The following is a 72089-nucleotide window of genomic DNA, read 5'->3' on the forward strand; positions in this document are numbered from 1 at the left end:
ATACCCCAGGTTCCCGCCGCAACTCGAGAAAAACCATGAGACTTCCCCCTCGCCCCGAGATGAGGTCCGATTCCCCTGCACTGCGTGCAGAGCATTTCCGTGTTGCACATCACACATGAAAGGAGACTTGATTTCCTTGATGGCACTCCAGAGAAAACCCAAGAACACTGTTTCAAGGCTAGAGGGATCCTGAGGTCACTGTAGCAACACGAAAGAGCTCGTGGACCAAAAATCAACTCGAGATGAGAGGTTAGTCCCTGGCTTCGACTCCAGAGGAATACCACCTTACCACAAGCACCTCAAGAGGAGGCTTCTCTCAGCTCTAGGTATGTGAGAGGGACCCTGAGTTTGCGGCCTCAAGTGGAATGGACATTGCGATGCCCTGACTCGAAATAAGGCCGGATATCCCTGCAGTGACTTGAATGCAGGCTCGTCTTGCATCTCCCAAGACGAAAGGATGTCTGCATCCCCTGTGGAGACCACAGAAAAAGACCTAGTTCCCCACCTCATCGCGACCGGAGGCCTCACATCCTTTGAAAACTCCAGAGGTACGCGGAGATCAGTGCCTCCAAAGGAGACGATGCCTGACTCCTCGTGAAACTTGATAGGAGTCCCAGGATTCCTGTGGCACGTGGAAAGGGACCCTTGGTCTCCCGCCTCAGCTGGAGAGGCGTCCCAATTGCCCTGCCAAGCCTCGAGGAGAATACCGAGTTGTCCCTCGCAACTAGGCAGGAGTCCTGACGTCGCTGAACAAACACGTGGCTGGAAGGGCCATCCCCGTCGTAACTCGAGAATATACCCCAGGTTCCCGCCGCAACTCGAGAAAAACCATGAGACTTCCCCCTCGCCGCGAGATGAGGCCTGATTCCTCTGCACTGCGTGCAGAGCAATTCCGTGTTGCACATCACACATGAAAGGAGCCTTGATTTCCTTGATGGCACTCCAGAGAAACCCCAAGAACACTGTTTCAAGGCTACAGGGATCCTGAGGTCACTGTAGCAACACGAAAGAGCTCCGTGGCCCAAAAATCAACTCGAGATGAGAGGTTAGTCCCTGGCTTCGACTCCAGAGGAATACCACCTTACCACAAGCACCTCAAGAGGAGGCTTCTCTCAACTCTAGGTATGTGAGAGGGACCCTGAGTTTGCGGCCTCAACTGAAATTTACACCGCGTTGCCCTGACTCGAAATAAGGCCGGATATCCCTGCAGTGACTTGAATGCAGGCTCGTCTTGCATATCCCAAGATGAAAGGATGTCTGAATCCCCTGTGGAGACCTCAGAGAAAGATCTAGTTCCCACCTCATCGTGACCGGAAGCCTCACATCCTTTGAAAACTCCAGAGGTACGCGGAGATCAGTGCCTCCAAAGGAGACGATGCCTGACTCCTCGTGAAACTTGATAGGAGTCCCAGGATTCCTGTGGCACATGGAAAGGGACCCTTGGTCTCCCGCCTCAGCTGGAGAGGCGTCCCAATTGCCCTGCCAAGCCTCGAGGAGAATCCCGAGTTGTCCCTCGCAACTAGGCAGGAGTCCTGACGTCGCTGAACAAACACGTGGCTGGAAGGGCCATCCCCGTCGTAACTCGAGAATATACCCCAGGTTCCCACTGCAACTCGAGAAAAACCATGAGACTTCCCCCTCGCCGTGAGATGAGGCCCGATTCCCCTGCACTGCGTGCAGAGCAATTCCGTGTTTCACATCACACATGAAAGGAGCCTTGATTTCCTTGATGGCACAGGAGAGCAACCGCAAGAACACTGTTTCAAGGCTAGAGGGATCCTGAGGTCACTGTAGCAACACAAAAGAGCTCCGTGGACCCAAAATCAACTCGAGATGACACGTTAGTCTCTGGCTTCAACTCCAGAGGTATACCACCTTACCACAAGCACCTCAAGAGGAGGCTTCTCTCAGCTCTAGGTATGTGAGAGCGACCCTGAGTTTGTGGCCTCAAGTGGAATGGACACCGCGATGCCCTGACTCGAAATAAGGCCGGATATCCCTGCAGTGACTTGAATGCAGGCTCGTCTTGCATCTCCCAAGACGAAAGGATGTCTGAATCCCCTGTGGAGGCCACAGAGAAAGACCTAGTTCCCCACCTCATTGCGACCGGATGCCTCACATCCTTTGAAAACTTCAGAGGGACGCGGAGATCAGTGCCTGCAAAGGAGAAGATGCCTGAGTTCTCGTGAAACTTGATAGGAGTCCCAGGATTCCTGTGGCACGTGGAAAGGGACACTTGCTCTCCCGCCTCAGCTGGAGAGGAGTCCCAATTGCCCTGCCAAGCCTCGAGGAGAATCCCGAGTTGTCCCTTGCAACTAGACAGGAGTCCAGACGTCGCTGAAAAAACACGTGTGTGGAAGGGCCATCCACGTCGTAACTTGAGAATATACCCCAGGTTGCCGCCGCAACTCGGGAAAAACCATGAGACTTCCCCCTCTCCGCGAGATGAGGCCCAATTCCCTGCACTGTGTACAGAGCAATTCCGTGTTGCACATTACACAGGAAACGAGCCTTGATTTCCTTGATGGCACTCCAGAGAAACCCCAAGAACACTCTTTCAAGGCTAGAGGGATCCTGAGGTCACTGTAGCAACACGAAAGAGCTCCGTGGACCAAAAATCAACTCGAGATGAGAGGTTAGTCCCTGGCTTCGACTCCAGAGGAATAAAACCTTACCACAAGCACCTCAAGAGGAGGCTTCTCTCAGCTCTAGGTATGTGAGAGGGACCCTGAGTTTGTGGCCTCAAGTGGAATGGACACCGCGATGCCCTGACTCGAAATAAGGCCAGATATCCCTGCAGTGACTTAAATGCAGGCTCGTCTTGCATCTCCCAAGACGAAAGGATGTCTGAATCCCCTGTGGAGACCACAGAGAAAGACCTAGTTCCCCACCTCATCGCGACCGGAGGCCTCACATCCTTTGAAAACTCCAGAGGTACGCGGAGATCAGTGCCTCCAAAGGAGACGATGCCTGACTCCTCGTGAATCTTGATAGGAGTCCCCGGATTCCTGTGGCACGTGGAAAGGGACCCTTGGTCTCCCGCCTCAGCTGGAGAGGCGTCCCAATTGCCCTGACAAGCCTCGAGGGGAATCCCGAGTTGTCCCTCGCAGCTAGGCAGGAGGCCTGACGTCGCTGAACAAACACGTGTGTGGAAGGGCCATCCCCGTCGTAACTCGAGAATATACCCCAGGTTCCTGTCGCAACTCGAGAAAAACCAAGAGACTTCCCCCTTGCCGTGAGATGAGGCCCGATTCCCCTGCACTGCGTGCAGAGCAATTCCGTGTTGCACATCACACATGAAAGGAGCCTTGATTCCCTTGATGGCACTCCAGAGAAACCCCAAGAACACTGTTTCAAGGCAAGAGGGATCCTGAGATCACTGTAGCAACACGAAACAGCTTCGTGGACCAAAAATCAACTCGAGATGAGAGGTTAGTCCCTGGTTTCGTCTCCAGAGGAATACCCCCTTACCACAAGCACCTCAAGAGGAGGCTTCTCTCAGCTCTAGGTATGTGAGAGGGACCCTGAGTTTGCGGCCTCAAGCGGAATGGACACCACGATGCCCTGACTCGAAATAAGGCCGGATATCCCTGCAGTGACTTGAATGCAGGCTTATCTTGCATCTCCCAAGACGAAAGGATGTCTGAATCCCCTTTGGAGACAACAGAGAAAGACCTAGTTTCCCACCTCATCGCGACCGGAGGCCTCACAGACTTTGAAAATTCCAGAGGAACGCGGAGATCAGTGCCTCCAAAGGAGACGATGCCTGACTCCTCCTGAATCTTGATAGGAGTCCCAGGATTCCTGTGGCACGTGGAAAGGGACCCTTGGTCTGCCGCCTCAGCTGGAGAGGCGTCCCAATTGCCCTGCCAAGCCTCGAGGAGAATCCCGAGTTGTCCCTCGAAACTAGGCAGGAGTCCTGACTTCGCTGAACAAACACGTGTGTGGAAGGGCCATCCCCGTTGTAACTCGAGAATATACCCCAGGTTCCCACCGCAACTCGAGAAAAACCAAGAGACTTCCCCCTCGCCGTGAGATGAGGCCCGATTCCCCTACACTGCGTGCAGAGCAATGCCGTGTTGCACATCACACAGGAAAGCAGCCTTGATTTCCATGATGGCACTCCAGAGAAACCCCAAGAACACTGTTTCAAGGCTAGAGTGACCTGACGTCACTGTAGCAACACGAAAGAGCTCCGTGGACCAAAAATCAACTCCAGATGAGAGGTTAGTCCCTGGCTTCGACTCCAGAGGAATACCACCTTACCACAAGCACCTCAAGAAGAAGGTTCTCTCAGCTCTAGGTATGTGAGAGGGACAATGAGATTGCGGCCTCAAGTGGAATGGACACCGCGATGTCCTGACTCGAAATAAGGCCGGATATCCCTGCAGTGACTTGAATGCAGGCTCGTCTTACATCTCCCAAGACGAAAGGATGTCTGAATCCCCTGTGGAGACCACAGAAAACGACCTAGTTCCCCACCTCATCGCGACCGGAGGCCTCACATCCTTTGAAAACTCCAGAGGTACGCGGAGATCAGTGCCTCCAAAGGAGACGATGCCTGACTCCTCGTGAAACTTGATAGGAGTCCCAGGATTCCTCTGACACGTGGAAAGGGACCCTTGGTCTCCCGTCTCAGCTGGAGAGGCGTCCCAATTGCCCTGCCAAGCCTCGAGGAGAATCCCGAGTTGTCCCTTGCAACTAGGCAGGAGTCCTGACGTCGCTGAACAAGCACGTGTGTGGAAGGGCCATCCCCGTCGTAACTCGAGAATATACCCCAGGTTCCCGGCGCAACTCGAGAAAAACCATGAGACTTCCCCCTCGCCGCGAGATGAGGCCCGATTCCCCTGCACTGCGTGCAGAGCAATTCCGTGTTGCACATCACACATCAAAGGAGCCTTGATTTCCTTGATGGCACTCCAGAGAAACCCCAAGAACACTGTTTCAAGGCTAGAGGGATCCTGAGGTCACTGTAGCAACACGAAAGAGCTCCGTGGACCAAAAATCAACTCGAGATGAGAGGTTAGTCCCTGGCTTCGACTCCAGAGGAATACCACCTTACCACAAGCACCACAAGAAAAAGGTTCTCTCAGCTCCAGGTATGTGAGAGGGACACTGAGTTTGCGGCCTCAAGTGGAATGGACACCGCGATGTCCTGACTCGAAATAAGGCTGGATATCCCTGCAGTGACTTGAATGCAGGCTCGTCTTGCATCTCCCAAGACGAAAGGATGTCTGAATCCCCTGTGGAGACCACAGAGAAAGACCTAGTTCCCCACCTCATCACGACCGGAGGCCTCACATCCTTTCAAAACTCCAGAGGTATGCGGAGATCAGTGCCTTCAAAGGAGACGATGCCTGACTCCTCGTGAAACTTGATAGGAGTCCCAGGATTCCTGTGGCCCGTGGAAAGGGACCCTTGGTCTCCCGCCTCAGCTGGAGAGGCGTCCCAATTGCCCTGCCAAGCCTCGAGGAGAATCCCAAGCTGTCCCTCGCAACTAGGCAGGAGTCCTGACGTCGCTGAACAAACACGTGGGTGGAAGGGCCATCCCCGGCGTAACTCGAGAATATACCCCAGGTTCCCGCCGCAACTCGAGAAAAACCATGAGACTTCCCGCTCGCCAAGAGATGAGGCCCGATTCCCCTGCACGGCGTGCAGAGCAATTCCGTGTTGAACATCAAACATGAAAGGAGCCTTGATTTCCTTAATGGCACTCCAGAGAAACCCCAAGAACACTGTTTCAAGGCTAGAGGGATCCTGAGGTCACTGTAGCAACACGAAAGAGCTCCGTGGACCAAAAATCAACTCGAGATGAGAGGTTAGTCCCTGGCTTCGACTCCAGAGGAATACCACCTTACCACAAGCACCTCAAGAAGAAGCTTCTCTCAGCTCTAGGTATGTGAGAGGGACCCTGAGTTTTTGGCCTCAAGTGGAATGGACACCGCGATGCCCTGACTGGAAATAATGCCGCATGTCCCTGCAGTGACTTGAATGCAGGTTCGTCTTGCATCTCCCAAGACGAAAGGTTGTCTGAATCCCCTGTGGAGACCACAGAGAAAGACCTAGTTCCCCACCTCATCGCGACCGGAGGCCTCACATCCTTTGAAAACTCCAGAGGTACGCGGAGATCAGTGCCTCCAAAGGAGACGATGCCTGACTCCTCGTGAATCTTGATAGGAGTCCCCGGATTCCTGTGGCACGTGGAAAGGGACCCTTGGTCTCCCGCCTCAGCTGGAGAGGCGTCCCAATTGCCCTGACAAGCCTCGAGGGGATTCCCGAGTTGTCCCTCGCAGCTAGGCAGGAGGCCTGACGTCGCTGAACAAACACGTGTGTGGAAGGGCCATCCCCGTCGTAACTCGATAATATACCCCAGGTTCCTGTCGCAACTCGAGAAAAACCAAGAGACTTCCCCCTCGCCGTGAGATGAGGCCCGATTCCCCTGCACTGCGTGCAGAGCAATTCCGTGTTGAACATCACACATGAAAGGAGCCTTGATTCCCTTGATGGCACTCCAGAGAAACCCCAAGAACACTGTTTCAAGGCAAGAGGGATCCTGAGATCACTGTAGCAACACGAAACAGCTTCGTGGACCAAAAATCAACTCGAGATGAGAGGTTAGTCCCTGGTTTCGTCTCCAGAGGAATACCCCCTTACCACAAGCACCTCAAGAGGAGGCTTCTCTCAGCTCTAGGTATGTGAGAGGGACCCTGAGTTTGCGGCCTCAAGCGGAATGGACACCACGATGCCCTGACTCGAAATAAGGCCGGATATCCCTGCAGTGACTTGAATGCAGGCTCGTCTTGAATCTCCCAAGACGAAAGGATGTCTGAATCCCCTTTGGAGACAACAGAGAAAGACCTAGTTCCCCACCTCATCGCGACCGGAGGCCTCACAGACTTTGAAAATTCCAGAGGAACGCGGAGATCAGTGCCTCCAAAGGAGACGATGCCTGACTCCTCCTGAATCTTGATAGGAGTCCCAGGATTCCTGTGGCACGTGGAAAGGGACCCTTGGTCTGCCGCCTCAGCTGGAGAGGCGTCCCAATTGCCCTGCCAAGCCTCGAGGAGAATCCCGAGTTGTCCCTCGAAACTAGGCAGGAGTCCTGACTTCGCTGAACAAACACGTGTGTGGAAGGGCCATCCCCGTTGTAACTCGAGAATATACCCCAGGTTCCCACCGCAACTCGAGAAAAACCAAGAGACTTCCCCCTCGCCGTGAGATGAGGCCCGATTCCCCTACACTGCGTGCAGAGCAATGCCGTGTTGCACATCACACAGGAAAGCAGCCTTGATTTCCTTGATGGCACTCCAGAGAAACCCCAAGAACACTGTTTCAAGGCTAGAGTGACCTGACGTCACTGTAGCAACACGAAAGAGCTCCGTGGACCAAAAATCAACTCCAGATGAGAGGTTAGTCCCTGGCTTCGACTTCAGAGGAATACCACCTTACCACAAGCACCTCAAGAAGAAGGTTCTCTCAGCTCTAGGTATGTGAGAGGGACAATGAGATTGCGGCCTCAAGTGGAATGGACACCGCGATGTCCTGACTCGAAATAAGGCCGGATATCCCTGCAGTGACTTGAATGCAGGCTCGTCTTACATCTCCCAAGACGAAAGGATGTCTGAATCCCCTGTGGAGACCACAGAGAAAGACCTAGTTCCCCACCTCATCGCGACCGGAGGCCTCACATCCTTTGAAAACTCCAGAGGTACGCCGAGATCAGTGCCTCCAAAGGAGACGATGCCTGACTCCTCGTGAAACTTGATAGGAGTCCCAGGATTCCTCTGGCACGTGGAAAGGGACCCTTGGTCTCCCGTCTCAGCTGGAGAGGCGTCCCAATTGCCCTGCCAAGCCTCGAGGAGAATCCCGAGTTGTCCCTCGCAACTAGGCAGGAGTCCTGACGTCGCTGAACAAGCACGTGTGTGGAAGGGCCATCCCCGTCGTAACTCGAGAATATACCCCAGGTTCCCGGCGCAACTCGAGGAAAACCATGAGACTTCCCCCTCGCCGCGAGATGAGGCCCGATTCCCCTGCACTGCGTGCAGAGCAATTCCGTGTTGCACATCACACATGAAAGGAGCCTTGATTTCCTTGATGGCACTCCAGAGAAACCCCAAGAACACTGTTTCAAGGCTAGAGGGATCCTGAGGTCACTGTAGCAACACGAAAGAGCTCCGTGGACCAAAAATCAACTCGAGATGAGAGGTTAGTCCCTGGCTTCGACTCCAGAGGAATACCACCTTACCACAAGCACCTCAAGAAAAAGGTTCTCTCAGCTCCAGGTATGTGAGAGGGAGACTGAGTTTGCGGCCTCAAGTGGAATGGACACCGCGATGTCCTGACTCGAAATAAGGCTGGATATCCCTGCAGTGACTTGAATGCAGGCTCGTCTTGCATCTCCCAAAACGAAAGGATGTCTGAATCCCCTGTGGAGACCACAGAGAAAGACCTAGTTCCCCACCTCATCGCGACCGGAGGCCTCACATCCTTTCAAAACTCCAGAGGTATGCGGAGATCAGTGCCTCCAAAGAGACGATGCCTGACTCCTCGTGAAACTTGATAGGAGTCCCAGGATTCCTGTGGCCCGTGGAAAGGGACCCTTGGTCTCCCGCCTCAGCTGGAGAGGCGTTCCACTTGCCCTGCCAAGCCTCGAGGAGAATCAAAAGCTGTCCCTCGCAACTAGGCAGGAGTCCTGACGTGGCTGAACAAACACGTGGGTGGAAGGGCCATCCCCGGCGTAACTCGAGAATATACCCCAGGTTCCCGCCGCAACTCGAGAAAAACCATGAGACTTCCCCCTCGCCACGAGATGAGGCCCGATTCCCCTGCACGGCGTGCAGAGCAATTCCGTGTTGAACATCAAACATGAAAGGAGCCTTGATTTCCTTAATGGCACTCCAGAGAAACCCCAAGAACACTGTTTCAAGGCTAGAGGGATCCTGAGGTCACTGTAGCAACACGAAAGAGCTCCGTGGACCAAAAATCAACTCGAGATGAGAGGTTAGTCCCTGGCTTCGACTCCAGAGGAATACCACCTTACCACATGCACCTCAAGAAGAAGCTTCTCTCAGCTCTAGGTATGTGAGAGGGACCCTGAGTTTTTGGCCTCAAGTGGAATGGACACCGCGATGCCCTGACTGGAAATAATGCCGCATATCCCTGCAGTGACTTGAATGCAGGTTCGTCTTGCATCTCCCAAGACGAAAGGTTGTCTGAATCCCCTGTGGAGACCACAGAGAAAGACCTAGTTCCCCACCTCATCGCGACCGGAGGCCTCACATCCTTTGAAAACTCCAGAGGTACGCGGAGATCAGTGCCTCCAAAGGAGACGATGCCTGACTCCTCGTGAATCTTGATAGGAGTCCCCGGATTCCTGTGGCACGTGGAAAGGGACACTTGGTCTCCCGCCTCAGCTGGAGAGGCGTCCCAATTGCCCTGACAAGCCTCGAGGGGAATCCCGAGTTGTCCCTCGCAGCTAGGCAGGAGGCCTGACGTTGCTGAACAAACACGTGTGTGGAAGGGCCATCCCCGTCGTAACTCGAGAATATACCGCAGGTTCCTGTCGCAACTCGAGAAAAACCAAGAGACTTCCCCCTCGCCGTGAAATGAGGCCCGATTCCCCTGCACTGCGTGCAGAGCAATTCCGTGTTGCACATCACACATGAAAGGAGCCTTGATTCCCTTGATGGCACTCCAGAGAAACCCCAAGAACACTGTTTCAAGGCAAGAGGGATCCTGAGATCACTGTAGCAACACGAAAGAGCTTCGTGGACCAAAAATCAACTCGAGATGAGAGGTTAGTCCCTGGTTTCGTCTCCAGAGGAATACCCCCTTACCACAAGCACCTCAAGAGGAGGCTTCTCTCAGCTCTAGGTATGTGAGAGGGACCCTGAGTTTGCGGCCTCAAGCTGGACACCACGATGCCCTGACTCGAAATAAGGCCGGATATCCCTGCAGTGACTTGAATGCAGGCTTATCTTGCATCTCCCAAGACGAAAGGATGTCTGAATCCCCTTTGGAGACAACAGAGAAAGACCTAGTTCCCCACCTCATCGCGACCGGAGGCCTCACAGACTTTGAAAATTCCAGAGGAACGCGGAGATCAGTGCCTCCAAAGGAGACGATGCCTGACTCCTCCTGAATCTTGATAGGAGTCCCAGGATTCCTGTGGCACGTGGAAAGGGACCCTTGGTCTGCCGCCTCAGCTGGAGAGGCGTCCCAATTGCCCTGCCAAGCCTCGAGGAGAATCCCGAGTTGTCCCTCGAAACTAGGCAGGAGTCCTGACTTCGCTGAACAAACACGTGTGTGGAAGGGCCATCCCCGTTGTAACTCGAGAATATACCCCAGGTTCCCACCGCAACTCGAGAAAAACCAAGAGACTTCCCCCTCGCCGTGAGATGAGGCCCGATTCCCCTACACTGCGTGCAGAGCAATGCCGTGTTGCACATCACACAGGAAAGCAGCCTTGATTTCCTTGATGGCACTCCAGAGAAACCCCAAGAACACTGTTTCAAGGCTAGAGTGACCTGACGTCACTGTAGCAACACGAAAGAGCTCCGTGGACCAAAAATCAACTCCAGATGAGAGGTTAGTCCCTGGCTTCGACTCCAGAGGAATACCACCTTACCACAAGCACCTCAAGAAGAAGGTTCTCTCAGCTCTAGGTATGTGAGAGGGACAATGAGATTGCGGCCTCAAGTGGAATGGACACCGCGATGTCCTGACTCGAAATAAGGCCGGATATCCCTGCAGTGACTTGAATGCAGGCTCGTCTTACATCTCCCAAGACGAAAGGATGTCTGAATCCCCTGTGGAGACCACAGAAAACGACCTAGTTCCCCACCTCATCGCGACCGAAGGCCTCACATCCTTTGAAAACTCCAGAGGTACGCGGAGATCAGTGCCTCCAAAGGAGACGATGCCTGACTCCTCGTGAAACTTGATAGGAGTCCCAGGATTCCTCTGGCACGTGGAAAGGGACCCTTGGTCTCCCGTCTCAGCTGGAGAGGCGTCCCAATTGCCCTGCCAAGCCTCGAGGAGAATCCCGAGTTGTCCCTCGCAACTAGGCAGGAGTCCTGACGTCGCTGAACAAGCACGTGTGTGGAAGGGCCATCCCCGTCGTAACTCGAGAATATACCCCAGGTTCCCGGCGCAACTCGAGAAAAACCATGAGACTTCCCCCTCGCCGCGAGATGAGGCCCGATTCCCCTGCACTGCGTGCAGAGCAATTCCGTGTTGCACATCACACATGAAAGGAGCCTTGATTTCCTTGATGGCACTCCAGAGAAACCCCAAGAACACTGTTTCAAGGCTAGAGGGATCCTGAGGTCACTGTAGCAACACGAAAGAGCTCCGTGGACCAAAAATCAACTCGAGATGAGAGGTTAGTCCCTGGCTTCGACTCCAGAGGAATACCACCTTACCACAAGCACCTCAAGAAGAAGCTTCTCTCAGCTCTAGGTATGTGAGAGGGACCTGAGTTTGCGGCCTCAAGTGGAATGGACACCGCGATGCCCTGACTCGAAATAAGGCCGGATATCCCTGCAGTGACTTGAATGCAGGCTCGTCTTGCATCTCCCAAGACGAAAGGATGTCTGAATCCCCTGTGGAGACCACAGAGAAAGACCTAGTTCCCCACCTCATGGCGAACGGAGGCCTCACATCCTTTGAAAACTCCAGAGGTACGCGGAGATCAGTGCCTCCAATGGAGACGATGCATGACTCCTCGTGAAACTTGATAGGAGTCCCAGGATTCCTGTGGCACGTGGAAAGGGACCCTTGGTCTCCCGCCTCAGCTGGAGAGGCGTCCCAATTGCCCTGCCAAGCCTCGAGGAGAATCTCGAGTTGTCCCTCGCAACTAGGCAGGAGTCCTGACGTCGCTGAACAAACAAGTGGGTGGAAGGGCCATCCACGTCGTAACTCGAGAATATACCCCAGGTTCCCGCCGCAACTCCAGAAAAACCATGAGACTTCCCCCTCGCCTCGAGATGAGGCCCAATTCCCCTGCACTGCGTGCAGAGCAATTCCGTCTTGCACATCACACATGAAAGGAGCCTTGATTTCCTTGATGGCACTCCAGAGAAACCCCAAGAACACTGTTTCAAGGCTAGAGGGATCCTGAAGTCACTGTAGCAACACGAAAGAGCTCCGTGGACCAAAAATCAACTTGAGATGAGAGGTTAGTCCCTGGCTTCGACTCCAGAGGAATACCACCTTACCATAAGCACCTCAAGAGGAGGCTTCTCTCAGCTCTAGGTATGTGAGAGGGACCCTGAGTTTGCGGCCTCAAGTAGAATGGACACCGCGATGCCCTGACTCAAAATAAGACCGGATATCCCTGCAGTGACTTGAATGCAGGCTCGTCTTGCATCTCCCAAGACGAAAGGATGTCTGAATCCCCTGTGGAGACCACAGAGAAAGAACTAGTTCCCCACCTCATCATGACCGGAGGCCTCACATCCTTTGAAAACTTCAGAGGAACACGGAGATCAGTGCCTCCAAAGGAGACGATGCCTGACTCCTCGTGAAACTTGATAGGAGTCCCAGGATTCCTGTGCACGTGGAAAGGGACCCTTGGTCTCCCGCCTCAGCTGGAGAGGCATCCCAATTGCCCTGCCAAGCCTCGAGGAGAATCCCGAGTTGTCCCTCGGAACTAGGCAGGAGTCCTGACATCGCTGAACAAACACGTGGTTGAAAGGGAAATCCCCGTCGTAACTCGAGAATATACCCCAGGTTCCCGCCGCAACTCGAGAAAAACCATGAGACTTCCCCCTCGCCGCGAGATGAGGTCCGATTCCCCTGCACTGCGTGCAGAGCATTTCCGTGTTGCACATCACACATGAAAGGAGACTTGATTTCCTTGATGGCACTCCAGAGAAAACCCAAGAACACTGTTTCAAGGCTAGAGGGATCCTGAGGTCACTGTAGCAACACGAAAGAGCTCGTGGACCAAAAATCAACTCGAGATGAGAGGTTAGTCCCTGGCTTCGACTCCAGAGGAATACCACCTTACCACAAGCACCTCAAGAGGAGGCTTCTCTCAGCTCTAGGTATGTGAGAGGGACCCTGAGTTTGCGGCCTCAAGTGGAATGGACATTGCGATGCCCTGACTCGAAATAAGGCCGGATATCCCTGCAGTGACTTGAATGCAGGCTCGTCTTGCATCTCCCAAGACGAAAGGATGTCTGCATCCCCTGTGGAGACCACAGAAAAAGACCTAGTTCCCCACATCATCGCGACCGGAGGCCTCACATCCTTTGAAAACTCCAGAGGTACGCGGAGATCAGTGCCTCCAAAGGAGACGATGCCTGACTCCTCGTGAAACTTGATAGGAGTCCCAGGATTCCTGTGGCACGTGGAAAGGGACCCTTGGTCTCCCGCCTAAGCTGGAGAGGCGTCCCAATTGCCCTGCCAAGCCTCGAGGAGAATACCGAGTTGTCCCTCGCAACTAGGCAGGAGTCCTGACGTCGCTGAACAAACACGTGTGTGGAAGGGCCATCCCATTCGTAACTCGAGAATATACCCCAGGTTCCCGCCGCAACTCGAGAAAAAGCATGAGACTTCCCACTTGCCGCGAGATGAGGCCCGATTCCCCTGCACTGCGTGCAGAGCAATTTCGTCTTGCACATCACACATGAAAGGAGCCTTGATTTCCTTGATGGCACTCCAGAGAAACCCCAAGAACACTGTTTCAAGGCTAGAGGGATCCTGAGGTCACTGTAGCAACACGAAAGAGCTCCGTGGACCAAAAATCAGCTCGAGATGAGAGGTTAGTCCCTGGCTTCGACTCCAGAGGAATACCACCTTACCACAAGCACCTCAAGAGGAGGTTTCTCTCAGCTCTAGGTATGTGAGAGGGACCCTGAGTTTGCGGCCTCAAGTGGAGTGGACACTGCGATGCCCTGACGCGAAATAAGGCCGGATATCCCTGCAGTGACTTGAATGCAGGCTCATCTTGCATCTCCCAAGACGAAAGGATGTCTGAATCCCCTATGGAGACCACAGAGAAAGACCTAGTTCCCCACCTCATAGCGACCGGAGGCCTCACATCCTTGGAAAACTCCAGAGGTACGCGGAGATCAGTGCATCCAAAGGAGACGATGCCTGACTCCTCGTGAAACTTGATAGGAGTCCCAGGATTCCTGTGGCACGTGGAAAGGGACCCTTGGTCTCCCGCCTCAGCTGGAGAGGCGTCCCAATTGCCCTGCCAAGCCTCGAGGAGAATCCCGAGTTGTCCCTCGCAACTAGGCAGGAGTCCTGACTTCGCTGAACAAACACGTGGCTGGAAGTGCCATCCCCGTCGTAACTCGAGAATATACCCCAGGTTGCCGCCGCAACTCGAGAAAAACAATGAGACTTCCCCCTCGCCGCGAGATGAGGCCCGATTCTCCTGCACTGCGTGCAGAGCAATTTCGTGTTGCACATCACACATGAAAGGAGCCTTGATTTCCTTGATGGCACTCCAGAGAAACCCCAAGAACACTGTTTCAAGGCTAGAGGGATCCTGAGGTCACTGTAGCAACACGAAAGAGCTCCGTGGACCAAGAATCAACTCGAGATGAGAGGTTAGTCCCTGGCTTCGACTCCAGAGGAATACCACCTTACCACAAGCACCTCAAGAGGAGGTTTCTCTCAGCTCTAGGTATGTGAGAGGGACCCTGATTTTGCGGCCTCAAGTGGAATGGACACCGCGATGCACTGACGTGAAATAAGGCCGGATATCCCTGCAGTGACTTGAATGCAGGCTCTTCTTGCATCTCCCAAGATGAAAGGATGTCTGAATCCCCTGTGGAGAACACAGAGAAAGAACTAGTTCCCCACCTCATGGCGACCGGAGGCCTCACATCCTTTGAAAACTCCAGAGGTACGCGGAGATCAGTGCATCCAAAGGAGACGATGCCTGACTCCTCGTGAAACTTGATAGGAGTCCCAGGATTCCTGTGGCACGTGGAAAGGGACCCTTGGTCTCCCGCCTCAGCTGGAGAGGCGTCCCAATTGCCCTGCCAAGCCTCGAGGAGAATCCCGAGTTGTCCCTCGCAACTAGGCAGGAGTCCTGCCGTCGCTGAATAAACACGTGTGTGGAAGGGCCATCCCCGTCGAAACTTGAGAATATACCCCAGGTTCCCACCGCAACTCGAGAAAAACCATGAGACTTCCCCCTCGCCGCGAGATGAGGCCCCATTCCCCTGCACTGCGTGCAGAGCAATTCCGTCTTGCACACCACACATGAAAGGAGCCTTGATTTCCTTGATGGCACTCCAGAGAAACCCCAAGAACACTGTTTCAAGGCTAGAGGGATCCTGAGGTCACTGTAGCAACACGAAAGAGCTCCGTGGACCAAAAATCAACTCGAGATGAGAGGTTAGTCCCTGGCTTTGACTCCAGAGGAATACCACCTTACCACAAGCACCTCAAGAGGAGGCTTCTCTCAGCTCTAGGTATGTGAGAGGGACCCTGAGTTTGCGGCCTCAAGTGGAATGGACACTGCGATGCCCTGACGCGAAATAAGGCCGGATATCCCTGCAGTGACTTGAATGCAGGCTCGTCTTGCATCTCCCAAGATGAAAGGATGTCTGAATCCCCTGTGGAGACCACAAAGAAAGACCTAGTTCCCCACCTCATCGCGACCAGAGGCCTCACATCCTTTGAAAACTCCAGAGGTACGCGGAGATCAGTGCATCCAAAGGAGACGATGCCTGACTCCTCGTGAAACTTGATAGGAGTCCCAGGATTCCTGTGGCACGTGGAAAGGGACCCTTGGTCTCCCGACTCAGATGGAGAGGCGTCCCAATTGCCCTGCAAAGCCTCGAGGAGAATCCCGAGTTGTCCCTCGCAACTAGGCAGGAGTCCTGACGTCGCTGAACAAACACGTGGCTGGAAGGGCCATCCCCGTCTTAACTCGAGAATATACCCCAGGTTCCCGCCGCAACTTGAGAAAAACCATGAGACTTCCCCCTCGCCGCGAGATGAGGCCCGATTCCCCTGCACTGCGTGCAGAGCAATTCCGTGTTGCACATCACACATGAAAGGAGCCTTGATTTCCTTGATGGCAGTCCAGAGAAACCCCAAGAACACTGTTTCATGGCTAGAGGGATCCTGAGGTCACTGTAGCAACACGAAGAGCTCCGTGGACCAAAAATCAACTCGAGTTGGGAGGTTAGTTCCTAGCTACGACTCCAGAAGAATACCACCTTACCACAAGCACCTCAAGAGGAGGCTTCTCTCAGCTCTAGGTATGTGAAAGGGACCCTGAGTTTGCGGCCTCAATTGGAATGGACACCGCGATGCCCTGACGCGAAATAAGGCCGGATATCCCTGCAGTGACTTGAATGCAGGCTCGTCTTGCATCTCCCAAGACGAAAGGATGTCTGAATCCCCTGTGGAGACCACAGAGAAAGACCTAGTTTCCCATCTCATCGCGACCGGAGGCCTCACATCCGTTGAAAACTCCAGAGGAACGCGGAGATCAGTGCCTCCAAAGGAATCGATGCCTGACTGCTCATGAAACTTGATATGAGTCCCAGTATTCCTGTGGCACGTGGAAAGGGACCCTTGGTCTCCCGCCTCAGCTGGAGAGGCGTCCCAATTGCCCTGCCAAGCCTCGAGGAGAATCCCGAGTTGTCCGTCGCAACTAGGCAGGAGTCCTGACGTCGCTGAACAAACACGTGGGTGGAAGGGCCATCCCCGTCGTAACTCGAGAATATACCCCAGGTTCCCGCCGCGACTCGAGAAAAACCATGAGACTTCCCCCTTGCCGCAAAATGAGGCCCGATTCCCCTACACTGCGTGCAGAGCAATTCCGTGTTGCACATCTCACATGAAAGGAGCCTTGATTTCCTTGATGGCACTCCAGAGAAACCCGAAGAACACTGTTTCAAGGCTAGAGGGATCCTGAGGTCACTGTAGCAACACAAAAGAGCTCCGTGGACCAAAAATCAACTCGAGATGAGAGGTTAGTCCCTGGCTTCGACTCCAGAGGAATACCACCTTACCACAAGCACCTCAAGAGGAGGCTTCTCTCAGCTCTAGGTATGTGAGAGGGACCCTGAGTTTGCGGCCTCAAGTTTAATGGACACCGCGATGCCCTGACTCGAAATAAGGCCGGATATCCCTGCAGTGACTTGAATGCAGGCTCGTCTTGCATCTCCCAAGACGAAAGGATGTCTGAATCCCCTGTGGAGACCACAGAGAAAGACCTAGTTCCCCACCTCATCGCGACCGGAGGCCTCACATCCTTTGAAAGTCCCAGCGGTACTCGGAGATCAGTGCCTCCAAAGGAGACGATGCCTGACTCCTCGTGAAACTTGATAGGAGTCCCAGGATTCCTGTGGCACGTGGAAAGGGACCCTTGGTCTCCCGCCTCAGCTGGAGAGGCGTCCCAATTGCCCTGCCAAGCCTCGAGGAGAATCCCGAGTTGTCCCTCGCAACTAGGCAGGAGTCCTGCCGTCGCTGAATAAACACGTGTGTGGAAGGGCCATCCCCGTCGTAACTTGAGAATATACCCCAGGTTCCCACCGCAACTCGAGAAAAACCATGAGACTTCCCCCTCGCCGCGAGATGAGGCCCCATTCCCCTGCACTGCGTGCAGAGCAATTCCGTCTTGCACATCACACATGAAAGGAGCCTTGATTCCTTGATGGCACTCCAGAGAAACCCCAAGAACACTGTTTCAAGGCTAGTGGGATCCTGAGGTCACTGTAGCAACACGAAAGAGCTCCGTGGACCAAGAATCAACTCGAGATGAGAGGTTAGTCCCTGGCTTCGACTCCAGAGGAATACCACCTTACCACAAGAACCTCAAGAGGAGGTTTCTCTCAGCTCTAGGTATGTGAGAGGGACCCTGAGTGTGCGGCCTCAAGTGGAGTGGACACTGCGATGCCCTGACGCGAAATAAGGCCGGATATCCCTGCAGTGACTTGAATGCAGGCTCTTCTTGCATCTCCCAAGACGAAAGGATGTCTGAATCCCCTGTGGAGACCACAGAGAAAGACCTAGTTCCCCACCTCATCGCGACCGGAGGCCTCACATCCTTTGAAAACTCCAGAGGTACGCGGAGATCAGTGCCTCCAAAGGAGACGATGCCTGACTCCTCGCGAAACTGGATAGGAGTCATAGGATTCCTGTGGCACGTGGAAAGGGACCCTTGGTCTCCCGCCTCAGCTGGAGAGGCGTCCCAATTGCCCTGCCAAGCCTCGAGGAGAATCCCGAGTTGTCCCTCGCAACTAGGCAGGAGTCCTGACGTCGCTGAACAAACACGTGGGTGGAAGGGCCATCCCCGTCGTAACTCGAGAATATACCCCAGGTTCCCGCCGCAACTCGAGAAAAACCATGAGACTTACCCCTCGCTGTGAGATGAGGCCCGATTCCCCTGCACTGCATGCAGAGCAACTCCGTGTTGCACATCACATATGAAAGGAGCCTTGATTTCCTTGATGGCACTCCAGAGAAACCCCAAGAACACTGTTTCAAGGCTAGAGGGATCCTGAGGTCACTGTAGCAACACGAAAGAGCTCCGTGGACCAAAAATCAACTCGAGATGAGAGGTTAGTCCCTGGCTTCGACTCCAGAGGAATACCACCTTACCACAAGGACCTCAAGAGGAGGCTTCTCTCAGCTCTAGGTATGTGAGAGGGACCCTGATTTGCGGCCTCAAGTGAAATGGACACCACGATGCCCTGACTCGAAATAAGGCTGGATATCCCTGCAGTGACTTGAATGCAGGCTCGTCTTGCATCTCCCAAGACGAAATGATGTCTGAATCCCCTGTGGAGACCACAGAGAAAGACCTAGTTCCCCACCTCATCGCGACCGGAGGCCTCAAATCCTTTGAAAACTCCAGAGGTACGCGGAGATCAGTGCCTCCAAAGGAGACGATGCCTGACTCCTCGTGAAACTTGATAGGAGTCCCAGGATTCCTGTGGCACGTGGAAAGGGACCCTTGGTCTCCCGCCTCAGCTGGAGAGGCGTCCCAATTGCCCTGCCATGCCTCGAGGAGAATCCCGAGTTGTCCCTCGCAAGTAGGCAGGAGTCCTGACGTCGCTGAACAAACACGTGGGTGGAAGGGCCATCCCCGTCGTAACTCGAGAATATACCCCAGGTTCCCGCCGCAACTCGAGAAAAACCATGAGACTTCCCCCTCGCCGCGAGATGAGGCCTGATTCCCCTGCACTGCGTGCAGAGCAATTCCATGTTGCACATCACACATGAAAGGAGCCTTGATTTCCTTGATGGCACTCCAGAGAAACCCCAAGAACACTGTTTCAAGGCTAGAGGGATCCTGAGGTCACTGTAGCAACACGAAAGAGCTCCGTGGACTAAGAATCAACTCGAGATGAGAGGTTAGTCCCTGGCTTCGACTCCAGAGGAATACCACCTTACCACAAGCACCTCAAGAGAAGGCTTCTCTCAGCTCTAGGTATGTGAGAGGGACCCTGATTTTGCGGCCTCAAGTGGAATGGACACCGCGATGCCCTGGCTCGACATAAGGCTGGATATCCCTGCAGTGACTTGAATGCAGGCTCGTCTTGCATCTCCCAAGACGAAAGGATGTCTGAATCCCCTGTGGAGACCACAGAGAAAGACCTAGTTCCCCACCTCATCGCGACCGGAGGCCTCACATCCTTTGAAAACTCCAGAGGTACGCGGAGATCAGTGCCTCCAAAGAAGACGATGCCTGACTCCTCGTGAAACTTGATAGGAGTCCCAGGATTCCTGTGGCACGTGGAAAGGGACCCTTGGTCTCCCGCCTCAGATGGAGAGGCGTCCCAATTGCCCTGCCAAGCCTCGAGGAGAATCCCGAGTTGTCCCTCGCAACTAGGCAGGAGTCCTGACGTCGCTGAACAAACACGTGGGTGGAAGGGCCATCCCCGTCGTAACTCGAGAATATAGCCCAGGTTCCCGCCGCAACTCGAGAAAAACCATGAGACTACCCCCTCGCCGCGAGATGAGGCCCGATTCCCCTGCACTGCGTGCAGAGCAATTCCGTGTTGCACATCACACATGAAAGGAGCCTTGATTTCCTTGATGGCACTCCAGAGAAAACCCAAGAACACTGTTTCAAGGCTAGAGGGATCCTGAGGTCACTGGAGCAAAACGAAAGAGCTCCGTGGACAAACAATCAACTCGAGATGAGGTTAGTCCCTGGCTTCGACTCCAGAGGAATACCTCCTTACCAAAAGCACCTCAAGAGGAGGCTTCTCTCAGCTCTAGCTATGTGCTGAGTTTGCGGCCTCAAGTGGAATGGACACCGCGATGCCCTGACTCGAAATAAGGCCGGATATCCCTGCAGTGACTTGAATGCAGGCTCGTCTTGCATCTCCCAAGACGAAAGGATGTCTGAATCCCATGTTGAGACCACAGAGAAAGACCTAGTTCCCCACCTCATCGCGACCGGAGGCCTCACATCACTTGAAAACTCCAGAGGTACGCGGAGATCAGTGCCCCCAAAGGAGACTATGCCTGAACTCCTCGTGAAACTTGATAGGAGTCCCAGGATTCCTGTGGCACGTGGAAAGGGACCCTTGGTCTCCCGCCTCAGCTGGAGAGGCGTCCCAATTGCCTGCCAAGCCTCGAGGAGAATCCCGAGTTGTCCCTCGCAACTAGGCAGGACTCCTGACATAACTGAAGAAACACGTGGGTGGAAGGGCCATCCCCGTCGTAACTCGAGAATATACCCCAGGTGCCCGCCGCAACTCGAGAAAAACCATGAGACTTCCCCCTCGCCGCGATATGAGGCCCGATTCCCCTGCACTGCGTGCAGAGCAATTCCGTGTTGCACATCACACATGAAAGGAGCCTTGATTTCCTTGATGGCACTCCAGAGAAACCCCAAGAACACTGTTTCTAGGCTAGAGGGATTCTGAGGTCACTGTAGCAACACTAAAGAGCTCCGTGGACAAAAATCAACTCGAGATGAGAGGTTAGTCCCTGGCTTCGACTCCAGAGGAATACCACCTTAACACAAGCACCTCAAGAGGAGGCTTCTCTCAGCTCTAGGTATGTGAGAGGGACCCTGAGTTTGCGGCCTCATCTGGAATGGACACCGCGATGCCCTGACTCGAAATAAGGCCGGATATCCCTGCAGTGACTTGAATGCAGGCTCGTCTTGCATCTCCCAAGACGAAAGGATGTCTGAATCCCCTGTGGAGACCACAGAGAAAGACCTAGTTCCCCACCTCATGGCGACCGGAGGCCTCACATCCTTTGAAAACTCCAAAGGTACGCGAAGATCAGTGCCTCCAAAGGAGACGATGCCTGACTCCTCGTGAAACTTGATAGGAGTCATAGGATTCCTGTGGCACGTGGAAAGGGACCCTTGGTCTCCCGCCTCAGCTGGAGAGGCGTCCCAATTGCCCTGCCAAGCCTCGAGCAGAATCCCGAGTTGTCCCTCGCATCTAGGCAGGAGTCCTGACGTCGCTGAACTAACACGTGTGTGGAAGGGCCATCCCCTCGTAACTCGAGAATATTCCCCAGGTTCCCGCCGCAACTCGAGAAAAACCATGAGACTTCCCCCTCGCCGCGAGATGAGGCTCGATTCCCCTGCACTGCGTGCAGAATAATTCCGTGTTGCACATCACACATGAAAGGAGCCTTGATTTCCTTGGTGGCACTCCAGAGAAACCCCAAGAACACTGTTGCAAGGCTAGAGGTATCATGAGGTCACTGTAGCAACACGAAAGAGCTCCGTGGACCAAAAACCAACTCGAGATGAGAGGTTAGTCCCTGGCTTCGACTCCAGAGGAATACCACCTTACCACAAGTACCTCAACAGGAGGCTTCTCTCAGCTCTAGGTATGTGAGAGGGACCCTGAGTTTGCGGCCTCAAGTGGAATGGACACCGCGATGCCCTAACTCGAAAGAAGGCCGGATATCCCTGCAGTGACTAGAATGCAGGCTCGTCTTGCATCTCCCAGGATGAAAGGATGTCTGAATCCCCTGTGCAGACCACAGAGAAAGACCTAGTTCCCCACCTCATCGCGACCAGAGGCCTCACATCCTTTGAAAACTCCAGAGGTACGCGGAGATCAGTGCCTCCAAAGGAGACGATGCCTGACTCCTCGTGAAACTTGATAGGAGTCCCAGGATTCCTGTGGCACGTGGAAAGGGACCCTTGGTCTCCCGCCTCAGCTGGAGAAGCGTCCCAATTGCCCTGCCAAGCCTCGAGCAGAATCCCGAGTTGTCCCTCGCAACTAGGCAGGAGTCCTGACATGGCTGAACAAACACGTGGGTGGAAGGGCCATCCCCGTCGTAACTCGAAAATATACCCCAGGTTCCCGCCACAACTCGAGAAAAACCATGAGACTTCCCCCTCGCCGTGAGATGAGGCACGATTCCCCTGCACTGCATGTAGAGCAATTCCGTGTTGCACATCAAACAAGAAAGGAGCCTTGATTTCCTTGATGGCACTCCAGAGAAACCCTAAGAACACTGTTTCAAGGCTAGAGGGATCCCGAGGTCACTGTAGCAACACGAAAGAGCTCCGTGGACCAAAAATCAACTCGAGATGAGAGGTTAGTCCCTGGCTTCGATTCCAGAGGAATACCACCTTACCACAAGCACCTCAAGAGGAGGCTTCTCTCAGCTCTAGGTATGTGAGAGGGACCCTGAGTTTGCGGCCTCAAGTGGAATGGAAACCGCGATGCCCTGACTCGAAATAAGGCCGGATATCCCTGCAGTGACTTGAACGCAGGCTCGTCTTGCAACTCCCAAGACGAAAGGATGTCCGAATTCCCTGTGGAGACCACAGAAAAAGACCTAGTTTCCCACCTCATCGCGACCGGAGGCCTCACATCCTTTGAAAACTCCAGAAGTACGCGGAGATCAGTGCCTCCAAAGGAGACGATGCCTGACTCCTCGTGAAACTTGATAGGAGTCCCAGGATTCCTGTGGCACGTGGAAAGGGACCCTTGGTCTCCCGCCTCAGCTGGAGAGGCGTCCAAATTGCCCTGCCAAGCCTCGAGGAGAATCCCGAGTTGTCCCTCGCAACTAGGCAGGAGTCCTGACGTCGCTGAACAAACACGTGGGTGGAAGGGCCATCCCCGTCGTAACTCGAGAATATACCCCAGGTTCCAGCCGCAACTCGAGAAAAACGATGAGACTTCCCCCTCGCCGCGAGATGAGGCCCGATTCCCCTGCACTGCGTGCAGAGCAATTCCATGTTGCACATCACACATGAAAGGAGCCTTGATTTCCTTGATGGCACTCCAGAGAAACCCCAAGAACACTGTTTCAAGGCTAGAGGGATTCTGAGGTCACTGTAGCAACACGAAAGAGCTCCGTGGACCAAAAATCAACTCGAGATGAGAGGTTAGTCCCTGGCTTCGACTCCAGAGGAATACCACCTTACCACAAGCACCTCAAGAGGAGGCTTCTCTCAGCTCTAGGTATGTGAGAGGGACCCTGAGTTTGTGGCCTCAAGTGGAATGGACACCGCGATGCCCTGACTCGAAATAAGGCCGGATATCCCTGCAGTGACTTGAATGCAGGCTCGTCTTGCATCTCCCAAGACGAAAGGATGTCTGAATCCCATGTTGAGACCACAGAGAAAGACCTAGTTCCCCACCTCATCGCGACCGGAGGCCTCACATCACTTGAAAACTCCAGAGGTACGCGGAGATCAGTGCCTCCAAAGGAGACTATGCCTGAACTCCTCGTGAAACTTGATAGGAGTCCCAGGATTCCTGTGGCACGTGGAAAGGGACCCTTGGTCTCCCGCCTCAGCTGGAGAGGCGTCCCAATTGCCTGCCAAGCCTCGAGGAGAATCCCGAGTTGTCCCTCGCAACTAGGCAGGACTCCTGACATAACTGAAGAAACACGTGGGTGGAAGGGCCATCCCCGTCGTAACTCGAGAATATACCCCAGGTGCCCGCCGCAACTCGAGAAAAACCATGAGACTTCCCCCTCGCCGCGATATGAGGCCCGATTCCCCTGCACTGCGTGCAGAGCAATTCCGTGTTGCACATCACACATGAAAGGAGCCTTGATTTCCTTGATGGCACTCCAGAGAAACCCCAAGAACACTGTTTCTAGGCTAGAGGGATTCTGAGGTCACTGTAGCAACACTAAAGAGCTCCGTGGACAAAAATCAACTCGAGATGAGTGGTTAGTCCCTGGCTTCGACTCCAGAGGAATACCACCTTAACACAAGCACCTCAAGAGGAGGCTTCTCTCAGCTCTAGGTATGTGAGAGGGACCCTGAGTTTGCGGCCTCATCTGGAATGGACACCGCGATGCCCTGACTCGAAATAAGGCCGGATATCCCTGCAGTGACTTGAATGCAGGCTCGTCTTGCATCTCCCAAGACGAAAGGCTGTCTGAATCCCCTGTGGAGACCACAGAGAAAGACCTAGTTCCCCACCTCATGGCGACCGGAGGCCTCACATCCTTTGAAAACTCCAAAGGTACGCGAAGATCAGTGCCTCCAAAGGAGACGATGCCTGACTCCTCGTGAAACTTGATAGGAGTCATAGGATTCCTGTGGCACGTGGAAAGGGACCCTTGGTCTCCCGCCTCAGCTGGAGAGGCGTCCCAATTGCCCTGCCAAGCCTCGAGCAGAATCCCGAGTTGTCCCTCGCATCTAGGCAGGAGTCCTGACGTCGCTGAACTAACACGTGTGTGGAAGGGCCATCCCCTCGTAACTCGAGAATATTCCCCAGGTTCCCGCCGCAACTCGAGAAAAACCATGAGACTTCCCCCTCGCCGCGAGATGAGGCTCGATTCCCCTGCACTGCGTGCAGAGTAATTCCGTGTTGCACATCACACATGAAAGGAGCCTTGATTTCCTTGATGGCACTCCAGAGAAACCCCAAGAACACTGTTGCAAGGCTAGAGGTATCATGAGGTCACTGTAGCAACACGAAAGAGCTCCGTGGACCAAAAACCAACTCGAGATGAGAGGTTAGTCCCTGGCTTCGACTCCAGAGGAATACCACCTTACCACAAGTACCTCAAGAGGAGGCTTCTCTCAGCTCTAGGTATGTGAGAGGGACCCTGAGTTTGCGGCCTCAAGTGGAATGGACACCGCGATGCCCTAACTCGAAATAAGGCCGGATATCCCTGCAGTGACTAGAATGCAGGCTCGTCTTGCATCTCCCAGGATGAAAGGATGTCTGAATCCCCTGTGCAGACCACAGAGAAAGACCTAGTTCCCCACCTCATCGCGACCAGAGGCGTCACATCCTTTGAAAACTCCAGAGGTACGCGGAGATCAGTGCCTCCAAAGGAGACGATGCCTGACTCCTCGTGAAACTTGATAGGAGTCCCAGGATTCCTGTGGCACGTGGAAAGGGACCCTTGGTCTCCCGCCTCAGCTGGAGAGGCGTCCCAATTGCCCTGCCAAGCCTCGAGCAGAATCCCGAGTTGTCCCTCGCAACTAGGCAGGAGTCCTGACATGGCTGAACAAACACGTGGGTGGAAGGGCCATCCCCGTCGTAACTCGAAAATATACCCCAGGTTCCCGCCACAACTCGAGAAAAACCATGAGACTTCCCCCTCGCCGTGAGATGAGGCACGATTCCCCTGCACTGCATGCAGAGCAATTCCGAGTTGCACATCAAACAAGAAAGAAGCCTTGATTTCCTTGATGGCACTCCAGAGAAACCCCAAGAACACTGTTTCAAGGCTAGAGGGATCCCGAGGTCACTGTAGCAACACGAAAGAGCTCCGTGGACCAAAAATCAACTCGAGATGAGAGGTTAGTCCCTGGCTTCGATTCCAGAGGAATACCACCTTACCACAAGCACCTCAAGAGGAGGCTTCTCTCAGCTCTAGGTATGTGAGAGGGACCCTGAGTTTGCGGCCTCAAGTGGAATGGAAACCGCGATGCCCTGACTCGAAATAAGGCCGGATATCCCTGCAGAGACTTGAATGCAGGCTCGTCTTGCATCTCCCAAGACGAAAGGATGTCTGAATTCCCTGTGGAGACAACAGAGAAAGACATAGTTCCCCACCTCATCGCGACCGGAGGCCTCACATCCTTTGAAAACTCCAGAGGTACGCAGAGATCAGTGTCTCCAAAGGAGACGATGCCTGACTCCTCGTGAAACTTGATAGGAGTCCCAGGATTCCTGTGGCACGTGGAAAGGAACCCTTGGTCTCCCGCCTCAGCTGGAGAGGCGTCCCAATTGCCCTGCCAAGCCTCGAGCAGAATCCCGAGTTGTCCCTCGCAACTAGGCAGGAGTCCTCACGTCGCTGAACTAACACGTGTGTGGAAGGGCCATCCCCTCGTAACTCGAGAATATTCCCCAGGTTCCCGCCGCAACTCGAGAAAAACCATGAGACTTCCCCCTCGCCACGAGATGAGGCCCGATTCCCCTGCACTGCGTGCAGAGCAATTCCGTGTTGCACATCACACATGAAAGGAGCCTTGATTTCCTTGATGGCACTCCAGAGAAAACCCAAGAACACTGTTTCCAGGCTAGAGGGATCCTGAGGTCACTGTAGCAACACGAAAGAGCTCCGTGGACCAAAAATCAACTCGAGATAAGAGGTTAGTCCCTGGCTTCGACTCCAGAGGAATACCACCTTACCAAAAGCACCTCAAGAGGAGACTTCTCTCAGCTCTAGCTATGTGAGAGGGACCCTGAGTTTGCGGCCTCAAGTGGAATGGACACCGCGATGCCCTGACTCGAAATAAGGCCGGATATCCCTGCAGTGACTTGAATGCAGGCTCGTCTTGCATCTCCCAAGACGAAAGGATGTCTGAATCCCCTGTGGAGACCACAGAGAAAGACCTAGTTCCCCACCTCATCGCGACCGGAGGCCTCACATCCTTTGAAAACTCCAGAGGTATGCAGAGATCAGTGTCTCCAAAGGAGACGATGCCTGACTCCTCATGAAACTTGATAGGAGTCCCAGGATTCCTGTGGCACGTGGAAAGGGACCCTTGGCCTCCCGCCTCAGCTGGAGAGGCGTCCCAATTGCCCTGCCAAGCCTCGAGGAGAACCCCGAGTTGACCCTCGCAACTAGGCAGGAGTCCTGACTTCGCTGAACTAACACGTGGGTGCAAGGGCCATCCCCTTCGTAACTCGAGAATATACCCCAGGTTCCCGCCGCAACTCGAGAAAAACCATGAGACTTCCCCCTCGCTGCGAGATGAGGCCCGATTCCCCTGCACTGCGTGCAGAGTGATTCCGTGTTGCACATCACACATGAAAGGAGCCTTGATTTCCTTGACGGCACTCCAGCGAAACCCCAAGAACACTGTTGCAAGGCTAGAGGGATCCTGAGGTCACTGTAGCAACACGAAAGAGCTCCGTGGACCAAAAATCAACTCGAGATGAGAGGTTAGTCCCTGGCTTCGACTCCAGAGGAATACCACCTTACCACAAGCACCTCAAGAGGAGGCTTCTCTCAGCTCTAGGTATGTGAGAGGGACCCTGAGTTTGCGGCCTCAAGTGGAATGGACACCGCGATGCCCTGACTCGAAATAAGGCCGGATATCCCTGCAGTGACTAGAATGCAGGCTCGTCTTGCATCTCCCAAGATGAAAGGATGTCTGAATCCCCTGTGCAGACCACAGAGAAAGACCTAGTTCCCCACCTCATCGCGACCAGAGGCCTCACATCCTTTGAAAACTCCAGAGGTACGCGGAGATCAGTGCCTCCAAAGGAGACGATGCCTGACTCCTCGTGAAACTTGATAGGAGTCCCAGGATTCCTTTGGCACGTGGAAAGGGACCCTTGGCCTCCCGCCTCAGCTGGAGAGGCGTCCCAATTGCCCTGCCAAGCCTCGAGGAGAACCCCGAGTTGTCCCTCGCAACTACTCAGGAGTCCTGACTTCGCTGAAGAAACACGTGGGTGGAAGGGCCATCCCCGTCGTAACTCGAGAATATACCCCAGGTTCCCGCCGCAACTCGAGAAAAACCATGAGACTTCCCCCTCGCCGCGAGATGAGGCCCGATTCCCCTGCACTGCGTGGAGAGCAATTCCGTGTTGCACATCACACAGGAAAGGAGCCTTGATTTCCTTGATGGCACTCCAGAGAAACCCCAAGAACACTGTTTCAAGGCTAGAGGGATCCTGAGGTCACTGTAGCAACACGAAAGAGCTCCGTGGACCAAAAATCAACTCGAGATGAGAGGTTAGTCCCTGGCTTCGACTCCAGAGGAATACCACCTTACCACAAGCACCTCAAGAGGAGGCTTCTCTCAGCTCTAGGTATGTGAGAGGGACCCTGAGTTTGCGGCCTCAAGTGGAATGGACACCGCGATGCCCTGACTCGATATAAGGCCGGATATCCCTGCAGTGACTTGAATGCAGGCTCGTCTTGCATCTCCCAAGACGAAAGGATGTCTGAATCCCCTGTGGAGACCACAGAGAAAGACCTAGTTCCCCAGCTTATCGCGATCGGAGGCCTCACATCCCTTGAAAACTCCAGAGGTACGCGGAGATCAGTGCCTTCAAAGGAGACGATGCCTGACTCCTCGTGAAACTTGATAGGAGTCCCAGGATTCCTGTGGCACGTGGAAAGGGACCCTTGGTCTCCCGCCTCAGCTGGAGAGGCGTCCTAATTGCCCTGCCAAGCCTCGAGGAGAATCCCGAGTTGTCCCTCGCAACTAGGCAGAAGTCCTGACGTCGCTGAACAAACACGTGTGTGGAAGGGCCATCCCTGTCGTAACTCGAGAATATTCCCCAGGTTCTTGCCGCAACTCGAGAAAAACCATGCGACTTCCCCCTCGCCGCGAGATGAGGCCTGATTCCCCTGCACTGCGTGCAGAGCAATTCCATGTTGCACATCACACATGAAAGGAGCCTTGATTTCCTAGATGGCACTCCAGAGAAACCCCAAGAACACTGTTTTAAGGCTAGAGGGATCCTGAGGTCACTGTAGCAACACGAAAGAGCTCCTTGGACCAAAAATCAACTCGAGATGAGAGGTTAGTCCCTGGCTTCGACTCCAGAGGAATACCACCTTACCACAAGCACCTCAAGAGGAGGCTTCTGTCAGCTCTAGCTATGTGAGAGGGACCCTGATTTTGCGGCCTCAAGTGGAATGGAGACAGCGATGCCCTGACTCGAAGTAAGGCCGGATATCCCTGCAGTGACTTGAATGCAGGCTCGTCTTGCATCTCCCAAGACGAAAGGATGTCTGAATCCCCTGTGGAGACCACAGAAAAAGAACTAGTTCCCCACCTCATCGCGACCGGAGGCCTCACATCCTTTGAAAACTCCAGAGGTATGCGGAGATCAGTGCCTCCAAAGGAGACGATGCCTGACTCCTCGTGAAACTTGATAGGAGTCCCAGGATTCCTGTGGCACGTGGAAAGGGACCCTTGGTCTCCCGCCTCAGCTGGAGAGGCGTTCCAATTGCCCTGCCAAGCCTCGAGGAGAACCCCGAGTTGTCCCTCGCAACTAGGCAGGAGTCCTGACGTCGCTGAACGAACACGTGGTTGGAAGGGCCATCCTCATCGTACTTCGAGAATATACCCCAGGTTCCCGCCGCAACTCGAGAAAAACCATGAGACTTCCCCCTCGCCGCGAGATGAGGCCCGATTCCCCTGCACTGCGTGCAGAGTGATTCCGTGTTGCACATCACACATGAAAGGAGCCTTGATTTCCTTGACGGCACTCCAGCGAAACCCCAAGAACACTGTTGCAAGGCTAGAGGGATCCTGAGGTCACTGTAGCAACACGAAAGAGCTCCGTGGACCAAAAATCAACTCGAGATGAGAGGTTAGTCCCTGGCTTCGACTCCAGAGGAATACCACCTTACCACAAGCACCTCAAGAGGAGGCTTCTGTCAGCTCTAGCTATGTGAGAGGGACCCTGATTTTGCGGCCTCAAGTGGAATGGAGACAGCGATGCCCTGACTCGAAGTAAGGCCGGATATCCCTGCAGTGACTTGAATGCAGGCTCGTCTTGCATCTCCCAAGACGAAAGGATGTCTGAATCCCCTGTGGAGACCACAGAAAAAGAACTAGTTCCCCACCTCATCGCGACCGGAGGCCTCACATCCTTTGAAAACTCCAGAGGTATGCGGAGATCAGTGCCTCCAAAGGAGACGATGCCTGACTCCTCGTGAAACTTGATAGGAGTCCCAGGATTCCTGTGCCACGTGGAAAGGGACCCTTGGTCTCCCTCCTCAGCTGGAGAGGCGTTCCAATTGCCCTGCCAAGCCTCGAGGAGAACCCCGAGTTGTCCCTCGCAACTAGGCAGGAGTCCTGACGTCGCTGAACGAACACGTGGTTGGAAGGGCCATCCTCATCGTACTTCGAGAATATACCCCAGGTTCCCGCCGCAACTCGAGAAAAACCATGAGACTTCCCCCTCGCCACGAGATGAGGCCCGATGCCCCTGCACTGCGTGCAGAGCAATTCCGTGTTGCACATCACACATGAAAGGAGCCTTGATTTCCTTGACGGCACTCCAGCGAAACCTCAAGAACACTGTTCCAAGGCTAGAGGGATCCTGAGGTCACTGTAGCAACACGAAAGAGCTCCGTGGACCAAAAATCACCTCGAGATCTGAGGTAGTCCCTGGCTTCGACTCCAGAGGAATACCACCTCACCACAAACACCTCAAGAGGAGGCTTCTCTCAGCTCTAGGTATGTGAGAGGGACCCTGAGTTTGCGGCCTCAAGTGGAATGGACACCGCGATGCCCTGACGCGAAATAAGGCCGGATATCCCTGCAGTGACTTGAATGCAGGCTCGTCTTGCATCTCCCAAGACGAAAGGATGTCTGAATCCCCTGTGGAGACCACAGAGAAAGACCTAGTTCCCCACCTCATCTCGATGGAGGCCTCACATCCCTTGAAAACTCCAGAGGTACGGGGAGATCAGTGCCTCCAAAGGAGACGATGCCTGACTCCTCGTGAAACTTGATAGGAGTCCCAGGATTCCTGTGGCACGTGGAAAGGGACACTTGGTCTCCCGCCTCAGCTGGAGTGGCATCCCAATTGCCCTGCCAAGCCTCGAGGAGAATCCCGAGTTGTCCCTCGCAACTAGGCAGGAGTCCTGCCATCGCTGAACTAACACGTGTGTGGAAGGGCCATCCCCGTCGTAACTCGAGAATATACCCCAGGTTCCCGCCGCAACTCGAGAAAAACCATGAGACTTCCCCCTCGCCGTGAGATGAGACCCGATTTCCCTGCACTGCGTGCAGAGCAATTCCGTATTGCACATCACACATGAAAGGAGCCTTGATTTCCTTGATGGCACTCCAGAGAAACCCCAAGAACACTGTTTCAAGGCTAGAGGGATCCTGAGGTCACTGTAGCAATACGAAAGAGCTCCGTGGACCACAAATCAACTCGAGATGAGAGGTTAGTCCCTGGCTTCGACTCCAGAGGAATACCACCTTACCACAAGCACCTCAAGAGGAGGCTTCTCTCAGCTCTAGGTATGTGAGAGGGACCCTGAGTTTGCGGCCTCAAGTGGAATGGACACCGCGATGCCCTGACTCAAAATAAGGCCGGATATCCCTGCAGTGACTTGAATGCAGGCTCGTCTTGCATCTCCCAAGACGAAAGGATGTCTGAAACCCCTGTGGAGACCACACAGAAAACCTACTTCCCCACCTCATCGCGACCGGAGGCCTCACATCCTTTGAAAACTCCAGAGGTACGCGGAGATCAGTGCCTCCAAAGGAGACGATGCCTGACTCCTCGTGAAACTTGATAGGAGTCCCAGGATTCCTGTGGCACGGGGAAAGGGACCCTTGGTCTCCCGTCTCAGCTGGAGAGGAATCGCAATTGCCCTGCCAAGCCTCGAGGATAATCCCGAGTTGTCCCTCGTAACTAGGCAGGAGTCCTGACGTCGCTGAACAAACACGTGGGTGGAAGGGCCATCCCCGTCGTAACTCGAGAATATACCCCAGGTTCACACAGCAACTCAAGAAAAACCATGAGACTTCCCCCTCGCCGAAAAATGACCCCCGATACCGTGCACTTCGCGCAGAGCAATTCCCTGTTGCACATCAAACATGAAAGGAGCCTTGATTTCCTTGATGGCACTCCAGAGAAACCCCAAGAACACTGTTTCAAGGCTAGAGGGATTCTTAGGTCACTGTAGCAACACGAAAGAGCTCCGTGGACCAAAAATCAACTCGAGATGAGAGGTTAGTCCCTGGCTTCGACTCCAGAGGAATACCACCTTACCACAAGCACCTCAAGAGGAGGCTTCTCTCAGCTCTAGGTATGTGAGAGGGACCCTGAGTTTGTGGCCTCAAGTGGAATGGACACCGCGATGCCCTGACTCGAAATAAGGCCGGATATCCCTGCAGTGACTTGAATGCAGGCTCGTCTTGCATCTCCCAAGAGGAAAGGATGTCTGAATCCCATGTTGAGACCACAGAGAAAGACCTAGTTCCCCACCTCATCGCGACCGGAGGCCTCACATCACTTGAAAACTCCAGAGGTATGCGGAGATCAGTGCCTCCAAAGGAGACTATGCCTGAACTCCTCGTGAAACTTGATAGGAGTCCCAGGATTCCTGTGGCACGTGGAAAGGGACCCTTGGTCTCCCGCCTCAGCTGGAGAGGCGTCCCAATTGCCTGCCAAACCTCGAGGAGAATCCCGAGTTGTCCCTCGCAACTAGGCAGGACTCCTGACATAACTGAAGAAACACGTGGGTGGAAGGGCCATCCCCGTCGTAACTCGAGAATATACCCCAGTTGCCCGCCGCAACTCGAGAAAAACCATGAGACTTCCCCCTCGCCGCGATATGAGGCTCGATTCCCCTGCACTGCGTGCAGAGCAATTCCGTGTTGCACATCACACATGAAAGGAGCCTTGATTTCCTTGATGGCACTCCAGAGAAACCCCAAGAACACTGTTTCTAGGCTAGAGGGATTCTGAGGTCACTGTAGCAACACGAAAGAGCTTCGTGGACAAAAATCAACTCGAGATGAGAGGTTAGTCCCTGGCTTCGACTCCAGAGGAATACCACCTTAACATAAGCACCTCAAGAGGAGGCTTCTCTCAGCTCTAGGTATGTGAGAGGGACCCTGAGTTTGTGGCCTCATCTGGAATGGACACCGCGATGCCCTGACTCGAAATAAGGCCGGATATCCCTGCAGTGACTTGAATGCAGGCTCGTCTTGCATCTCCCAAGACGAAAGGATGTCTGAATCCCCTGTGGAGACCACAGAGAAAGACCTAGTTCCCCACCTCATGGCGACCGGAGGCCTCACATCCTTTGAAAACTCCAAAGGTACGCGAAGATCAGTGCCTCCAAAGGAGACGATGCCTGACTCCTCGTGAAACTTGATAGGAGTCATAGGATTCCTGTGGCACGTGGAAAGGGACCCTTGGTCTCCCGCCTCAGCTGGAGAGGCGTCCCAATTGCCCTGCCAAGCCTCGAGCAGAATCCCGAGTTGTCCCTCGCATCTAGGCAGGAGTCCTGACGTCGCTGAACTAACACGTGTGTGGAAGGGCCATCCCCTCGTAACTCGAGAATATTCCCCAGGTTCCCGCCGCAACTCGAGAAAAACCATGAGACTTCCCCCTCGCCGCGAGATGAGGCTCGATTCCCCTGCACTGCGTGCAGAGCAATTCCGTGTTGCACATCACACAGGAAAGGAGCCTTGATTTCCTTGATGGCACTCCAGAGAAACCCCAAGAACACTGTTTCAAGGCTAGAGGGATCCCGAGGTCACTGTAGCAACACGAAAGAGCTCCGTGGACCAAAAATCAACTTGAGATGAGAGGTTAGTCCCTGGCTTCGATTCCAGAGGAATACCACCTTACCACAAGCACCTCAAGAGGAGGCTTCTCTCAGCTCTAGGTATGTGAGAGGGACCCTGAGTTTGCGGCCTCAAGTGGAATGGAAACCGCGATGCCCTGACTCGAAATAAGGCCGGATATCCCTGCAGAGACTTGAATGCAGGCTCGTCTTGCATCTCCCAAGACGAAAGGATGTCTGAATCCCCTGTGGAGACAACAGAGAAAGACCTAGTTCCCCACCTCATCGCGACCGGAGGCCTCACATCCTTTGAAAACTCCAGAGGTACGCAGAGATCAGTGTCTCCAAAGGAAACGATGCCTGACTCCTCGTGAAACTTGATAGGAGTCCCAGGATTCCTGTTGCACGTGGAAAGGGACCCTTGGCCTCCCGCCTCAGCTGGAGAGGCGTCCCAATTGCCCTGCCAAGCCTCGAGGAGAACCCCGAGTTGTCCCTCGCAACTAGGCAGGAGTCCTGACTTCGCTGAAGAAACACGTGGGTGGAAGGGCCATCCCCGTCGTAACTCGAGAATATACCCCAGGTTCCCGCCGCAACTCGAGAAAAACCATGAGACTTCCCCCTCGCCGCGAGATGAGGCCCGATTCCCCTGCACTGCGTGCAGAGTAATTCCGTGTTGCACATCACACATGAAAGGAGCCTTGATTTCCTTGACGGCACTCCAGCGAAACCCCAAGAACACTGTTTCAAGGCTAGAGGGATCCTGAGGTCACTGTAGCAACACGAAAGAGCTCCGTGGAACAAAAATCAACTCGAGATGAGAGCTTAGTCCCTGGCTTCCACTCCAGAGGAATACCACCTTACCACAAGCACCTCAAGAGGAGGCTTCTCTCAGCTCTAGGTATGTGAGAGGGACCCTGAGTTTGCGGCCTCAAGTAGAATGGACACCGCGATGCCCTCACGCGAAATAAGGCCGGATATCCCTGCAGTGACTTGAATGCAGGCTCGTCTTGCATCTCCCAAGACGAAAGGATGTCTGAATTCCCTGTGGAGACCACAGAGAAACACCTAGTTCCTCAACTCATCGCGACCGGAGGCCTCACATCCCTTGAAAACTCCAGAGGTACGCGGAGATCAGTGCCTCCAAAGGAGACGATGCCTGATTCCTCGTGAAACTTGATAGGAGTCCCAGGATTCCTGTGGCACGTGGAAAGGAACCCTTGGTCTCCCGCCTCAGCTGGAGAGGCGTCCCAATTGCCCTGCCAAGCCTCGAGCAGAATCCCGAGTTGTCCCTCGCAACTAGGCAGGAGTCCTCACGTCGCTGAACTAACACGTGTGTGGAAGGGCCATCCCCTCGTAACTCGAGAATATTCCCCAGGTTCCCGCCGCAACTCGAGAAAAACCATGAGACTTCCCCCTCGCCACGAGATGAGGCCCGATTCCCCTGCACTGCGTGCAGAGCAATTCCGTGTTGCACATCACACATGAAAGGAGCCTTGATTTCCTTGATGGCACTCCAGAGAAACCCCAAGAACACTGTTTCAAGGCTAGAGGGATCCTGAGGTCACTGTAGCAACACGAAAGAGCTCCGTGGACCAAAAATCAACTCGAGATAAGAGGTTAGTCCCTGGCTTCGACTCCAGAGGAATACCACCTTACCACAAGCACCTCAAGAGGAGACTTCTCTCAGCTCTAGCTATGTGAGAGGGACCCTGAGTTTGCGGCCTCAAGTGGAATGGACACCGCGATGCCCTGACTCGAAATAAGGCCGGATATCCCTGCAGTGACTTGAATGCAGGCTCGTCTTGCATCTCCCAAGACGAAAGGATGTCTGAATCCCCTGTGGAGACCACAGAGAAAGACCTAGTTCCCCACCTCATCGCGACCGGAGGCCTCACATCCTTTGAAAACTCCAGAGGTATGCAGAGATCAGTGTCTCCAAAGGAGACGATGCCTGACTCCTCATGAAACTTGATAGGAGTCCCAGGATTCCTGTGGCACGTGGAAAGGGACTCTTGGCCTCCCGCCTCAGCTGGAGAGGCGTCCCAATTGCCCTGCCAAGCCTCGAGGAGAACCCCGAGTTGACCCTCGCAACTAGGCAGGAGTCCTGACTTCGCTGAACTAACACGTGGGTGCAAGGGCCATCCCCTTCGTAACTCGAGAATATACCCCAGGTTCCCGCCGCAACTCGAGAAAAACCATGAGACTTCCCCCTCGCTGCGAGATGAGGCCCGATTCCCCTGCACTGCGTGCAGAGTGATTCCGTGTTGCACATCACACATGAAAGGAGCCTTGATTTCCTTGACGGCACTCCAGCGAAACCCCAAGAACACTGTTGCAAGGCTAGAGGGATCCTGAGGTCACTGTAGCAACACGAAAGAGCTCCGTGGACCAAAAATCAACTCGAGATGAGAGGTTAGTCCCTGGCTTCGACTCCAGAGGAATACCACCTTACCACAAGCACCTCAAGAGGAGGCTTCTCTCAGCTCTAGGTATGTGAGAGGGACCCTGAGTTTGCGGCCTCAAGTGGAATGGACACCGCGATGCCCTGACTCGAAATAAGGCCGGATATCCCTGCAGTGACTAGAATGCAGGCTCGTCTTGCATCTCCCAAGATGAAAGGATGTCTGAATCCCCTGTGCAGACCACAGAGAAAGACCTAGTTCCCCACCTCATCGCGACCAGAGGCCTCACATCCTCTGAAAACTCCAGAGGTACGCGGAGATCAGTGCCTCCAAAGGAGACGATGCCTGACTCCTCGTGAAACTTGATAGGAGTCCCAGGATTCCTTTGGCACGTGGAAAGAGACACTTGGCCTCCCGCCTCAGCTGGAGAGGCGTCCCAATTGCCCTGCCAAGCCTCGAGGAGAACCCCGAGTTGTCCCTCGCAACTACTCAGGAGTCCTGACTTCGCTGAAGAAACACGTGGGTGGAAGGGCCATCCCCGTCGTAACTCGAGAATATACCCCAGGTTCCCGCCGCAACTTGAGAAAAACCATGAGACTTCCCCCTCGCCGCGAGATGAGGCCCGAATCCCCTGCACTGCGTGGAGAGCAATTCCGTGTTGCACATCACACAGGAAAGGAGCCTTGATTTCCTTGATGGCACTCCAGAGAAACCCCAAGAACACTGTTTCAAGGCTAGAGGGATCCTGAGGTCACTGTAGCAACACGAAAGAGCTCCGGGGACCAAAAATCAACTCAAGATGAGAGGTTAGTCCCTGGCTTCGACTCCAGAGGTATACCACCTTACCACAAGCACCTCAAGAGGAGGCTTCTCTCAGCTCTAGGTATGTGAGAGGGACCCTGAGTTTGCGGCCTCAAGTGGAATGGACACCGCGATGCCCTGACTCGAAATAAGGCCGGATATCCCTGCAGTGACTTGAATGCAGGCTCGTCTTGCATCTCCCAAGACGAAAGGATATCTGAAACCCCTGTGGAGACCATACAGAAAACCTACTTCCCCACCTCATCGCGACCGGAGGCCTCACATCCTTTGAAAACTCCAGAGGTACGCGGAGATCAGTGCCTCCAAAGGAGACGATGCCTGACTCCTCGTGAAACTTGATAGGAGTCCCAGGATTCCTGTGGCACGGGGAAAGGGACCCTTGGTCTCCCGTCTCAGCTGGAGAGGAATCGCAATTGCCCTGCCAAGCCTCGAGCAGAATCCCGAGTTGTCCCTCGTATCTAGGCAGGAGTCCTGACGTCGCTGAACAAACACGTGGGTGGAAGGGCCATCCCCGTCGTAACTCGAGAATATACCCCAGGTTCACACAGCAACTCAAGAAAAACCATGAGACTTCCCCCTCGCCGAAAAATGACCCCCGATACCGTGCACTTCGCGCAGAGCAATTCCCTGTTGCACATCAAACATGAAAGGAGCCTTGATTTCCTTGATGGCACTCCAGAGAAACCCCAAGAACACTGTTTCACGGCTAGAGGGAAACTGAGGTCACTGTAGCAACACGAAAGAGCTCCCTGGACCAAGAATCAACTCGAGATGAGAGGTTAGTCCCTGGCTTCGACTCCAGAGGAATACCACCTTACCACAAGCACCTCAAGAGGAGGCTTCTCTCAGCTCTAGGTATGTGAGAGGGACCCTGAGTTTGCGGCCTCAAGTGGAATGGAGACAGCGATGCCCTGACTAGAAGTAAGGCCGGATATCCCTGCAGTGACTTGAATGCAGGCTCGTCTTGCATCTCCCAAGACGAAAGGATGTCTGAATCCCCTGTGGAGACCACAGAAAAAGAACTAGTTCCCCACCTCATCGCGACCGGAGGCCTCACATCCTTTGAAAACTCCAGAGGTATGCGGAGATCAGTGCCTCCAAAGGAGACGATGCCTGACTCCTCGTGAAACTTGATAGGATTCCCAGGATTCCTGTGGCACGTGGAAAGGGACCCTTGGTCTCCCGCCTCAGCTGGAGAGGCGTTCCAATTGCCCTGCCAAGCCTCGAGGAGAACCCCGAGTTGTCCCTCGCAACTAGGCAGGAGTCCTGACTCGCTGAACAAACACGTGGTTGGAAGGGCCATCCTCATCGTACTTCGAGAATATACCCCAGGTACCCGCCACAACTCGAGAAAAACCATGAGACTTCCCCCTCGCCACGAGATGAGGCCCGATGCCCCTGCACTGAGTGCAGAGCAATTCCGTGTTGCACATCACACATGAAAGGAGCCTTGATTTCCTTGACGGCACTCCAGCGAAACCCCAAGAACACTGTTTCAAGGTTAGAGGCATCCTGAGGTCACTGTAGCAACACGAAAGAGCTCCGTGGACCAAAAATCAACTCGAGATCTGAGGTAGTCCCTGGCTTCGAATCCAGAGGAATACCACCTCACCACAAGCACCTCAAGAGGAGGCTTCTCTCAGCTCTAGGTATGTGAGAGGGACCCTGAGTTTGCGGCCTCAAGTGGAATGGACACCGCGATGCCCTGACGCGAAATAAGGCCGGATATCCCTGCAGTGACTTGAATGCAGGCTCGTCTTGCATCTCCCAAGACGAAAGGATGTCTGAATCCCCTGTGGAGACCACAGAGAAAGACCTAGTTCCCCACCTCATCTCGATGGAGGCCTCACATCCCTTGAAAACTCCAGAGGTACGCGGAGATCAGTGCCTCCAAAGGAGACGATGCCTGACTCCTCGTGAAACTTGATAGGAGTCCCAGGATTCCTGTGGCACATGGAAAGGGACCCTTGGTCTCCCGCCTCAGCTGAAGAGGCGTCCCAATTGCCCTGCCAAGCCTCGAGCAGAATCCCGAGTTGTCCCTCGCAACTAGGCAGGAGTCCTGACATGGCTGAACAAACACGTGGGTGGAAGGGCCATCCCCGTCGTAACTCGAAAATATACCCCAGGTTCCCGCCACAACTCGAGAAAAACCATGAGACTTCCCCCTCGCCGCGAGATGAGGCACGATTCCAGTGCACTGCATGCAGAGCAATTCCGTGTTGCACATCAAACAAGAAAGGAGCCTTGATTTCCTTGATGGCACTCCAGAGAAACCCCAAGAACACTGTTTCAAGGCTAGAGGGATCCCGAGGTCACTGTAGCAACACGAAAGAGCTCCGTGGACCAAAAATCAACTCGAGATGAGAGGTTAGTCCCTGGCTTCGATTCCAGAGGAATACCACCTTACGACAAGCACCTCAAGAGGAGGCTTCTCTCAGCTCTAGGTATGTGAGAGGGACCCTGAGTTTGCGGCCTCAAGTGGAATGGAAACCGCGATGCCATGACTCGAAATAAGGCCGGATATCCCTGCAGAGACTTGAATGCAGGCTCGTCTTGCATCTCCCAAGACAAAAGGATGTCTGAATCCCCTGTGGAGACAACAGAGAAAGACCTAGTTCCCCACCTCATCGCGACCGGAGGCCTCACATCCTTTGAAAACTCCAGAGGTACGCAGAGATCAGTGTCTCCAAAGGAGACGATGCCTGACTCCTCGTGAAACTTGATAGGAGTCCCAGGATTCCTGTGGCACGTGGAAAGGGACCCTTGGTCTCCCGCCTCAGCTGGAGAGGCGTCCCAATTGCCCTGCCAAGCCTCGAGGAGAACCCCGAGTTGTCCCTCGCAACTAGGCAGGAGTCCTGACTTCGCTGAAGAAACACGTGGGTGGAAGGGCCATCCCCGTCGTAACTCGAGAATATACCCCAGGTTCCCGCCGCAACTCGAGAAAAACCATGAGACTTCCCCCTCGCCACGAGATGAGGCCCGATTCCCCTGCACGGCGTGCAGAGGAATTCCGTGTTGAACATCAAACATGAATGGAACCTTGATTTCCGTGATGGCACTCCAGAGAAACCCCAAGAACACTGTTTCAAGGCTAGAGGGATCCTGAGGTCACTGTAGCAACACGAAAGAGCTCCGTGGACCAAAAATCAACTCGAGATGAGAGGTTAGTCCCTGGCTTCGATTCCAGAGGAATACCACCTTACCACAAGCACCTCAAGAGGAGGCTTCTCTCAGCTCTAGCTATGTGAGAGGGACCCTGAGTTTGCGGCCTCTAGTGGAATGGACACCGCAATACCCTGACTCGAAATAAGGCCGGTTATCCCTGCAGTGACTTGAATGCAGGCTCGTCTTGCATCTCCCAAGACGAAAGGATGTTTGAATCCCCTGTGGAGACCACAGAGAAAGACCTAGTTCCCCACCTCATTGCGACCGGAGGCCTCACATCCTTTGAAAACTCCAGAGGTACGCGGAGATCAGTGCCTCCAAAGGAGACGATGCCTGACTCCTCGTGAATCTTGATAGGAGTCCCAGGATTACTGTGGCACGTGGAAAGGGACCCTTGGTCTCCCGCCTCAGCTGGAGAGGCGTCCCAATTGCCCTGCCAAGCCTCGAGGAGAATCCCGAGTTGTCCCTCGCAACTAGGCAGGAGTCCTGGCGTCGCTGAACAAACACGTGTGTGGAAGGGCCATCCCCGTCGTAACTCGAGAATATACCCCAGGTTCCCGCCGCAACTCGAGAAAAACCATGAGACTTCCCCCTCGCCACGAGATGAGGCTCGATTCCCATGCACTGCGTGCAGAGCAATTCCGTGTTGCACATCACACATGAAAGGAGCCTTGATTTCCTTGATGGCACTCCAGAGAAACCCCAAGAACACTGTTTCAAGGCTAGAGGGATCCTGAGGTCACTGTAGCAACACGAAAGAGCTCCGTGGACCAAAAATCAACTCGAGATGAGAGGTTAGTCCCTGGCTTCGACTCCAGAGGAATACCACCTTACCCCAAGCACCTCAAGAAGAAGGTTCTCTCAGCTCTAGGTATGTGAGAGGGACAATGAGATTGCGGCCTCAAGTGGAATGGACACCGCGATGTCCTGACTCGAAATAAGGCCGGATATCCCTGCAGTGACTTGAATGCAGGCTCGTCTTACATCTCCCAAGTCGAAAGGATGTCTGAATCCCCTGTGGAGACCACAGAAAACGACCTAGTTCCCCACCTCATCGCGACCGGAGGCCTCACATCCTTTGAAAACTCCAGAGGTACGCGGAGATCAGTGCCTCCAAAGGAGACGATGCCTGACTCCTCGTGAAACTTGATAGGAGTCCCAGGATTCCTGTGGCACGTGGAAAGGGACACTTGGTCTCCCGCCTCAGCTGGAGAGGCGTCCCAATTGCCCTGTCAAGCCTCGAGGAGAATCCCGACTTGTCCCTCGCAACTAGGCAGGAGTCCTGACGTCGCTGAACAAACACGCGTCTGGAAGGACCATCCCCGTCATAACTCGAGAATATACCCCAGGATCCCGCCGCAACTCGAGAAAAACCATGAGACTTCCCCCTCGCCGCGAGATGAGGTCCGATTCCCCTGCACTGCGTGCAGAGCATTTCCGTGTTGCACATCACACATGAAAGGAGACTTGATTTCCTTGATGGCACTCCAGAGAAAACCCAAGAACACTGTTTCAAGGCTAGAGGGATCCTGAGGTCACTGTAGCAACACGAAAGAGCTCGTGGACCAAAAATCAACTCGAGATGAGAGGTTAGTCCCTGGCTTCGACTCCAGAGGAATACCACCTTACCACAAGCACCTCAAGAGGAGGCTTCTCTCAGCTCTAGGTATGTGAGAGGGACCCTGAGTTTGCGGCCTCAAGTGGAATGGACATTGCGATGCCCTGACTCGAAATAAGGCCGGATATCCCTGCAGTGACTTGAATGCAGGCTCGTCTTGCATCTCCCAAGACGAAAGGATGTCTGCATCCCCTGTGGAGACCACAGAAAAAGACCTAGTTCCCCACATCATCGCGACCGGAGGCCTCACATCCTTTGAAAACTCCAGAGGTACGCGGAGATCAGTGCCTCCAAAGGAGACGATGCCTGACTCCTCGTGAAACTTGATAGGAGTCCCAGGATTCCTGTGGCACGTGGAAAGGGACCCTTGGTCTCCCGCCTCAGCTGGAGAGGCGTCCCAATTGCCCTGCCAAGCCTCGAGGAGAATCTCGAGTTGTCCCTCGCAACTAGGCAGGAGTCCTGACGTCGCTGAACAAACAAGTGGGTGGAAGGAGCATCCCCGTCATAACTCGAGAATATACCCCAGGTTCCCGCCGCAACTCGAGAAAAACCATGAGACTTCCCCCTCGCCGCGTGATGAGGCCCGATTCCTCTGCACTGCGTGCAGAGCAAACCGTGTTGCATCTCACACATGAAAGGAGCCTTGATTTCCTTGATGGCACTCCAGAGAAACCCCAAGAACACTGTTTCAAGGCTACAGGGATCCTGAGGTCACTGTAGCAACACGAAAGAGCTCCGTGGCCCAAAAATCAACTCGAGATGAGAGGTTAGTCCCTGGCTTCGACTCCAGAGGAATACCACCTTACCACAAGCACCTCAAGAGGAGGCTTCTCTCAGCTCTAGGTATGTGAGAGGGACCCTGAGTTTGCGGCCTCAACTGAAATTTACACCGCGTTGCCCTGACTCGAAATAAGGCCGGATATCCCTGCAGTGACTTGAATGCAGGCTCGTCTTGCATCTCCCAAGACGAAAGGATGTCTGAATCCCCTGTGGAGACCACAGAAAAAGACCTAGGTCCCCACATCATCGCGACCAGAGACCTCATAACCTTTGAAAACTCCAGAGGTACGCGGAGAACAGTGCCTCCAAAGGAGACGATGCCTGACTCCTCGTGAAACTTGATAGGAGTCCCAGGATTCCTGTGGCACGTGGAAAGGGACCCTTAGTCTCCCGCCTCAGCTGGAGAGGCGGCCCAATTGCCCTGCCAAGCCTCGAGGAGAATCCCGAGTTGTCCCTCACAACTAGGCAGGAGTCCTGACGTCACTGAACAAACACGTGGGTGGAAGGGCCATCCCCGTCATAACTCGAGAATATACCGCAGCGTCCCGCCGCAACTCAAGAAAAACCATGAGACTTCCCCCTCGCCGTGAGATGAGGCTCGATTCTCCGGCACTGCATGCAGAGCAATTCCGTGTTGCACATCAAACATGAAAGGAGCCTTGATTTCCTTGATGGCACTCCAGCGAAAACCCAAGAACACTGTTTCAAGGCTAGAGGGATCCTGAGGTCACTGTAGCAACACGAAAGAGGTCCGTGGCCCAAAAATCAACTCGAGATGAGAGGTTAGTCCCTTGCTTCGACTCCAGAGGAATACCACCTTACCACAAGCACCTAAAGAGGAGGCTTCTCTCAGCTCTAGGTATGTGAGAGGGACCCTGATTTTGCGGACTCAAGTGGAATGGACACTGCGATGCCCTGACGCGAAATAAGGCCGGATATCCCTGCAGTGAATTGAATGCAGGCTCGTCTTCCATCTCCCAAGAAGAAAGGATGTCGGAATCCCCTGTGGAGACCACAGAGAAAGACCTAGTTTCCCACGTCATGGCGACTGGAGGCCTCACATCCTTTGAAAACTCCAGAGGTACGCGGAGATTAGTGCCTCCAATGGAGACGATGCATGACTCCTCGTGAAACTTGATAGGAGTCCCAGGATTCCCGTGGCACGTGGAAAGGGACCCTTGGTCTCCCGCCTCAGCTGGAGAGGCGTCCCAATTGCCCTGCCAAGCCTCGAGGAGAATCTCGAGTTGTCCCTCGCAACTAGGCAGGAGTCCTGACGTCGCTGAACAAACACGTGTGTGGAAGGGCCATTCCCGTCGTAACTCGAGAATATACCCCAGATTCCCGCCGCAACTCCAGAAAAACCATGAGACTTCCCCCTCGCCGCGAGATGAGGCCCGAATCCCCTGCACTGCGTGCAGAGCAATTCCGTGTTGCACCTCACACATGAAAGGAGCCTTGATTTCCTTGATGGCACTCCAGAAAAACCCCAAGAACACTGTTTCAAGGCTAGAGGGATCCTGAGGTCACTGTAGCAACACGAAAGAGCTCCGTGGACCAAAAATCAACTCGAGATGAGAGGTTAGTCCCTGGCTTCGACTCCAGAGGAATACCACCTTACCACAAGCACCTCAAGAGGAGGCTTCTCTCAGCTCTAGGTATGTGAGAGGGACCCTGAGTTTGCGGCCTCAAGTAGAATGGACATCCGATGCCCTGACTCGAAATAAGGCCGGATATCCCTGCAGTGACTTGAATGCAGGCTCGTCTTGCATCTCCCAAGACGAAAGGATGTTTGAATCCCCTGTGGAGACCACAGAGAAAGACCTAGTTCCCCACCTCATCGCGACCGGAGGCCTCACATCCTTTGAAAACTCCAGAGGTACGCGGAGATCAGTGCCTCCAAAGGAGACGATGCCTGACTCCTCGTGAAACTTGATAGGAGTCCCAGGATTCCTGTGCACGTGGAAAGGGACCCTTGGTCTCCCGCCTCAGCTGGAGAGGCGTCCCAATTGCCCTGCAAGCCTCGAGGAGAATCCCGAGTTGTCCGTCGCAACTAGGCAGGAATCCTGACGTCACTGAACAAACACGTGGCTGGAAGGGCCATCCCATTCGTAACTCGAGAATATACCCCAGGTTCCCGCCGCAACTCGAGAAAAAGCATGAGACTTCCCACTTGCCGCGAGATGAGGCCCGATTCTCCTGCACTGCGTGCAGAGCAATTTCGTCTTGCACATCACACATGAAAGGAGCCTTGATTTCCTTGATGGCACTCCAGAGAAACCCCAAGAACACTGTTTCAAGGCTAGTGGGATCCTGAGGTCACTGTAGCAACACGAAAGAGCTCCGTGGACCAAGAATCAACTCGAGATGAGAGGTTAGTCCCTGGCTTCGACTCCAGAGGAATACCACCTTACCACAAGCACCTCAAGATGAGGTTTCTCTCAGCTCTAGGTATGTGAGAGGGACCCTGAGTTTGCGGCCTCAAGTGGAGTGGACACTGCGATGCCCTGACGCGAAATAAGGCCGGATATCCCTGCAGTGACTTGAATGCAGGCTCATCTTGCATCTCCCAAGACGAAAGGATGTCTGAATCCCCTGTGGAGACCACAGAGAAAGACCTAGTTCCCCACCTCATCGCGACCGGAGGCCTCACATCCTTTGAAAACTCCAGAGGTACGCGGAGATCAGTGCCTCCAAAGGAGACGATGCCTGACTCCTCGTGAAACTTGATAGGAGTCCCAGGATTCCTGTGGCACGTGGAAAGGGACCCTTGGTCTCCCGCCTCAGATGGAGAGGCGTCCCAATTGCCCTGCCAAGCCTCGAGGAGAATCCCGAGTTGTCCCTCGCAGCTAGGCAGGAGTCCTGACGTAGCTGAACAAACACGTGGCTTGAAGGGCCATCCCCGTCTTAACTCGAGAATATACCCCAGGTTCCCGCCGCAACTTGAGAAAAACCATGAGACTTCCCCCTCGCCGTGAGATGAGGCCCGATTCCCCTGCACTGCGTGCAGAGCAATTCCGTGTTGCACATCACACATGAAAGGAGCCTTGATTTCCTTGATGGCACTCCAGATAAACCCCAAGAACACTGTTTCAAGGCTAGAGGGATCCTGAGGTCACTGTAGCAACACGAAAGAGCTCCGTGGACCAAAAATCAGCTCGAGATGAGAGGTTAGTCCCTGGCTTCGACTCCAGAGGAATACCACCTTACCACAAGCACCTCAAGAGGAGGCTTTTCTCAGCTCTAGGTATGTGAGAGGGACCCTGAGTTTGCGGTCTAAAGTGCAATGTACACCGCGATGCCCTGACTCGAAATAAGGCCGGAGATCTCTGCAGTGACTTGAATGCAGGCTCGTCTTGCATCTCCCAAGACGAAAGGATATCTGAATCACCTGTGTAGACCACAGAGAAAGACCTAGTTCCCCACCTCATAGCGACCGGAGGCCTCACATCCTTGGAAAACTCCAGAGGTACGCGGAGATCAGTGCCTCCAAAGGAGACGATGCCTGAATCCTCGTGAAACTTGATAGGAGTCCCAGGATTCCTGTGGCACGTGGAAAGGGACCCTTGGTCTCCCGCCTCAGCTGGAGAGGCGTCCCAATTGCCCTGCCAAGCCTCGAGGAGAATCCCGAGTTGTCCGTCGCAACTAGGCAGGAGTCCTGACTTCGCTGAACAAACACGTGGCTGGAAGTGCCATCCCCGTCGTAACTCCAGAATATACCCCAGGTTGCCGCCGCAACTCGAGAAAAACCATGAGACCTCCCCCTCGCCGCGAGATGAGGCCCGATTCCCCTGCACTGCGTGCAGAGCAATTTCGTGTTGCACATCACACATGAAAGGAGCCTTGATTTCCTTGATGGCACTCCAGAGAAACCCCAAGAACACTGTTTCAAGGCTAGAGGGATCCTGAGGTCACTGTAGCAACACGAAAGAGCTCCGTGGACCAAGAATCAACTCGAGATGAGAGGTTAGTCCCTGGCTTCGACTCCAGAGGAATACCACCTTACCAGAAGCACCTCAAGAGGAGGCTTCTCTCAGCTCTAGGTATGTGAGAGGGACCCTGAGTTTGCGGCCTCAATTGGAATGGACACCGCGATGCCCTGACGCGAAATAAGGCCGGATATCCCTGCAGTGACTTGAATGCAGGCTCGTCTTGCATCTCCCAAGACGAAAGGATGTCTGAATCCCCTGTGGAGACCACAGAGAAAGACCTAGTTTCCCACGTCATGGCGACTGGAGGCCTCACATCCTTTGAAAACTCCAGAGGTACGCGGAGATTAGTGCCTCCAATGGAGACGATGCATGACTCCTCGTGAAACTTGATAGGAGTCCCAGGATTCCCGTGGCACGTGGAAAGGGACCCTTGGTCTCCCGCCTCAGCTGGAGAGGCGTCCCAATTGCCCTGCCAAGCCTCGAGGAGAATCTCGAGTTGTCCCTCGCAACTAGGCAGGAGTCCTGACGTCGCTGAACAAACACGTGTGTGGAAGGGCCATTCCCGTCGTAACTCGAGAATATACCCCAGATTCCCGCCGCAACTCCAGAAAAACCATGAGACTTCCCCCTCGCCGCGAGATGAGGCCCGAATCCCCTGCACTGCGTGCAGAGCAATTCCGTGTTGCACCTCACACATGAAAGGAGCCTTGATTTCCTTGATGGCACTCCAGAAAAACCCCAAGAACACTGTTTCAAGGCTAGAGGGATCCTGAGGTCACTGTAGCAACACGAAAGAGCTCCGTGGACCAAAAATCAACTCGAGATGAGAGGTTAGTCCCTGGCTTCGACTCCAGAGGAATACCACCTTACCACAAGCACCTCAAGAGGAGGCTTCTCTCAGCTCTAGGTATGTGAGAGGGACCCTGAGTTTGCGGCCTCAAGTAGAATGGACATCCGATGCCCTGACTCGAAATAAGGCCGGATATCCCTGCAGTGACTTGAATGCAGGCTCGTCTTGCATCTCCCAAGACGAAAGGATGTTTGAATCCCCTGTGGAGACCACAGAGAAAGACCTAGTTCCCCACCTCATCGCGACCGGAGGCCTCACATCCTTTGAAAACTCCAGAGGTACGCGGAGATCAGTGCCTCCAAAGGAGACGATGCCTGACTCCTCGTGAAACTTGATAGGAGTCCCAGGATTCCTGTGCACGTGGAAAGGGACCCTTGGTCTCCCGCCTCAGCTGGAGAGGCGTCCCAATTGCCCTGCAAGCCTCGAGGAGAATCCCGAGTTGTCCGTCGCAACTAGGCAGGAATCCTGACGTCACTGAACAAACACGTGGCTGGAAGGGCCATCCCATTCGTAACTCGAGAATATACCCCAGGTTCCCGCCGCAACTCGAGAAAAAGCATGAGACTTCCCACTTGCCGCGAGATGAGGCCCGATTCTCCTGCACTGCGTGCAGAGCAATTTCGTCTTGCACATCACACATGAAAGGAGCCTTGATTTCCTTGATGGCACTCCAGAGAAACCCCAAGAACACTGTTTCAAGGCTAGTGGGATCCTGAGGTCACTGTAGCAACACGAAAGAGCTCCGTGGACCAAGAATCAACTCGAGATGAGAGGTTAGTCCCTGGCTTCGACTCCAGAGGAATACCACCTTACCACAAGCACCTCAAGATGAGGTTTCTCTCAGCTCTAGGTATGTGAGAGGGACCCTGAGTTTGCGGCCTCAAGTGGAGTGGACACTGCGATGCCCTGACGCGAAATAAGGCCGGATATCCCTGCAGTGACTTGAATGCAGGCTCATCTTGCATCTCCCAAGACGAAAGGATGTCTGAATCCCCTGTGGAGACCACAGAGAAAGACCTAGTTCCCCACCTCATCGCGACCGGAGGCCTCACATCCTTTGAAAACTCCAGAGGTACGCGGAGATCAGTGCCTCCAAAGGAGACGATGCCTGACTCCTCGTGAAACTTGATAGGAGTCCCAGGATTCCTGTGGCACGTGGAAAGGGACCCTTGGTCTCCCGCCTCAGATGGAGAGGCGTCCCAATTGCCCTGCCAAGCCTCGAGGAGAATCCCGAGTTGTCCCTCGCAGCTAGGCAGGAGTCCTGACGTGGCTGAACAAACACGTGGCTTGAAGGGCCATCCCCGTCTTAACTCGAGAATATACCCCAGGTTCCCGCCGCAACTTGAGAAAAACCATGAGACTTCCCCCTCGCCGTGAGATGAGGCCCGATTCCCCTGCACTGCGTGCAGAGCAATTCCGTGTTGCACATCACACATGAAAGGAGCCTTGATTTCCTTGATGGCACTCCAGATAAACCCCAAGAACACTGTTTCAAGGCTAGAGGGATCCTGAGGTCACTGTAGCAACACGAAAGAGCTCCGTGGACCAAAAATCAGCTCGAGATGAGAGGTTAGTCCCTGGCTTCGACTCCAGAGGAATACCACCTTACCACAAGCACCTCAAGAGGAGGCTTTTCTCAGCTCTAGGTATGTGAGAGGGACCCTGAGTTTGCGGTCTAAAGTGCAATGTACACCGCGATGCCCTGACTCGAAATAAGGCCGGAGATCTCTGCAGTGACTTGAATGCAGGCTCGTCTTGCATCTCCCAAGACGAAAGGATATCTGAATCACCTGTGTAGACCACAGAGAAAGACCTAGTTCCCCACCTCATAGCGACCGGAGGCCTCACATCCTTGGAAAACTCCAGAGGTACGCGGAGATCAGTGCCTCCAAAGGAGACGATGCCTGAATCCTCGTGAAACTTGATAGGAGTCCCAGGATTCCTGTGGCACGTGGAAAGGGACCCTTGGTCTCCCGCCTCAGCTGGAGAGGCGTCCCAATTGCCCTGCCAAGCCTCGAGGAGAATCCCGAGTTGTCCGTCGCAACTAGGCAGGAGTCCTGACTTCGCTGAACAAACACGTGGCTGGAAGTGCCATCCCCGTCGTAACTCCAGAATATACCCCAGGTTGCCGCCGCAACTCGAGAAAAACCATGAGACCTCCCCCTCGCCGCGAGATGAGGCCCGATTCCCCTGCACTGCGTGCAGAGCAATTTCGTGTTGCACATCACACATGAAAGGAGCCTTGATTTCCTTGATGGCACTCCAGAGAAACCCCAAGAACACTGTTTCAAGGCTAGAGGGATCCTGAGGTCACTGTAGCAACACGAAAGAGCTCCGTGGACCAAGAATCAACTCGAGATGAGAGGTTAGTCCCTGGCTTCGACTCCAGAGGAATACCACCTTACCAGAAGCACCTCAAGAGGAGGCTTCTCTCAGCTCTAGGTATGTGAGAGGGACCCTGAGTTTGCGGCCTCAATTGGAATGGACACCGCGATGCCCTGACGCGAAATAAGGCCGGATATCCCTGCAGTGACTTGAATGCAGGCTCGTCTTGCATCTCCCAAGACGAAAGGATGTCTGAATCCCCTGTGGAGACCACAGAGAAAGACCTAGTTTCCCATCTCATCGCGACCGGAGGCCTCACATCCGTTGAAAACTCCAGAGGAACGCGGAGATCAGTGCCTCCAAAGGAATCGATGCCTGACTGCTCATGAAACTTGATATGAGTCCCAGTATTCCTGTGGCACGTGGAAAGGGACCCTTGGTCTCCCGCCTCAGCTGGAGAGGCGTCCCAATTGCCCTGCCAAGCCTCGAGGAGAATCCCGAGTTGTCCGTCGCAACTAGGCAGGAGTCCTGACGTCGCTGAACAAACACGTGGGTGGAAGGGCCATCCCCGTCGTAACTCGAGAATATACCCCAGGTTCCCGCCGCAACTCGAGAAAAACCATGAGACTTCCCCCTTGCCGCAAAATGAGGCCCGATTCCCCTGCACTGCGTGCAGAGCAATTCCGTGTTGCACATCTCACATGAAAGGAGCCTTGATTTCCTTGATGGCACTCCAGAGAAACCCCAAGAACACTGTTTCAAGGCTAGAGGGATCCTGAGGTCACTGTAGCAACACGAAAGAGCTCCGTGGACCAAAAATCAACTCGAGATGAGAGGTTAGTCCCTGGCTTCGACTCCAGAGGAATACCACCTTACCACAAGCACCTCAAGAGGAGGCTTCTCTCAGCTCTAGGTATGTGAGAGTGACCCTGAGTTTGCGGCCTCAAGTTTAATGGACACCGCGATGCCCTGACTCGAAATAAGGCCGGATATCCCTGCAGTGACTTGAATGCAGGCTCGTCTTGCATCTCCCAAGACGAAAGGATGTCTGAATCCCCTGTGGAGACCACAGAGAAAGACCTAGTTCCCCACCTCATCGCGACCGGAGGCCTCACATCCTTTGAAAGTCCCAGCGGTACTCGGAGATCAGTGCCTCCAAAGGAGACGATGCCTGACTCCTCGTGAAACTTGATCGGAGTCCCAGGTTTCCTGTGGCACGTGGAAAGGGACCCTTGGTCTCCCGCCTCAGCTGGAGAGGCGTCCCAATTGCCCTGCCAAGCCTCGAGGAGAATCCCGAGTTGTCCCTCGCAACTAGGCAGGAGTCCTGCCGTCGCTGAATAAACACGTGTGTGGAAGGGCCATCCCCGTCGTAACTTGAGAATATACCCCAGGTTCCCGCCGCAACTCGAGAAAAACCATGAGACTTCCCCCTCGCCGCGAGATGAGGCCTCATTCCCCTGCACTGCGTGCAGAGCAATTCCGTCTTGCACATCACACATGAAAGGAGCCTTGATTTCCTTGATGGCACTCCAGAGAAACCCCAAGAACACTGTTTCAAGGCTAGTGGAATCCTGAGGTCACTGTAGCAACACGAAAGAGCTCCGTGGACCAAGAATCAACTCGAGATGAGAGGTTAGTCCCTGGCTTCGACTCCAGAGGAATACCACCTTACCACAAGCACCTCAAGAGCAGGCTTATCTAGGCTCTAGGTACGTGAGAGGGACCCTGAGTTTGCGGCCTCAAGTGGAATGGAGACCGCGATGCCCTGACTCGAAATAAGGCCGAATATCCCTGCATTGACTTGAATGCAGGCTCTTCTTGCATCTCCCAAGACGAAAGGATGTCTGAATCCTCTGTGGAGACCACAAGGAAACCTACTTCCCCACCTCATCGCGACCGGAGGCCTCACATCCTTTGAAAACTCCAGAGGTACGTGGAGATCAGTGCCTCCAAAGGAGACGATTCCTGACTCCTCGTGAATCTTGATAGGAGTCCCAGGATTCCTGTGGCACATGGAAAGGGACCCTTGGTCTACCGCCTCAGCTGGAGAGGTGTCCAAATTGCCCTGCCAAGCCTCGAGGAGATTCCCGAGTTGTCCCTCGCAACTAGGCAGGAGTCCTGACGTCGCTGAACAAACACGTGGGTGGAAGGGCCATCCCCGTCGTAACTCGACAATATACCCCAGGTTCCCGCCGCAACTCGAGAAAAACCATGAGACTTCCCCCTCGCCGCGAGATGAGGCCCGATTCCCCTGCACTGCGTGCAGAGCAATTCCGTCTTGCACATCACACATCAAAGGAGCCTTGATTTCCTTGATGGCACTCCAGAGAAACCCCAAGAACACTGTTTTAAGGTAGAGGGATCCTGAGGTCACTGTTGCAACACGAAACAGCTCCGTGGACCAAAAATCAACTCGAGATGAGAGGTAAGTCCCTGGCTTCGACTTCAGAGGAATACCACCTTACCACAAGCACCTCAAGAGGAGGCTTCTCTCAGCTCTAGGTATGTGAGAGGGACCCTGAGTTTGCGGCCTCAAGTGGAATGGACACCGCGATGCCCTGACTCGAAATAAGGCAGAATATCCCTGCAGTGACGTGAAAGCAGGCTCGTCTTGCATCTCCCAAGACGAAAGGATGTCTGAATCCCCTGTGAAGACCACAGAGAAAAACATAGTTCCCCATTTCATCGCGACCGGACGGCTCACATCCTTTGAAAACTGCAGAGGTACACGGAGATCAGTGCCTCCAAAGGAGACGATGCCTGACTCCTCGTGAAACTTGATATGAGTCCCAAGATTCCTGTGGCACGTGGAAAGGGACACTTGGTCTCCCGCCTCAGATTGAGAGGAGTCCCAATTGCCCTGCCAAGACTCGAGGAGAATCCCGAGTTGTCCCTCGCAACTAGGCAGGAGTCTTGACGTCGCTGAACAAACACGTGTGTGGAAGGGCCATCCCCGTCGTAACTCGAGAATATACCCCAGGTTCCTGCCGCAACTCGAGAAAAAGCATGAGACTTCCCCCTCGCCTCGAGATGAGGCCCGATTCCCCTGCACTGCGTGCAGAGCAATTCCGTGTTGCACATCACACATGAAAGGAGCATTGATTTCCTTGATGGCACTCCAGAAAAACCCCAAGAACACTGTTTCAAGGGTAGAGGTATCCTGAGGTCACTGTAGCCACACGAAAGAGCTCCGAGGACCAAAAATCAACTCGAGATGAGAGGTTAGTCCCTGGCTTCGACTCCAGAAGAATACCACCTTACCACAAGCACCTCAAGAGGAGGCTTCTCTCAGCTCTAGCTATGTGAGAGGGACCCTGAGTTTGCCGCCTCAAGTGGAATGGACACCGCGATGCCCTGACTCGAAATAAGGCCGGATATCCCTGCAGTGACTTGAATGCAGGCTCGTCTTGCATCTCCCAAGACGAAAGGATGTCTGAATCCCCTGTTGAGACCACAGAGAAAACCGACTTCCCCACCTCATCGCAACCGGAGGCCTCACATCCTTTGAAAACTCCAGAGGTATGCGGAGATCAGTGCCTCCAAAGGAGACGATGCCTGACTCCTCGTGAAACTTGATAGGAGTCCCAGGATTCCTGTGGCACGTGGAAAGGGACCCTTGGTCTCCCGCCTCAGCTGGAGAGGCGTTCCACTTGCCCTGCCAAGCCTCGAGGCGAATCCCAAGCTGTCCCTCGCAACTAGGCAGGAGTCCTTACGTCGCTGAATAAACACGTGGGTGGAAGGGCCATCCCCGTCGTAACTCGAGAATATACCACAGGTTCTCGCCTCAACTCGAGAAAAACCATGAGACTTCACCCTCGCCGCGAGATGAGGCCCGATTCCCCTGCACTGCATGCGGAGCAATTCCGTGTTGCACATCAAACATGAAAGGAGCCTTGATTTCCTTGATGACACTCCAGAGAAAACCCAAGAACACTGTTTCAAGGCTAGAGGGATTCTGAGGTCACTGTAGCAACACGAAAGAGCTCCGTGGACCAAAAACCAACTTGAGATGAGAGGCTTGTCCCTGGCTTCGACTCCAGAGGAATACCACCTTACCACAAGCACCTCAAGAGGAGGCTTCGCTCAACTCTAGGTATGTGAGAGGGACCCTGAGTTTGCAGCCTCAAGTGGAATGGACATCGCGATGCCCTGACTCGAGATAAGGCCGGATATCCCTGCAGTGACTTGAATGCAGGCTAGCATTACATCTCCCAAGACGAAAGGATGTCTGAATCCCCTGTGGAGACCACAGAAAACGACCTAGTTCCCCACCTCATCGCGACCGGAGGCCTCACATCCTTTGAAAACTCCAGAGGTACGCGGAGATCAGTGCCTCAAAAGGAGACGATGCCTGACTCCTCGTGAAACTTGATAGGAGTCCCAGGATTCCTGTGGCACGTGGAAAGGGACCCTTGGTCTCCCGCCTCAGCTGGAGAGGCGTCCCAATTGCCCTGCCAAGCCTCAAGGAGAATCCCGAGTTGTCCCTCGCAACTAGGCAGGAGTCCTGACGTCGCTGAACAAGCACGTGTGTGGAAGGGCCATCCCCGTCGTAATTCGAGAATATACCCCAGGTTCCCGCCGCAACTCGAGAAAAAACATGAGACTTCCCCCTCGCCGCAAAATGAGGCCCGATACCCTGCACTGCGTGCAGAGCAATTCCGTGTTGCACATCACACATGAAAGGAGCCTTGATTTCCTTGATGGCACTCCAGAAAAACCCCAAGAACACTGTTTCAAGGCTAGAGGGATCCTGAGGTCACTGTAGCAACACGAAAGAGCTCCGTGGACCAAACATCAACTCGAGATGAGAGGTTAGTCCCTGGCTTCGACTCCAGAGGAATACCACCTTACCACAAGCACCTCAAGAGGAGGCTTCTCTCAGCTCTAGGTATGTGAGAGGGACCCTGAGTTTGCGGCCTCAAGTGGAATGGACACCGCGATGCCCTGACTCGAAATAAGGCTGGATATCCCTGCAGTGAATTGAATGCAGGCTCGTCTTGCATCTCCCAAGACGAAAGGATGTCTGAATCCCCTGTGGAGACCACAGAGAAAGACCTAGTTCCCCACCTCATCGCGACCGGAGGCCTCACATCCTTTGAAAACTCCAGAGGTACGCGGAGATCAGTGCCTCCAAAGGAGACGATGCCTGACTCCTCGTGAAACTTGATAGGAGTCCCAGGATTCCTGTGGCACGTGGAAAGGGACACTTGGTCTCCCGCCTCAGCTGGAGAGGCGTCCCAATTGCCCTGCCAAGCCTCGAGGAGAATCCCGAGTTTTCCCTCGCAACTAGGCAGGAGTCCTGACGTCGCTGAACAAACACGAGTGTGGAAAGGCCATCCCCGTCGTAACTCGAGAATATACCCAAGGTTCCCGCCGCAACTCGAGAAAAACCATGAGACTTCCCCCTCGCCGTGAGATGAGGCCCGATTCCCCTGCACTGCGTGCAGAGCAATTCCGTGTTGCACATCACACATGAAAGGAGCCTTGATTTCCTTGATGGCACTCCAGAGAAACCCCAAGAACACTGTTTCAAGGCTAGAGGGATCCTGAGGTCACTGTAGCAACACGAAAGAGCTCCGTGGACCAAGAATCAACTCGAGATGAGAGGTTAGTCCCTGGCTTCGACTCCAGAGGAATACCACCTTACCACAAGCACCTCAAGAAGAAGCTTCTCTCAGCTCGAGGTATGTGAAAGGGACCCTGAGTTTGCGGACCCAAGTGGAATGGACACCGCGATGCCCTGACTCGAGATAAGGCCGGATATCCCTGCAGTGACTTGACTGCAGGGTCGTCTTACATCTCCCAAGACGAAAGGATGTCTGAATCCCCTGTGGAGACCACAGAAAATGACCTAGTTCCCCACCTCATCGCGACCGGAGGCCTCACATCCTTTGAAAACTCCAGAGGTACGCGGAGATCAGTGCCTCCAAAGGAGACGATGCCTGACTCCTCGTGAAACTTGATAGGAGTCCCAGGATTCCTGTGGCACGTGGAAAGGGACCCTTGGTCTCCCGCCTCAGCTGGAGAGTCGTCCCAATTGCCCTGCCAAGCCTCGAGGAGAATCCCGAGTTGTCCCTCGCAACTAGGCAGGAGTCCTGACGTCGCTGAACAAACACGTGGGTGGAAGGGCCATCCCCATCGTAACTCGAGAATATACCCCAGGTTCCCGCCGCAACTCGAGAAAAAGCATGAGACTTACCCCTCGCCGCGAGATGAGGCCCGATTTCCCTGCCCTGCGTGCACAGCAATTCCGTGTTGCACATCACACATGAAAGGAGCCTTGATTTCCTTGATGGCACTCCAGAGAAACACAAAAGACACTGTTTCAAGGCTAGAGGGATCCTGAGGTCCGTGAGGCAACAAAAAAGAGCTCTGTGGACCAAAAATGAACTCCGAGATAAGAGGTTAGTCCCTGGCTTCGACTCCAGAGGAATACCACCTTACCACAAGCACCTCAAGAGGAGGCTTCTCTCAGCTCTAGGTATGTGAGAGGGACCCTGAGTTTGCGGCCTCAAGTGGAATGGACACCGGGATGACCTGACTCGAAATAAGGCTGGATATCCCTACAGTGACTTGAATGCAGGCACGTCTTGCATCTCCCAAGACGAAAGGATGTCTGAATCCCATGTGGAGACCACAGAGAAAGACCTAGTTCCCCACCTCATCGCGACCGGAGGCCTCACATTCTTTGAAAACTCCAGAGGTACGCGGAAATCAGTGCCTCCAAAGGAGACGATGCCTGACTGCTCATGAAACTTGATATGAGTCCCAGGATTCCTGTGGCACGTGGAAAGGGACCCTTGGTCTCCCGCCTCAGCTGGAGAGGCCTCCCAATTGCCCTGCCAAGCCTCGAGGAGAATCCCGAGTTGTCCCTCGCAACTAGGCAGGAGTCCTGCCGTCGCTGAACAAACACGTGTGTGGAAGGGCCATCCCCGTCGTAACTCGATATACCCCAGGTTCCTGCCGCAACTCGAGAAAAAGCATGAGACTTCCCCCTCGCCTCGAGATGAGGCCCGATTCCCCTGCACTGCGTGCAGAGCAATTCCGTGTTGCACATCACACATGAAAGGAGCCTTGATTTCCTTGATGGCACTCCAGAAAAACCCCAAGAACACTGTTTCAAGGGTAGAGGTATCCTGAGGTCACTGTAGCCACACGAAAGAGCTCCGAGGACCAAAAATCAACTCGAGATGAGAGGTTAGTCCCTGGCTTCGACTCCAGAAGAAAACCACCTTACCACAAGCACCTCAAGAGGAGGCTTCTCTCAGCTCTAGCTATGTGAGAGGGACCCTGAGTTTGCCGCCTCAAGTGGAATGGACACCGCGATGCCCTGACTCGAAATAAGGCCGGATATCCCTGCAGTGACTTGAATGCAGGCTCGTCTTGCATCTCCCAAGACGAAAGGATGTCTGAATCCCCTGTTGAGACCACAGAGAAAACCGACTTCCCCACCTCATCGCAACCGGAGGCCTCACATCCTTTGAAAACTCCAGAGGTATGCGGAGATCAGTGCCTCCAAAGGAGACGATGCCTGACTCCTCGTGAAACTTGATAGGAGTCCCAGGATTCCTGTGGCACGTGGAAAGGGACCCTTGGTCTCCCGCCTCAGCTGGAGAGGCCTCCCAATTGCCCTGCCAAGCCTCGAGGAGAATCCCGAGTTGTCCCTCGCAACTAGGCAGGAGTCCTGCCGTCGCTGAACAAACACGTGTGTGGAAGGGCCATCCCCGTCGTAACTCGAGTATATACCCCAGGTGCCCGCCGCAACTCGAGAAAAACCATGAGACATCCCCCTCGCCGCGAGATGAGGCCCGATTTCCCTGCACTGCGTGCAGAGCAATTCCCTGTTGCACATCACACATGAAAGGAGCCTTGATTTCCTTGATGGCACTCCAGAGAAACCCCAAGAACACTGTTTCAAGGCTAGAGGGATCCTGAGGTCACTGTAGCAACACGAAAGAGCTCCGTGCAAGAATCAACTCGAGATGAGAGGTTAGTCCCTGGCTTCGACTCCAGCGGTATACCACCTTACCACAAGCACCTCAAGAGGAGGCTTCTCTGAGCTCTAGGTATGTGAGAGGGACCCTGAGTTTGTGGCCTCAAGTGGAATGGACACTGCGATGCCCTGACGCGAAATAAGGCCGGATATCCCTGCAGTGACTTGAATGCAGGCTCGTCTTGCATCTCCCAAGACGAAAGGATGTCTGAATCCCCTGTGGAGACCACAGAGAAAGACCTAGTTCCCCGCCTCATCGCGACCGGAGGCCTCACATCCTTTGAAAACTCCAGAGGGACGCGGAGATCAGTGCCTCCAAAGGAGACGATGCCTGACTCCTCGTGAAACTTGATAGGAGTCCCAGGATTCCTGTGGCACATGGAAAGGGACCCGTGGTCTACCGCCTCAGCTGGAGAGGCGTCCCAATTGCCCTGCCAAGCCTCGAGGAGAATCCCGAGTTGTCCCTCGCAACTAGGCAGGAGTCCTGCCGTCGCTGAATAAACACGTGGGTGGAGGTACCATCCCCATCTTAACTCGAGAATATACCCCAGGTACCCGCCGCAACTCGAGAAAAACCATGAGACTTCCCCCTCGCCGCGAGATGAGGCCAGATTCCCTTGCACTGCGTGCAGAGCAATTCCGTGTTGCACATCACACATGAAAGGAGCCTTGATTTCCTTGGTGGCACTCCAGAGAAACCCCAAGAACACTGTTTCAAGTCTACAGGGATCCTGAGGTAACTGTAGCAACACGAAAGAGCTCCGTGGACCAAAAATCAACTCGACATGAGAGGTTAGTCCCTGGCTTCGACTCCAGAGGAATACCACCTTACCACAAGCACCTCAAGAGGAGGCTTCACTCAGCTCTAGGTAAGTGAGAGGGACCCTGAGTTTGCGGCCTCAAGTGGAATGGACACTGCGATGCCCTGACTCGAAATAAGGCCAGATATCCCTGCAGTGACTTGAATGCAGGCTCGTCTTGCATCTCCCAAGACGAAAGGATGTCTGAATCCCCTGTGGAGACCACAGAGAAAGACCTAGTTCCCCACCTCATCGCGACCGGAGGCCTCACATCCTTTGAAAACTCCAGAGGTACGCGGAGATCAGTGCCTCCAAAGGAGACGATGCCTGACTCCTCGTGAAACTTGATAGGAGTCCCAGGATTCCTGTGGCACGTGGAAAGGGACCCTTGGTCTCCCGCCTCAGCTGGAGAGGCGTCCCAATTGCCCTGCCAAGCCTCGAGGAGAATCCCGAGTTGTCCCTCGCAACTAGGCAGGAGTCCTGACGTCGCTGAACAAACACGTGTGTGGAAGGGCCATCCCCGTCGTAACTCGAGACTATACCCCAGGTTCCCGCCGCAACTCGAGAAAAACCATGAGACTTCCCCCTCGCCGCGAGATAAGGCCCAATTCCCCTGCACTGTGTGCAGAGCAATTCCGTGTTGCACATCACACATGAAAGGAGTCTTGATTTCCTGGGGGCACTCCAGAGAAACCCCAAGAACACTGTTTCAAGGCTAGAGGGATCCTGAGGTCACTGTAGCAACACGAAAGAGCTCCGTGGACCACAAATCAACTCGAGATGAGAGGTTAGTCCCTGGCTTCGACTCCAGAGGAATACCACCTTACCACAAGCACCTCAAGAGGAGGCTTCTCTCAGCTCTAGGTAAGTGAGAGGGACCCTGAGTTTGCTGCCTCAAGTGGAATGGAGACTGCGATGCCCTGACTCGAAATAAGGCCGGATATCCCTGCAGTGACTTGAATGCAGGCTCGTCTTGCATCTCCCAAGACGAAAGGATGTCTGAATCCCCTGTGGAGACCACAGAGAAAGACCTAGTTCCCCACCTCATGGCGACCGGAGGCCTCACATCCTTTGAAAACTCCAGCGGTACGCGGAGATCAGTGCCTCCAAAGGAGACGATGCCTGACTCCTCGTGAAACTTGATAGGAGTCCCAGGATTCCTGTGGCACGTGGAAAGGGAACCTTGGTCTCCCGCCTCAGCTGGAGAGGCGTCCCAATTGCCCTGCCAAGCCTCGAGGAGAATCCCGAGTTGTACCTCGCAACTAGGCAGGAGTCCTGAAGTCGCTGAACAAACACGTGGGTGGAGGTACCATCCCCATCTTAACTCGAGAATATACCCCAGGTTCCCGCCGAAACTCGAGAAAAACCATGAGACTTCCCCCTCGCCGCGAGATGAGGCCCGATTCCCTTGCACTGCGTGCAGAGCAATTCCGTGTTGCACATCACACATGAAAGGAGCCTTGATTTCCTTGGTGGCACTCCAGAGAAACCCCAAGAACACTGTTTCAAGTCTACAGGGATCCTGAGGTCACTGTAGCAACACGAAAGAGCTCCGTGGACCAAAAATCAACTCGAGATGAGAGGTTAGTCCCTGGCTTCAACTCCAGAGGAATACCACCTTACCACAAGCACCTCAAGAGGAGGCTTCACTCAGCTCTAGGTAAGTGAGAGGGACCCTGAGTTTGCGGCCTCAAGTGGAATGGACACTGCGATGCCCTGACTCGAAATAAGGCCGGATATCCCTGCAGTGACTTGAATGCAGGCTCGTCTTGCATCTCCCAAGACGAAAGGATGTCTGAATCCCCTGTGGAGACCACAGAGAAAGACCTAGTTCCCCACCTCATCGCGACCGGAGGCCTCACATCCTTTGAAAACTCCAGAGGTACGCGGAGATCAGTGCCTCCAAAGGAGACGATGCCTGACTCCTCGTGAAACTTGATAGGAGTCCCAGGATTCCTGTGGCACGTGGAAAGGGACCCTTGGTCTCCCGCCTCAGCTGGAGAGGCGTCCCAATTGCCCTGCCAAGCCTCGAGGAGAATCCCGAGTTGTCCCTCGCAACTAGGCAGGAGTCCTGCCGTCGCTGAACAAGCACGTGTGTGGAAGGGCCATCCCCGTCGTAACTCGAGACTATACCCCAGGTTCCCGCCGCAACTCGAGAAAAACCATGAGACTTCCCCCTCGCCGCGAGATGAGGCCCGATTCCCCTGCACTGCGTGCAGAGCAATTCCGTGTTGCACATCACACATGAAAGGAGTCTTGATTTCCTTGGTGGCACTCCAGAGAAACCCCAAGAACACTGTTTCAAGGCTAGAGGGATCCTGAGGTCACTGTAGCAACACAAAAGAGCTCCGTGGACCAAAAATCAACTCGAGATGAGAGGTTAGTCCCTGGCTTCGACTCCAGAGGAATACCACCTTACCACAAGCACCTCAAGAGGAGGCTTCTCTCAGCTCTAGGTATGTTAGAGGGACCCTGAGTTTGCGGCCTTAAGTGGAATGGACACCGCGATGCCCTGACTCAACATAAGGCCGGATATCCTTGCAGTGACTTGAATGCAGGCTCGTCTTGCATCTCCCAAGACGAAAGGATGTCTGAATCACCTGTGTAGACCACAGAGAAAGACCTAGTTCCCCACCTCATCGCGATCGGAGGCCTCACATCCTTTGAAAACTCCAGAGGTACACGGAGATCAGTGCCTCGAAAGGAGACGATGCCTGACTCCTCGTGAAACTTGATAGGAGTCCCAGGATTCCTGTGGCACGTGGAAAGGGACCCTTGGTCTCCCGCCTCAGCTGGAGAGGCGTCCCAATTGCCCTGCCAAGCCTCGAGGAGAATCCCGAGTTGTCCCTCGCAACTAGGCAGGAGTCCTGCCGTCGCTGAACAAACACGTGTGTGTAAGGGCCATCCCCGTCGTAACTCGAGAATATACCCCAGGTTCCCGCCGCAACTCGAGAAAAACCATGAGACTTCCCCCTCGCCGCGAGATGAGGCCCGATTCCCCTGCACTGCGTGCAGAGCAATTCCGTGTTGCACATCACACATGAAAGGAGCCTTGATTTCCTTGATGGCACTCCAGAGAAACCCCAAGAACACTGTTTCAAGGCTAGAGGGATCCTTAGGTCACTGTAGCAACACGAAAGAGCTCCGTGGACCACAAGTCAACTCGAGATGAGAGGTTAGTCCCTGGCTTCGACTCCAGAGGAATACCACCTTTCCACAAGCAGCTCAAGAGGAGGCTTCTCTCAGCTCTAGGTATGTGAGAGGGACCCTAGTTTGCGGCCTCAAGTGGAATGGACACTGCGATGCCCTGACGCGAAATAAGGCCGGATATCCCTGCAGTGACTTGAATGCAGGCTCGTCTTGCATCTCCCAAGACGAAAGGATGTCTGAATCCCCTCTGGAGACCAAAGAGAAAGACCTAGTTCCCCACCTCATGGCGACCGGAGGCCTCACATCCTTTGAAAACTCCAGCGGTACGCGGAGATCAGTGCCTCCAAAGGAGACGATGCCTGACTCCTCGTGAAACTTGATAGGAGTCCCAGGATTCCTGTGGCACGTGGAAAGGGACCCTTGGTCTCCCGCCTCAGCTGGAGAGGCGTCCCAATTGCCCTGCCAAGCCTCGAGGAGAATCCCGAGTTGTCCCTCGCAACTAGGCAGGAGTCCTGAAGTCGCTGAACAAACACGTGGGTGGAGGTACCATCCCCGACTTAACTCGAGAATATACCCCAGGTTCCCGCCGCAACTCGAGAAAAACCATGAGACTTCCCCCTCGCCGCGAGATGAGGCCCGATTCCCCTGCACTGCGTGCACAGCAATTCCGTGTTGCACATCACACATGAAAGGAGCCTTGATTTCCTTGGTGGCACTCCAGAGAAACCCCAAGAACACTGTTTCAAGTCTATAGGGATTCTGAGGTCACTGTAGCAACACGAAAGAGCTCCGTGGACCAAGAATCATCTCGAGATTAGAGGTTAGTCCCTGGCTTCGACTCCAGAGGAATACCACCTTACCACAAGCAGCTCAAGAGGAGGCTTCTCTCAGCTCTAGGTATGTTAGAGGGACCCTGAGTTTGCGGCCTCAAGTGAAATGGACACTGCGATGCCCTGAAGCGAAATAAGGCCGGATATCCCTGCAGTGACTTGAATGCAGGCTCGTCTTGCATCTCCCAAGACGAAAGGTTGTCTGAATCCCCTGTGGAGACCACAGAAAAAGACGTAGTTCCCCACCTCATGGCGACCGGAGGCCTCACATCCTTTGAAAACTCCAGAGGTACGCGGAGATCAGTGCCTCTAAAGGAGACGATGCCTGACTCCTCGTGAAACTTGATAGGAGTCCCAGGATTCCTGTGGCACGTGGAAAGGGAACCTTGGTCTCCCGCCTCAGCTGGAGAGGCGTCCCAATTGCCCTGCCAAGCCTCGAGGAGAATCCCGAGTTGTCCCTCGCAACTAGGCAGGAGTCCTGACGTCGCTGAACAAACAAGTGGCTGGAAGGGCCATCCCCGTCGTAACTCGAGAATATACCCCAGGTTTCCGCCGCAACTCGAGAAAAACCATGAGACTTCCCCCTCGCCGCGAGATGAGGCCCGATTCCCCTGCACTGCGTGCACAGCAATTCCGTGTTGCACATCACACATGAACGGAGCCTTGATTTCCTTGGTGTCACTCCAGAGAAACCCCAAGAACACTGTTTCAAGGCTAGAGGGATCCTGAGGTGACTGTAGCAACATGAAAGAGCTCCGTGGACCACAAATCAACTCGAGATGAGAGGTTAGTCCCTGGCTTCGACTCCAGAGGAATACCACCTTACCACAAGCACCTCAAGAGGAGGCTTCTCTCAGCTCTAGGTATGTGAGAGGGACCCTGAGTTTGCGGCCTCAAGTGGAATGTACACCGCGATGCCCTGACTCGAAATAAGGCCGGATATCCCTGCAGTGACTTGAATGCAGGCTCGTCTTGCATCTCCCAAGACGAAAGGATGTCTGAATCCCCTGTGGAGACCGCAGAGAAAGACCTAGTTCCCCACTTCATCGCGACCGGAGGCCTCACATCCTTTGAAAACTCCAGAGGTACGCGGAGATCAGTGCCTCCAAAGGAGATGATGCCTGACTCCTCGTGAAACTTGATAGGAGTCCCAGGATTCCTGTGGCACGTGGAAAGGGACTCTTGGTCTCCCGCCTCAGCTGAAGAGGCGTCCCAATTGCCCTGCCAAGCCTCGAGGAGAATCCCGAGTTGTTGCTCGCAACTAGTCAGGAGTCCTGCCATCGCTGAACAAACACGTGTGTGGAAGGGCCATCCCCGTCATAACTCGAGAATATACCCCAGGTTCCCACCGCAACTCGAGAAAAACCATGAGACTTCCCCCTCGCCGCGAGATGAGGCCAGATTCCCCTGCACTGCGTGCAGAGCAATTCCGTCTTGCCCATCACACATGAAAGGAACCTTGATTTCCTTGATGGCACTCCAGAGAAACCCCAAGAACACTGTTTCAAGGCTAGAGGGATCCTGAGGTCACTGTAGCAACACGAAAGAACTCCGTGGACCAAGAATCAACTCGAGATGAGAGGTTAGTCCCTGGCTTCGACTCCAGAGGAATACCACCTTACCACAAGCACCTCAAGAGGAGGCTTCTCTCAGCTCTAGGTATGTGAGAGGGACCCTAAGTTTGCGGCCTCAAGTGGAATGGACACTGCGATGCCCTGACGTGAAATAAGGCCGGATATCCCTGTAGTGACTTGAATGCAGGCTCGTCTTGAATCTCCCAAGACGAAAGGATGTCTGAATCCCCTGTGGAGACCACAGAGAAAGACCTAGTTCCCCAGCTCATCGCTACCGGAGGCCTCACATCCTTTGAAAATTCCAGAGGTATGCGGAGATCAGTGCCTCCAAAGGAGACGATGCCTGACTCCTCGTGAAACATGATAGGAGTCCCAGGATTCCTGTGGCACGTGGAAAGGGAAACTTGGTCTCCCGCCTCAGCTGGAGAGGCGTCCCAATTGCCCTGCCAAGCCTCGAGGAGAATCCCGAGTTGTCCCTCGCAACTAGGCAGGAGTCCTGACGTCGCTGAACAAACACGTGTGTGGAAGGGCCATCCCCGTCGTAACTCGAGAATATACCCCAGGTTCCCGCCGCAACTCGAGAAAAACCATGAGACTTCCCCCTCGCCGCGAGATGAGGCCCGATTCCCCTGCACTGCGTGCAGAGCAATTCCGTGTTGCAGATCACACATGAAAGGAGCCTTGATTTCCTTGATGGCACTCCAGAGAAACCCCAAGAACACTGTTTCAAGGCTAGAGGGATCCTGAGGTCACTGTAGTAACACGAAAGAGCTCCGTGGACCAAGAATCAACTCGAGATGAGAGGTTAGTCCCTGGCTTCGACTCCAGAGGAATACCACCTTACCACAAGCACCTCAAGAGGAGGCTTCTCTCAGCTCTAGGTATGTGACAGGGACCCTGATTTTGCGGCCTGAAGTGGAATGGACACTGCGATGCCCTGACGCGAAATAAGACCGGATATCCATGCAGTGACTTGAATGCAGGCTCATCTTGCATCTCCCAAGACGACAGGATGTCTGAATCCCCTGTGGAAACCACAGAGAAAGACCTAGTTCCCCACCTCATCGCGACCGGAGGCCTCACATCCTTTGAAAACTCCAGAGGTAGGCGGAGATCAGTGCCTCCAAAGGAGACGATGCCTGACTCCTCGTGAAACTTGATAGGAGTCCCAGGATTCCTGTGGCACATGGAAAGGGACCCTTGGTCTCCCGCTTCAGCTGGAGAGGCATCCCAAATGCCCTGCCAAGCCTCGAGGAGAATCCCGAGTTGTCCCTCGCAACTAGGCAGGAGTCCTCACGTCGCTGATGAAACACGTGTGTGGAAGGGGCATCCCAGTCGTAACTCGAGAATATACCCCAGGTTCCGGCCGCAACTCGAGAAAAACCAGGAGACTTCCCCCTCGCCGCGAGATGAGGCCCGATTCCCCTGCACTGCGTGCAGAGCAATTCCGTGTTGCACATCACACATGAAAGGAGCCTTGATTTCCTTGGTGGCACTCCAGAGAAACCCCAAGAACATTGTTTCAAGGCTAGAGGGATCCTGAGGTCACTGTAGCAACATGAAAGATCTCCGTGGACCACAAATCAACTCGAGATGAGAGGTTAGTCCCTGGCTTCGACTCTAGAGGAATACCACCTTACCACAAGCACCTCAAGAGGAGGCTTCTCTCAGCTCTAGGTATGTGAGAGGGACCCTGAGTTTGCGGCCTCAAGTGGAATGGACACCCCAATGCCCTGACTCGAAATAAGGCCGGATATCCCTGCAGTGACTTGAATTCAGGCTCGTCTTGCATCTCCCAAGACGAAAGGATGTCTGAATCCCCTGTGGAGACCACAGAGAAAGACCTAGTTCCCCACCTCATCGCGACCGGAGGCCTCACATCCTTTGAAAACACCAGAGGTACAAGGAAATCAGTGCCTCCAAAGGAGACGATGCCTGACTCCTCGTGAAACTTGATAGGAGTCCCAGGATTCCTGTGGCACGTGGAAAGGGACCCTTGGTCTCCCGCCTCAGCTGGAGAGGCCTCCCAATTGCCCTGCCAAGCCTCGAGGAGAATCCCGAGTTGTCCCTCGCAACTAGGCAGGAGTCCTGACGTCGCTGAAGAAACACGTGGGTGGAGGTACCATCCCCGACTTAACTCGAGAATATACCCCAGGTTCCCGCCGCAACTCGAGAAAAACCATGAGACTTCCCCCTCGCCGCGAGATGAGGCCCGACTCCCCTGCACTGCGTGCAGAGGAATTCCGTGATGCACATCACACAGGAAAGGAGCCTTGATTTCCTTGGTGGCACTCCAGAGAAACCCCAAGAACACTGTTTCAAGTCTACAGGGATCCTGAGGTCACTGTAGCAACACGAAAGAGCTCCGTGGACCAAGAATCAACTCGAGATTAGAGGTTAGTCCCTGGCTTCGACTCCAGAGGAATACCACCTTACCACAAGCAGCTCAAGAGGAGGCTTCTCTCAGCTCTAGGTATGTGAGAGGGACCCTGAGTTTGCGGCCTCAAGTGAAATGGACACTGCGATGCCCTGACGCGAAATAAGGCCGGATATCCCTGCAGTGACTTGAATGCAGGCTCGTCTTGCATCTCCCAAGACGAAAGGTTGTCTGAATCCCCTGTGGAGACCACAGAAAAAGACCTAGTTCCCCACCTCATGGCGACCGGAGGCCTCACATCCTTTGAAAACTCCAGAGGTACGCGGAGATCAGTGCCTCCAAAGGAGACGATGCCTGAGTCCTCGTGAAACTTGATAGGAGTCCCAGGATTCCTGTGGCACGTGGAAAGGGACCCTTGGTCTCCCGCCTCAGCTGGAGAGGCCTCCCAATTGCCCTGCCAAGCCTCGAGGAGAATCCCGAGTTGTCCCTCGCAACTAGGCAGGAGTCCTGACGTCGCTGAACAAACACGTGGCTGGAAGGGCCATCCCCGTCGTAACTCGAGAATATACCCCAGGTTTCCGCCGCAACTCGAGAAAAACCATGAGACTTCCCCCTCGCCGCGAGATGAGGCCCGATTCCCCTGCACTGCGTGCAGAGCAATTCCGTGTTGCACATCACACATGAAAGGAGCCTTGATTTCCTTGGTGGCACTCCAGAGAAACCCCAAGAACACTGTTTCAAGGCTAGAGGGATCCTGAGGTGACTGTAGCAACATGAAAGAGCTCCGTGGACCACAAATCAACTCGAGATGTGAGGTTAGTCCCTGGCTTCGACTCCAGAGGAATACCACCTTACCACAAGCACCTCAAGAGGAGGCTTCTCTCAGCTCTAGGTATGTGAGAGGGACCCTGAGTTTGCGGCCTCAAGTGGAATGTACACCGCGATGCCCTGACTCGAAATAAGGCCGGATATCCCTGCAGTGACTTGAATGCAGGCTCGTCTTGCGTCTCCCAAGACGAAAGGATGTCTGAATCCCCTGTGGAGACCGCAGAGAAAGACCTAGTTCCCCACTTCATCGCGACCGGAGGCCTCACATCCTTTGAAAACTCCAGAGGTACGCGGAGATCAGTGCCTCCAAAGGAGATGATGCCTGACTCCTCGTGAAACTTGATAGGAGTCCCAGGATTCCTGTGGCACGTGGAAAGGGACTCTTGGTCTCCCGCCTCAGCTGAAGAGGCGTCCCAATTGCCCTGCCAAGCCTCGAGGAGAATCCCGAGTTGTCGCTCGCAACTAGTCAGGAGTCCTGCCATCGCTGAACAAACACGAGTGTGGAAGGGCCATCCCCGTCATAACTCGAGAATATACCCCAGGTTCCCACCGCAACTCGAGAAAAACCATGAGACTTCCCCCTCGCCGCGAGATGAGGCCCGATTCCCCTGCACTGCGTGCAGAGCAATTCCGTCTTGCCCATCACACATGAAAGGAACCTTGATTTCCTTGATGGCACTCCAGACAAACCCCAAGAACACTGTTTCAAGGCTAGAGGGATCCTGAGGTCACTGTAGCAACACGAAAGAACTCCGTGGACCAAGAATCAACTCGAGATGAGAGGTTAGTCCCTGGCTTCGACTCCAGAGGAATACCACCTTACCACAAGCACCTCAAGAGGAGGCTTCTCTCAGCTCTAGGTATGTGAGAGGGACCCTAAGTTTGCGGCCTCAAGTGGAATGGACACTGCGATGCCCTGACGTGAAATAAGGCCGGATATCCCTGTAGTGACTTGAATGCAGGCTCGTCTTGCATCTCCCAAGACGAAAGGATGTCTGAATCCCCTGTGGAGACCACAGAGAAAGACCTAGTTCCCCAGCTCATCGCGACCGGAGGCCTCACATCCTTTGAAAATTCCAGAGGTATGCGGAGATCAGTGCCTCCAAAGGAGACGAAGCCTGACTCCTCGTGAAACATGATAGGAGTCCCAGGATTCCTGTGGCACGTGGAAAGGGAACCTTGGTCTCCCGCCTCAGCTGGAGAGGCGTCCCAATTGCCCTGCCAAGCCTCGAGGAGAATCCCGAGTTGTCCCTCGCAACTAGGCAGGAGTCCTGACGTCGCTGAACAAACACGTGTGTGGAAGGGCCATCCCCGTCGTAACTCGAGAATATACCCCAGGTTCCCGCCGCAACTCGAGAAAAACCATGAGACTTCCCCCTCGCCGCGAGATGAGGCCCGATTCCCCTGCACTGCGTGCAGAGCAATTCCGTGTTGCACATCACACATGAAAGGAGCTTTGATTTCCTTGATGGCACTCCAGAGAAACCCCAAGAACACTGTTTCAAGGCTAGAGGGATCCTGAGGTCACTGTAGCAACACTAAAGAGCTCCGTGGACCAAGAATCAACTCGAGATGAGAGGTTAGTCCCTGGCTTCGACTCCAGAGGAATACCACCTTACCACAAGCACCTCAAGAGGAGGCTTCTCTCAGCTCTAGGTATGTGACAGGGACCCTGATTTTGCGGCCTGAAGTGGAATGGACACTGCGATGCCCTGACGCGAAATAAGACCGGATATCCATGCAGTGACTTGAATGCAGGCTCGTCTTGCATCTCCTAAGACGAAAGGATGTCTGAATCCCCTGTGGAGACCACAGAGAAAGACCTAGTTCCCCACCTCATCGCGACCGGAGGCCTCACATCCTTTGAAAACTCCAGAGGTAGGCGGAGATCAGTGCCTCCAAAGGAGACGATGCCTGACTCCTCGTGAAACTTGATAGGAGTCCCAGGATTCCTGTGGCACATGGAAAGGGACCCTTGGTCTCCCGCTTCAGCTGGAGAGGCATCCCAAATGCCCTGCCAAGCGTCGAGGAGAATCCCGAGTTGTCCCTCGCAACTAGGCAGGAGTCCTCACGTCGCTGATGAAACACGTGTGTGGAAGGGGCATCCCAGTCGTAACTCGAGAATATACCCCAGGTTCCGGCCGCAACTCGAGAAAAACCATGAGACTTCCCCCTCGCCGTGAGATGAGGCCCGATTCCCCTGCACTGCGTGCAGAGCAATTCCGTGTTGCACATCACACATGAAAGGAGCCTTGATTTCCTTGGTGGCACTCCAGAGAAACCCCAAGAACATTGTTTCAAGGCTAGAGGGATCCTGAGGTCACTGTAGCAACATGAAAGATCTCCGTGGACCACAAATCAACTCGAGATGAGAGGTTAGTCCCTGGCTTCGACTCTAGAGGAATACCACCTTACCACAAGCACCTCAAGAGGAGGCTTCTCTCAGCTCTAGGTATGTGAGAGGGACCCTGAGTTTGCGGCCTCAAGTGGAATGGACACCCCAATGCCCTGACTCGAAATAAGGCCGGATATCCCTGCAGTGACTTGAATGCAGGCTCGTCTTGCATCTCCCAAGACGAAAGGATGTCTGAATCCTCTGTGGAGACCACAGAGAAAGACCTAGTTCCCCACCTCATCGCGACCGGAGGCCTCACATCCTATGAAAACACCAGAGGTACAAGGAAATCAGTGCCTCCAAAGGAGACGATGCCTGACTCCTCGTGAAACTTGATAGGAGTCCCAGGATTCCTGTGGCACGTGGAAAGGGACCCTTGGTCTCCCGCCTCAGCTGGAGAGGCCTCCCAATTGCCCTGCCAAGCCTCGAGGAGAATCCCGAGTTGTCCCTCGCAAGTAGGCAGGAGTCCTGACGTCGCTGAAGAAACACGTGTGTGGAAGGGCCATCCCCGTCGTAACTCGAGAATATACCCCAGGTTCCCGCCGCAACTCGAGAAAAACCATTAGACTTCCCCCTCGCCGCAAAATGAGGCCCGATATCCTGCACTGCGTGCAGAGCAATTCCGTGCTGCACATCACACATGAAAGGAGCCTTGATTTCCTTGATGGCACTCCAGAGAAACCTCAAGAACACTGTTTCAAGGCTAGAGGGATCCTGAGGTCACTGTAGCAACACGAAAGAGCTCCGTGGACCAAAAATCAACTCGAGATGAGAGGTTAGTCCCTGGCTTCGACTCCAGAGGAATACCACCTTACCACAAGCACCTCAAGAGGAGGCTTCTCTCAGCTCTAGCTATGTGCTGAGTTTTTGGCCTCAAGTGGAATGGACACTGCGATGCCCTGACTCGAAATGAGGCCGGATATCCCTGCAGTGACTTGAATGCAGGCTCGTCTTGCATCTCCCAAGACGAAAGGATGTCCGAATCCCCTGTGGAGACCACAGAAAAAGACCTAGTTCCCCACCTCATCGCGACCGGAGGCCTCACATCCTTTGAAAACTCCAGAGGTACGCGGAGATCAGTGCCTCCAAAGGAGACGATGCCTGACTCCTCGTGAAACTTGATAGGAGTCCCAGGATTCCTGTGGCACATCGAAAGGGACCCTTGGTCTCCCGCCTCAGCTGGAGAGGCGTCCCAATTGCCCTGCCAAGACTCGAGGAGAATCCCGAGTTGTCCCTCGCAACTAGGCAGGGTCCTGCCATCGCTGAACAAACACGTGTGTAGAAGGTCCATTTCCGTCGTAACTCGAGAATATACCCCAGGTTCCCGCCGCAACTGGAGAAAAACCATGAGACTTCCCCCTCGCCGCGAGATGAGGCCCGATTCCCCTGCACTGCGTGCAGAGCAATTCCGTGTTGCACATCACACATGAAAGGAGCCTTGATTTCCTTGATGGCACTCCAGAGAAACCCCAAGAACACTGTTTCATGGCTGGAGGGATCCAGAGGTCCCTGTAGCAGCACGAAAGAGCTCCGTGGACCATGAATCAACTCGAGATGAGAGGTTAGTCCCTGGCTTCGACTCCAGAGGAATACCACCTTACCACAAGCACCTCAAGAGGAGGCTTCTCTCAGCTCTAGGTGTGTGAGAGGGACCCTGAGTTTGCGGCCTCAAGTGGAATGGACACTGCGATGCCCTGACTCGAAATATGGCCGGATATCCCTGCAGTGACTTGAATGCAGGCTCGTCTTGCATCTCCCAAGACGAAAGGATGTCTGAATCCCTTGTGGAGACCACAGAGAAAGACCTAGTTCCCCACCTCATCGCGACCAGAGGCCTCACCTCCTTTGAAAACTCCAGAGGTACGCGGAGATCAGTGCCTCCAAAGGAGACGATGCCTGACTCCTCGTGAAACTTGATAGGAGTCCCAGGATTCCTGTGGCACGTGGAAAGGGACCCTTGGTCTCCCTCCTCACCTGGAGAGGCGTCCCAATTGCCCTGCCAATCCTCGAGGAGAATCCCGAGTTGTCCCTCGCAACTAGGCTGGAGTCCTGCCATCGCTGAACTAACACGTGTGTGGAAGGGCCATCCCCGTCGTAACTCGGGAATATACCCCCGGTTCCCGCCGCAACTCCAGAAAAACCATGAGACTTCCCCCTCGCCGCGAGATGAGGCCCGATTCCCCTGCACTGCGTGCAGAGCAATTCCGTGTTGCACATCACACATGAAAGGAGCCTTGATTTCCTTGATGGCACTCCAGAGAAACCCCAAGAACACTGTTTCAAGGCTAGAGGGATCCTGAGGTCACTGTAGCAACACGAAAGAGCTCCGTGGACCAAAAATCAACTCGAGATGAGAGGTTAGTCCCTGGCTTCGACTCCAGAGGAATACCACCTTACCACAAGCACCTCAAGAGGAGGCTTCTCTCAGCTCTAGGTATGTGAGAGGGACGCTGAGTTTGCGGCCTCAAGCGGAATGGACACCGCGATGCCCTGACTCGAAATAAGGCCGGATATCCCTGCAGTGACTTGAATGCAGGCTCGTCTTGCATCTCCCAAGACGAAAGGATGTCTGAATCCCCTGTGGAGACCACAGAGAAAGACCTAGTTCCCCACATCATCGCGACCGGAGGCCT

This window comes from Cervus elaphus, chromosome 19, assembly GCF_910594005.1.
Source record: "Cervus elaphus chromosome 19, mCerEla1.1, whole genome shotgun sequence".
NCBI lineage: Eukaryota > Metazoa > Chordata > Mammalia > Artiodactyla > Cervidae > Cervus > Cervus elaphus.